Consider the following 70,925-nt stretch of genomic DNA (forward strand, 5'->3'; position numbering starts at 1 on the left):
CTCTCTCTCTCTCTCTCTCTCTCTCTCTCTCTCTCCCCCTGTCTCTCCCCCATCTCTCTCTCTCTCTCTCTCTCTCTCTCTCTCTCCCCCTGTCTCTCTCCCCCTCTCTCTCTCTCTCTCTCTCTCCCCCTGTCTCTCTCCACCCCCCCCTCTCTCTCTCTCGCTCTCTCCCCCTTCCCCACCTCTCTCTCTCTCCCCTGTCTCTCTCTCCCCCTGTCTCCCCCTGTCTCTCTCTCCCCCCCTCTCTCTCTGTGTTTCACCACACCCAGGGTTACCCTCAGTATTTCTTGTGGTCTGGGTCTTCTGTAGGATCTATCTGGAAGACACCGGGTGAGTCTTTGACATCATCAACATGAGCTTCTCACCATCTCACTAGTCAACAGGGGACTTATCAATGTGCATGTGCATGTGCGTGTTTGTTTGTGTGTGTGTGTGTAGGTGCTGGGAGAGGAATGACATCCCCACCCCTTGGAGGGTGATCAACTGGCCCATAATGGCGTCTGTGATAGTGAGTATCAGTAGAGCCGTCATGTCGTCCCAGTATCAGAAAGCTCTTTGAGTCACTGAACAAACTAGGAGAAACAGAAATGTTCTGCTGTCTCCATTAGAGCCAATAGCGGGGACTCATGTAATGCTTTTTCTAATGGAGGTCTGTTGTCTCGTTTCTTGTCGTCCTCTGTCAGATCAACTTTGTTCTTTTTATCAGTATCATCCGTATTCTAGTCCAGAAACTACGCTGCTCTGACGTGGGCGGGAACGACCAGTCACAATACAGGTACTCTCTCAACAACCAATCACAATACAGGTATGAACAACTGATCAAATGTTTTATTTAAGCTTATTTAAACTTAGAAAACATAGTGAATTCTACACTCCAGAAACAATCTGAGCACTACCACAACATACACTCACAGATTGTTAGGTACACCCCTTTGCCACCAGAACAGCCTTAATTCTTTGGAGCATGGTTTCTGCAAGTCGGGAAAACATTCCACAGTGATGCTGTTCCATGCTGACACGATGGCATCACGCATATGCAGCAGATTAGAAGGCGGTACACCACCGCCACCAGCCTGTATGGTTGACACCAGGCAGGTCCATTGACTCATGCTGTTTACTCCAAATCGTTGGACCAGACAATCACACCACGCTGAAAGTCACTTAGGTCACTTGTTTTGCCCATTTTAACTTTCAATCAAACAGTAACTGAATGCCTCGATGCCTGTCTGCCTGCTTTATATAGCAAGCCATGGCCACGTGACTCACTGTCTGTAGGAGCAATCCATTTTTGTGAACTGGGTGGTGTACCTAATAAACTGGCCAGCCAGTATATATATACACTCTCTCACACACACCTACCTGTGTGTTGCAGGCGTCTGGCTAAGTCCACCCTGCTGTTGATCCCTCTCTTTGGAGTCAACTACATGGTGTTTGTCTACCTGGTGGAGACAGAGAGCGACGGGATAGAGGAGTACAAGATTCTGTTTGACCTGGTACTGGGGTCCTTCCAGGTATACCATTACCTTAACCCCTGATCTTTAACCTTTAACCCCCCTAACCCTATCCAGGTTAACCCAGGTCTAGGATCTTTCTGTATATGCCTATATATGTTCCACATGGTGTTGTAATAAGTTTATGACATGTATAGTGTGTATAGAAGCTGTTGATGTTGCCATATGCTGTGTGTCCTCTAGGGCCTGATGGTAGCCATCCTCTACTGCTTCCTCAATACTGAGGTCAGTCAGCTCAATGTAATATTACATTACATTCAAAATGTTCTCTGTAACCATACTCTCTAAGGTTGTGTGTGTGTGTGTGTGTGTGTGTGTGTGTGTGTGTGTGTGTGTGTGTGTGTGTGTGTGTGTGTGTGTGTGTGTGTGTGTGTGTGTGTGTGTGTGTGTGTGCAGGTCCAGGGGGAGCTGAAGTTGAAGTGGAGGAGTGTGTCATTGAAGCGCTACATGTGGAGGGACTACCGTCTACACAGGGGATCAATCAGCCATAACGGGACTGATAACTCCACCCCCTTCCAGAGGAACTCCAGAGCCCAATCCATCCTGCAGACAGAGACCACCTCACTGTGACACGACAGTAGTTCCAGCTGTGTGACCCCAGACTTGCTTCTAACTCTTTCTTTGACCCCGAAAGTAGATCTGGGTTCAATCAACCAGTCAATCAAACAATACAAGTTGAGGTGAAACTGAAAAGAGGAACATTTGTAACAGAGATAGAGATATTTCAAGATATTTGCTTGTTTGATAAACAGATGAACTTTTACCACAGTGCCAAGAGAGGCTGGATGTTTTATTCCATACATGCTGGAAGCCTTGAGGAGCTGTCCATGCTGCCACAGTGTGTGTTTGTGTGTGTGTGTGTGTGTGTGTGTGTGTGTGTGTGTGTGTGTGTGTGTGTGTGTGTGTGTGTGTGTGTGTGTGTGTGTGTGTGTGTGTGTGTGTGTGTGTGTGTGTGTGTGTGTGTGTGTGTGTGTGTGTGCGCGCGTGCATGTCTTCAGAAGCTAACTAAGGGTCTCTATAGAACATCATATATCCTATGTTTATGAGACAGAAACCTGAAGCATTTCTGTTTTCCACTGGAATGAGTTTGGCACACACACACACACACACACACACACACACACACACACACACACACACACACACACACACACACACACACCTGGTGCCCTGTAGTCTGCCTCAGAGGTTCTCTTGAGTGTTCTGATGCCCTGGTTTCAGCATTGTGTGTCCATCATTCTCTCTCTCACACACAGACACACACACACACACACACACACACACACACACACACACACACACACGTGTCAGTTCTAAGCTGCTAGGATCTGCTTTGGAGACCCAACCATCTGTTCTCTGTAGCTCTCTGTCCTAAACTGTCACACTGTATAGCTGCCCCTTGCTCTATAATTAACTCTCCTCACCTCTTCTCGTTTTCTTTCTTATTCCTTCATTCCTGCCTTCAGAGTTTTAATTAACCTCCACTAGAAGAACCATCTGCCACTCCTGTCCTCCACTCATCCCTCTCTCATCTCCTCTCTCAATTTCCTCTTTCCATCCCTCTCCTCTCTCCATCCTTCTCCATCGATCCCTCCATATCCCCAGCCATTTCTGCCCACTCCTCTGACTAATTAACCTCAACAAAAATAACCATCTGCCACTCCTGTCCTCCACTCATGCCTCTTTCTCTCTCCATCCCTCTCATCTCTCTCTCTCTAGAGGATATATTGGTGTGTCTGATAGCTTCACTGCTTCATTAAAGAGCTAAGGGGTTGAGAAGGCAAAAACAACTATTATTGGCTCCCACACACACACACACACACACACACACACACACACACACACACACACACACACACACACACACACACACACACACACACACACACACACACACACGGGGTCATCACGCTCCTATTTACACGTTAGACTGCTTGACCACCCTCTTTCTCTCTCTCTACCCCCTCTCCATTGTATTCCCCTCTCTTTATTACATACACTGTATTCTCTCTTCATTTTTCTCCCTACCTTTTATCATCTACCTTTCCTCATCTGTCTCTCTGAATGGACTGAGTGTCTTTTAGAGCTTTAATAACACAGAGGATCAGCCATTACGTAAATAAAACATTTACTATCTGCAGGCCTCCGCTGCTTATTTCAACAGCCAGGTCGTGCATGTGTGTGTGCACGTGCATGTATAAAGGTGACACAGAGCATACCCCCACTCATTGTACTCAGAATAGAATATGAGATCAGGAACATTTTCACCCACTCCTGAGCACCGCATCTGTGGTCCTACTCAGCCATGCTGTGTGGTCCTACTCAGTCACACTGAGTGGTCCCAGTTGGCCACTAGATGGTGCTATGAGGTTAGACTTCTCCTCTCAGCACTGCTATAGTAACCCATAGACAAACTGTACACTGTTCACTTCAGGACAGCACACTTTGTATGCTTTCCAGTGGTTTTAGATCAACATAAACACAACAATAGACTAATTATCTTCAAACTAACAGAAAATATGTCAAAATAAGAGACTGACTGTCATAACAAGTATTTTAAAGAAATATATTTGAAAATATAAATATTATTCAATCCATTTCCACAGAACAAAGTGTAGGTCCTAACGACCAGATACAATAATCAAAATATAACAGAAAAAGAAAACATGCGGAAAACTATTCTAGATGGTGGTAGGGGGATGCTTGTAGAGGGAGGCTTGTAGAGGGAGGCTTGTAGAGGGAGACTTGTAGAGGGAGGCTTGTAGGGGGATGCTTGTAGAGGGACGCTTGTAGGGGGAGGCTTGTAGGGGGAGGCTTGTAGAGGGCGGCTTGTAGAGGGAGGCTTGTAGGGGGAGGCTTGTAGGGGAGGCTTGTAGCGGGAGGCAGATCTACAGTACAGAAGGCTCCAGACATGGTCAAGCATGGCTTCTTCACTTTTTCATCACTTTTAAACCTAGAGAGAGACATCCAGATTAAACTGTGTGTGTGTGTGTGTGTGTGTGTGTGTGTGTGTGTGTGTGTGTGTGTGTGTGTGTGTGTGTGTGTGTGTGTGTGTGTGTGTGTGTGTGTGTGTGTGTGTGTGTGTGTGTGTGTGTGTGTGTGTGTGTGTGTGTGTGTGTGTGTGTGTGTGTGTGTGTGTGTGTGTGTGTGTGTGTGTGTGTGTGTGTGTGTGTGTGTGTGTCCTCTTTACCTTTCTTTCTCCTGTCGACCCAGAGTGTTTTGGGATCAGAGCAGATCTTCTCACCTTTCACTGTGTAGAAGCTGAAACAAGACACAGAGTTTATTACTACTACTGTGTGTGGGTGTGGGTGGGTGGGTGTTTGAGACTTACATGATGGCGTTAACACAGGGTGGCATGGAGTTTTGGATGCGGTATCCTTGCAGTTCAGATTTTATGGGAGTGTCAGACACACTTGTGCAGCAGTTTGTGGTCACCTTACTGGGCCGACGATCTGAGAGGGGGAGGAAGTGAGAGAGCGAGAAAAAAAACTGAAACAAAAGATTGTGAGATCTCTACAGTCTACAGTAACCATAAACATTTTATCATTGTGAGAGTCTGACAGGAAACTGTCCCACCTCAGAGGTGTCTGATGGCTCAGCAAAGAATAACAACGTGTAAATCAACCGACCTGTGTCTGTGTCTATCTCTGTGTCTGTGTTTGTGCGTGCACAGGGTTGGGGAGGAACTAATTACATGTAACAGTGCATTCATACCCCTTGACTTTTTACATATTTTGTTACATTACAGCCTTATTCTAAAATGTATCCAAATGTTTTTTCCCTCATCAATCTACACACAATACCCCATCATGGCAAAGAAAAAACAGTTTTATAGAAATGTTTGCATATGTATTAAAACATTTAAAAAACTTCTATCAAATTTACATAAGTATTCAGAGCCTTTACTCTGCACTTTGTTGAAGCACTTTTGGCAGTGATTACAGCCTCACCTATATTTCTCTCATTCTTCTCTGTAGATCCTCTCAAGTTTTGTCAGGTTGGATGGGGAGCGTCGCTACACAGCTATTTTTAGGTCTTTCCAGAGATGTTCAATCGGGTTCAAGTCCGTGCTCTTGCTGGGCCACTCAAGGACATTGAGACTTGTCCCGAAGCCACTCCTGCGTTGTCTTGGCTGTGTGCTTAGGGTCGTGGTCCTGTTGGAATGTGAACTAATTGGTGGAGTGCTGCAGAGATGGTGGTCCTTCTGGAAGGTTCTCCCATCTCCACAGAGGAACTCTGGAGCTCTGTCAGAGTGACCATCGGGTTCTTGGTCACCTCCCAGACCAAGGCCCTTCTCCCCCGATTGCTCAGTTTGGCCAGGCAGCCAGCTCTAGGAAGAGTCTTGGTGGTTCTAAAATTCTTCCATTTAAGAATGATGGAGGCAACAGTGTTCTTGGGGACCTTCAGTGCTGCAAACATTTTTTGGTACCCTTCCCCAGATCTGTGCCTCGACACAATCCTGTCTCCGATCTCTACAGACAATTCCTTCGACCTCATTCCTTGGTTTTTGCTCTGACATGCACTGTCAGTTGTGGGACCTTATATAGACAGGTATGTGCCTTTCCAGATCATGTCCAATCAATTGAATTTACCACAGGTGGATTCCAATCAAGTTGTAGAAACATCTCAAGGATGATCAATGGAAACAGCATGCACCTGAGCTCAATTTTGAGTCTCATATCAAAGGGTCTGAAGACTTGTGTAAATAGTATTTCTGTTTTTAATTTTTAATAACTGTGCAAACATTTCTAAAAACCTGTTTTCACTTTGTCATTATGGGGTACTGTGTGTAGATTTAGGAGGGAAAAAATGTTACAAAATGTGGGAAAAAATCAAGGGGTCTGAATACTTTCCCAATGCACTGTACATGTAATCTGATTACAAAAAAATTACAATCAGTTCCGTTACCAGCAAACATGCTAAACTAAACAGTTAAAATATATTTAAAAAGTACAGATAACTGTGGTTCGTGGACCACTCTGGGTCTGAGAGGTGTCCGAGTTGTAGAGGGTCTATCAAAAAGCTTCCTATTACAGTGGTACACTACAGTGGTACAACTCAATGGTAACTGTAAACGCATTATAACATGTTCTGCATTTTAATGTGTGTGTGAATATAGTATATAGCATATACTGTATATTCATATATAGTTCTAGAATATAAACAATGTATGTGTAGTTTTCAATCATTCACTACATCAATCAATCAGTGAATCAATACTCACAGTTGGCAGAGACAGAGGAGAGGTACACACACATGGTGATCAGGAGTGCCAGCGAGACGGTCCTGGACTGGAACATGGACATATTGACTGACTGATTGATTGAATAAATTAATAAATGACTGACTGACAGACAGACAAACATTCACAGCTAGGCACTAAAGTAGGGAGACGGGTCGGAGGTCGTACTGATTGGTCTGGTAAACGTCGTAATGAATCTGTGAAAGGTGGTGGAAGTGTCAGGGGTTCCGTTTCTGACGGTGGGTTACATATACCATACTGGTGGAAACACCCACCTTGCTCTTTTTGTTTGTGTGTGTGTTATGGTGTGATGTGGTCAGTACTCGTAATGCTATAGTCACACCTCCGCCCCCCCCTCTCTCCTTCTCTGTTTTTTTGTGTTGCCCCTTAACAAACCACCAACACTCCCAACCCCTGCAGCAGTGTTTCGGAGAATGATGGATTCATAAAGGGTACACACACACGAACACCAGAAGGTGTGAAAAGTTGATGCTGCAAATGCATAGTGTCTGCACCACAATGTCAAAACAGTCAGACTGACAACTCAAAATAATATTTCCATCATTTTATTTTCTATTTCAGTTTCATCCATTTTCTGATGTTTTACAACTCATTATTGTTGAATAAATAAGTAGAAAAGGACATTTCTCTTACAAACATTTCTTAAAATAACATTGATTGATCAAAAAGAAACCAATTAAATGTATAAGTACTTAATAAATAAATGTGTTAAATAACATTAAGAACTCATTAAGAACTCATTGGTAATGTATAACGAAAAGTCATCATAACTACTTGAAAAAATTAACTAATAAATACACGAGACACTGGCCTTGAAGATATTTCATAAATAATGATGACAACTGAATTAAATAATAACTAAAAAGATATCAAATCTGAGTGTAATATGCAAATTGGAAGTCTGTTTTTTTAGATATGAGGAAGTGGAACTTTAGTGGAACTTCAGCCATTGGCAATGATTCTATTGGTTGGCTGTTGACTGCTGAGTTAAGGCATTCTCGGTTGATTCCCAATGAGGGGAGGAGGAAAGAGATGTAGGAGAGGAAGTGATTGAGGGAGGAGAGGAGGAGGCAGGGAAAAGAGAGGAGAGGAGATAGGAGGGAGAGCGGGACAGAGAGGGGTGAGAGGAAGTTACGGGGGGAGAAGAGGGGGAAGCAGGTAAAAGAGAGGAGAAGAGCGAGTGAAGAGAGGAGGAAACAGACAGAGGAGAGGAGGAGAGAGCTGGAGGAGAGGAGGGTAAGAATGTAGAGGTGGAGGTGAGCGAGTTGGAAGAGGAGGAGAGAGGTGGAGGAGAGGAGGGTAAGAAGGTAGAGGTGGAGGTGAGAGAGTTGGAAGAGGAGGAGAGAGGTGGAGGAGAGGAGGGTAAGAAGGTAGAGGTGGAGGTGGAGGTGAGAGAGTTGGAAGAGGAGGAGAGAGAAGGGGGAGAGGAGGGTAAGAAGGTAGAGGTAGAAGTGAGAGAGTTGGAAGAGGAGGAGAGAGAAGGAGGAGAGGAGGGTAAGAAGGTAGAGGTAGAAGTGAGAGAGTTGGAAGAGGAGGAGAGAGAAGGAGGAGAGGAGGGTAAGAAGGTAGAGGTAGAGGTGAGAGAGTTGGAAGAGGAGGAGAGAGAAGGAGGAGAGGAGGGTAAGAAGGTAGAGGTAGAGGTGAGAGAGTTGGAAGAGGAGGAGAGAGAAGGGGGAGAGGAGGGTAAAGACCTAAGGGTGGAAGTGAGAGACAGGGGAGAGAAGTTGACTGAGGGAGGAGAGGAAGGTAAGGAGGTAGTGGTAGAGGTGAGAGAGTTGGAAGAGGAGGAGAGAGAAGGAGGAGAGGAAGGTAAGGAGGTAGTGGTAGAGATGAGAGAGTTGGAAGAGGAGGAGAGAGAAGGGGGAGAGGAGGGTAAAGACCTAAGGGTGGAAGTGAGAGACAGGGGAGAGAAGTTGACTGAGGGAGGAGAGGAAGGTAAGGAGGTAGAAGTGAGAGAGTTGGAAGAGGAGGAGAGTGAAGGGGGAGAGAAGGGTAATAAGGTAGAAGTGAGAGAGTTGGAAGAGGAGGAGAGAGAAGGAGGAGAGGAGGTTAAGAAGGTAGAAGTGAGAGAGTTGGAAGAGGAGGAGAGAGAAGGGGGAGAGGAGGGTAAAGACCTAAGGGTGGAAGTGAGAGACAGGGGAGAGAAGTTGACTGAGGAAGGAGAGGTAGTGGTAGGGGAGAAGGTGAGAGAGGGTGGAGAGGAGGAGAGAGAGGGAGATGATGAGCTCCTACGGGCCATTCTAGAAGAGAAAAAAAATACACAATCAGTTTCCTATTCTCTTTTGTTCTTTCTCTGTGCATGTGCACATGTGAGGGTGCGTGTGTGATAGTTAACTTACTCAAACTGTTGAATCTTGCGGCGTACCCAGGGTTGTTTATAGTGACAACAGATCAGGCCCTTTTCCGTCTCCAAGCTGCAGGAGAAACTTTGTTAACACTGAAACTGAAGGGGTATGACACAACATGTCTGGAGGCTTTGGCACAACATGGACACCACATACAGTAAAGCACCTTGTGACAACATATGAGACTAAACTGGATGAACCTCAATGGAATAAAGACTAAAAGATCTGTTCCTTACATGACGGCCCGTACACAGGGAGCGTTATAGTGCTGAGTCCAGTAGCCTGTGATTGGATCGGTCACCTCGCTCCTGGTCACTGTCTTACAGCACGACGACAGCTTATCTCCATCTACTGAGGAGGGGGAATAGTTTTCATAGAAAGAAAAATTGGCATGCTCAGCTCAAATGTTTGTACTAACAAAAAGTAGCTGCGCACTGAATTCAAAAGGCATACAGTACAGGTCTACTTGAATAAAGGAACAACCACACTCACTGAAACATTCTTTAATCACTTTTTTAAATGCAGCAGATGTCAGAACAAACGGATGCATTTTGGTAGCATCCCCCATCAGAATCATACTTACACATTCTCAAAGAAACACATCATCTTGACCTGGCAATCACTTCAAAAACCATGTACCTTCCACCTCTAACCACCTAACACACATTCCCTTCTCCTCACCTGTCCCTGTCCAGACCAGCATTGCTATGACGATGGCTGCTGTCCAGATCTTCACCAGAGTTCCACAGGTCACCATCTTTACTGGTACAATACAAGTTGAAAAAATAGATGAATGAATTCTCTCTCTTCTCTGGCACGCTGCTCAGCTTAGCTCAGGGTCAGTTCTGTAGTGTCAGTCTTCACCAGGGTTGAGGTTAAATAAAGGCCTGAAAAGCAGAAGTGGCACCTCCGATTCACTCTTCTCCTCTCCTTTTTTTGTGAATGACAGAATGAATGAAAGACTGTCGGGAGTTTCTGCTGCATCAGCGCAGATCGTTTACCAAGAGGAAAGTCTTTCATCAGCATTCCGGACGGAAAAATGTGACATGGGTCTTTCCCAGGATGGCCGTTCAGAAGATCAGACTGACAGTTATGACAGTTGAACTAAGCTCATGAGGTATGTCTAGGTTATATTCTTCAAGAATCAATGGGTACATATGTAGTAACTGCCGATGGACTCTTTAAGGTATGGCCTAATGACTGAGCTAAACATGCTCTGATGAAGGCTTTACTAATGAAACATACTGTAGGAGGTGGAATATAATGTGATTTTGTCCTTTATGTTCAAGATTGAGTGCTCCTACTTTTTGTTTGGTCAGTTGGCTTTAGTGTGGGGTTTAGGGTGATGACATCTTCTTGACCCCATCCCAATGACACATGAAAAGTCGCAACCTTAACCTTTGTACAGCATTGGGTTTTAGGCTGTGAGACCAAGGGTGGCCAACCCTGATCCTGGAGAGCTACAGGGTATGCAGCCTTTAGTTATACACCTGATTAGCCTAATGAACCAATCATTAGTCTTCTTACTCAGATGCATGAACACGGAAATATCATATACGATTTATATAATTTCCGTCTGTCAAAAGTACATCTCATCCCTGACAATCATCTCTGTTGTAATTTGTCAGACAGTGGAGGACTCCCATTGGAAATGCATTGGCTCCATCTGAAATTCTAGACAAATTCCCAATGTGGCCACGGAATAAGGTGTGTAGTGCTGGTAATGACCTAACCATGTAGACCCCACTCCTTGTAGATCTCCTGGAGCAGGATTGGCTACTCCTGTGCTAGACTGGTTATTATAGTTAATGTAGACTGAACAAAAACATAAACACAGCATGTAAAGTGTTGGTTCCATGTTTCATGAACTGTTATTAAAGATCCCAGAATCGTTCCATACGCACAATATGCTTATTGCTCTCAAATTTGGTGCACAAATTGGTTTACATCCCTGTTAGTGAGCATTTCTCCTTTGCCAAGACAATCCACCCATCTGACATCTGTGGCATCTCAAGAAGCTGATTAAACAGCATGATCATTACACAGGTGCACCTTGTGCTGTGGACAATAAAAGGCTACTCTAAAATGTGAAGTTAAATCACACAACACAATGCCACAGATTTGAGGGAGCATGCAATTGGCATGCTGACTGCAGGATTGTCCACCAGAGCTTTAGCCAGAAAAAGGAATGTTCATTTCTCTACCAACGTCATTTTAGAGAATTTGTCAGTATGTCCATCCTGCCTCACAATTGCAGACCATGTGTAACCACGCCAGCCAAGGACCTCCACATCTGGCTTTGTCACCTGCGGGATCGTCTGAGACCAGCCACCCGGACAGCTGATGAAACTGTGGGTTTGCACAACCAAAGAATTTCTGCCCAAACTGTCAGGGAAGCTCATCTGCATGCTCGTCGTCCTCAACAGGGTCTTGACCTGACTGCAGTTCGACGTCGTAACCGACTTCAGTGGGCAAATACTCACCTTCGATAGCCACTGGCACGCTGGAGAACTGTGCTCTTCACAGATGGATCCAGTTTCAACTGTACCGGGCAGATGGCAGACGTTGTGAGCAGAGTGCCCCATGGTGGGGGTGGGTTATGGTATGGGCAAGCATTAGCTATGGCCAATGAATACAATTGCATTTAATCTATGGCAATTTGAATGCACAGAGATACTGTGATGATATCCTGAGGCCCATTGTCGTGCCTGTAACAACCTGGCTCATAGTTCGTAACAACAAAGGGAAACCACTCATAACTTAAATGTAAAAAGGAATACATTTATTAAACTAAATAATAATAAATAAAAAAATGTAACATCAGCTATGGACATTTGTAGGATCAATCAAATTCAATCAAATGTATTTATAAAGCCCTTTCTACATCTGTCGATGTCACAAAGTGCTATACAGAAACCCAGCCTAAAACCCCAAACAGGATCAGTAGTGTATGCGATGTGTTGTATGGTGAAAACAGACGGTGGAAGCCAGCCTGCCAGTCAGCCAACTTTTATAGCCTTCAGGCCAAGCCTGCCCAGGTGCACCACATTAGCTAGCGATCGTCCCAGCTCTGCAGACTGGCCTCCTGGAACAAGCAGACTACCAAACAGGAGATCCCAGCAGATCCCCCAAAATGAACGAGGTTCCACCACAAACCTGAAATAAAAACAAATCAGAAAGAACCAAAACACAAAAAAACGAATGCCTTATTGCTCCACTTATTACTAAACATAAAGAAAACACTCACCTATACCCCCTGACCCACCTCTGCCCTCCAGGCTGCCCCTCCCTCCCTCTCCCACCCCCTGACCCACCTCTGCCCTCCAGGCTGCCCCCCTCCCTCCCACCTACCCCCTCCCACCTCCAGGCTGCCCCTCCCTCCCTCTCCCACCCCCTGACCCACCTCTGCCCTCCAGGCTGCCCCTCCCTCCCTCTCCCACCCCCTGACCCACCTCTGCCCTCCAGGCTGCCCCTCCCTCCCTCTCCCACCTATACCCCCTGACCCACCTCTGCCCTCCAGGCTGCCCCCCCTCCCTCTCCCACCTATACCCCCTGACCCACCTTGCCCTCCAGGCTGCCCCCCCTCCCCTCTCCCACCTATACCCCCTGACCCCCTTTGCCCTCCACCCACCTTTGACCCACCTCTGCCCTCCAGGCTGCCCCTCCCCTCCCACCTACCCCTCCCACCTCTGCCCTCCAGGCTGCCCCTCCCTCTCTCTCCCACCTGTACCCCTGACCCACCTTTGCCCTCCAGGCTGCCCCCCTCTCCCCCTACCCCCTGACCCACCACCTCCAGATCCCACCTATACCCCCTGACCCACCTTTGCCCTCCAGGCTGCCCCTCCCTCTCCCACCTCAGCAACCTCAGATCCCAAGGAGCACTTTAAAAGGGAGAGAAAGAGAGACAGAACCAGGGAAGCAAGAGAGAAACAGGAGAGGATAGGCAAGTTATCCAAAACAATAACAAAAAACTACGGCATAGGGGAGCGGGACAAGTCAAGGATGTTTTCTTTGACCTTAATATGGCCAAAGTCCAAATTGTACGACTGCAAAAACAGCACCCACCTCATAAGCCTCTGATTAGGGTTCTGCAAGGATCGCAGAACGTCAGGGGATTATGATCTGTGTGCACCACGAGAACCAACATACACATCAACATGTTGGAGAGCCTAAATAGCTTCATTCTCTACTACAGAATAATTGAGCTGGTTCAAGTTAAACTTCTTAGAGAAGTAACTAATTGGACGGTCCACCCCCTGAATATCTGCCTGCAACAGAACAGCGCCAACGCCTACATTATTAGCATCTACATGGAGTATGAATGGATGATTCAAACGAGGGGCAACAAGCACTGGGGCAGAACACAATAGTGTCTTTACGTTCTCGAACGCAGCTTGACATCTGTCCAACGAAATATACTTCACCTGAGCCTTAAGCAAGTCGGTCAGGGGTGCTACCACAGAGGAGGAGTCCTTACAGAATCTTAAATAATAACCAACCATACCACTGGGAAAACTACGCCCTGACTGATCACTTTGCCGAGATAAGTGACCGTTGCTTTAGCAAACTCACATTTGACCAGATTAACGTCCTCCGTCGCCATCACCTCATGTTTCAGCATGATAATGCACAGCCCCATGTTGCAGGGATCTGTATAATATTCCTGGAAGCTGAAAATGTCCCAGTGGCCTGTATACTCATCAAAAATGTCACCCATTAAGCATGTTTGGGATGCTCTGGATCGACGTGTATGACAGCGTCTTCCAGTTCCCGCCAATATCCAGCAACTTTGCACAGCCATTGAAGAGGAGTGAGACAACATTCCAGAGGTCACAATCAATATCCTGATCAACTCTATCCAAAGGAGATGTGTCGCACTGCATCCACACCCCTACCTTTTTTTAAAGGTATCTGTGACCAACAGATGCATATCTGTATTCCCAGTCATGTGAAATCCATAGATTAGGGCCTACTGAATTTATTTCAATTGACCTATTTCCTTATATGAACTGTAACTCATTAAAATGTAATGTTTGTATTTTTGTTCAGTGTAGTTGCTCTATAGATGAACCAACATCCTGTTATTAGTCAGAGTTTAAGTTGGCTGACAGGATGTGTGTGTTTGTGTATGTGTGTGTGTGTGTGTGTGTGTGTGTGTGTGTGTGTGTGTGTGTGTGTGTGTGTGTGTGTGTGTGTGTGTGTGTGTGTGTGTGTGTGTGTGTGTGTGTGTGTGTGTGTGTGTGTGTGTGTGTGTGTGTTACCATGCAGATGAGAAATTAACACCTCTGTGTTCTACCGAAGGTTAACCAGAATTCAAATCAAATCAAACTATGTTTGCCACATGTGCCTAATACAACAAGTGTAGACTTTACCGTGAAATGCTCACTTACAAGCCCTTAACCAGCAGTGCAGTTCAAGAAGAAGAAAATATTTACCAAGTAAGCTAAAATAAAAAGCACAAATAAAAAGTAACACAATAAGAATTGGGATTGGGGTCAATGTAAATTGTCCGGTGGCGATTTTGATGAATTGTTCAGCAGTCTAATGGCTTTGGGGTAGAAGCTGTTGAGGAGCCTTTTGGTCCTAGACTTGGTGCTCCGGTATCACTTGCCGTGCGGTAGCAGAGGAGACAGCCTATGTGTGACTGGAGTCTCTAACAATTTTATGGGCTTTCCTCTGACACTGCCTATTATATAGGTCCTGGATGGGAGGAAGCTTGGCCCCAGTGATGTACTGGGCCATTCGCACTACCCTCTGTAGCGCCTTACGGTCAGATGCCGAGCAGTTGCCATACCAGGCGGTGATGCAACCGGTCAGGATGCTCTTGATGGTGCAGCTGTAGAACCTTTTGAGGATCTGGGGGCCCTTTTGAGGATCTGGGGCCCACTCAGCAAACTGGATGTAGTGTATCACAGTGTCATCTGTTTTGTTACCAAAGCCCCATATACTACCCACGACTGCGACCTGTATGCTCTCGTTGGCTGGCCCTCACTACATATTTGTCGCCAAACCCACTGGCTCCAGGTAATCTATAAGTATTTGTTAGGTGAAGCCCCGCCTTATCTCAGCTCACAGGTCACCATAGCAACGCCCACCCGTAGCACCGCTCCAGCAGGTATATTTCACTGGTTACCCCCAAAGCCAACACTTCCTTTGGCCACCTTTCCTTCCAGTTCTCTGCTGCCAATGACTGGAACGAATTGCAAAAATCTCTGAAGCTGGAGTCTTATATCTCCCTCTCTAACTTTAAGCATCAGAGCAGCTTACCGATCACTGTACCTGTGCACAGCCAATCTGTAAATAGCACACTCAACTACCTCATCCCCATATTGTTATTTATCCTATTGCTCTTTTGCACCCCAGTATCTCTTCTTGCACATCATCATCTATCACTCCAATGTTAATGCTAAATTGTAATTATTTCACCTCTATGGCCTATTTATTGCCTTACCTCCCTACTCTTCTACATTTGCACACACTGTACAGTTGTGGCCAAAAACGTTTTGAGAATGACAAATATTAATTTTCACAAAGTCTACTGCCTCAGTTTGTATGATGGCAATTTGCATATACTCCAGAATGTTATGAAGAGTGATCAGATGAATTGCAATTAATTGCAAAGTCCCTCTTTGCCATGCACATGAACTGAATCCCCCAAAAACACTGTATTTCTGCAGAAGGCTTCAGGGCGCCCAAGAAAGTCCAGCAAGTTGATTCAGTTGCGGGATCGGGGCACCACCAGTACAGAGCTTGCTCAGGAATGGCAGCAGGCAGGTGTGAGTGCATCTGCACGCACAGTGAGGCGAAGCCTTTTGGAGGATGGCCTGGTGTCAAGAAGGGCAGCAAAGAAGCCACTTCTCTCCAGGAAAAACATCAGGGACAGACTTATATTCTGTAAAAGGTACAGGGGTTGGACTGCTGAGGACTGGGGTAAAGTCATTTTCTCTCCAGGAAAAACATCAGGGACAGACTTATATTCTGTAAAAGGTACAGGGGTTGGACTGCTGAGGACTGGGGTAAAGTCATTTTCTCTCCAGGAAAAACATCAGGGACAGACTGATATTCTGTAAAAGGTACAGGGGTTGGACTGCTGAGGACTGGGGTAAAGTCATTTTCTCTCCAGGAAAAACATCAGGGACAGACTTATATTCTGTAAAAGGTACAGGGGTTGGACTGCTGAGGACTGGGGTAAAGTCATTTTCTCTCCAGGAAAAACATCAGGGACAGACTTATATTCTGTAAAAGGTACAGGGATTGGACTGCTGAGGACTGGGGTAAAGTCATTTTCTCTCCAGGAAAAACATCAGGGACAGACTGATATTCTGTAAAAGGTACAGGGATTGGACTGCTGAGGACTGGGGTAAAGTCATTTTCTCTCCAGGAAAAACATCAGGGACAGACTGATATTCTGTAAAAGGTACAGGGATTGGACTGCTGAGGACTGCTGAGGACTGGGGTAAAGTCATTTTCTCTCCAGGAAAAACATCAGGGACAGACTTATATTCTGTAAAAGGTACAGGGGTTGGACTGCTGAGGACTGGGGTAAAGTCATTTTCTCTCCAGGAAAAACATCAGGGACAGACTTATATTCTGTAAAAGGTACAGGGATTGGACTGCTGAGGACTGGGGTAAAGTCATTTTCTCTCCAGGAAAAACATCAGGGACAGACTTATATTCTGTAAAAGGTACAGGGATTGGACTGCTGAGGACTGGGGTAAAGTCATTTTCTCTCCAGGAAAAACATCAGGGACAGACTGATATTCTGTAAAAGGTACAGGGGTTGGACTGCTGAGGACTGGGGTAAAGTCATTTTCTCTCCAGGAAAAACATCAGGGACAGACTGATATTCTGTAAAAGGTACAGGGATTGGACTGCTGAGGACTGCTGAGGACTGGGGTAAAGTCATTTTCTCTCCAGGAAAAACATCAGGGACAGACTTATATTCTGTAAAAGGTACAGGGATTGGACTGCTGAGGACTGGGGTAAAGTCATTTTCTCTCCAGGAAAAACATCAGGGACAGACTTATATTCTGTAAAAGGTACAGGGATTGGACTGCTGAGGACTGGGGTAAAGTCATTTTCTCTGATGAATCCCCTTTTCGATTGTTTGTGGCATCCGGAAAAAAGCTTGTCCGGAGAAGACAAGGTGTGTCATGCCAACGGTAAAGCATCCTGAGACCATTCATGTGTGGGGTTGCTTCTCAGCCTAGGGAGTGGGCTCACTCACAATTTTGCCTAAGAACACAGCCATGAATAAAGAATGGTACCAACACATCCTCCGAGAGCAACTTCTCCCAACCATCCAGGAAGAGTTTGGTGACGAACAATACCTTTTCCAGCATGACGGAAAACGCTGCCATGAGGCAAAAGTGATAAGTGGCTCGGGGAACAAAACATTGATATTTTGGGTCCATGGCCAGGAATCTCCCCAGACCTTAATCCCATTGAGAACTTGTGGTCAATCCTCAAGAGGTGGGTGGACAAACTCCAAGCATTGATTATGCAAGAATGGGCTGCCATCAGTCAGGATGTGGCCCAGAAGTTAATTGACAGCCTGCCAGGGCAGATTGCAGAGATCTTGAAAAAGAAGGGTCTGACAAAAATATCGAAAGACACTGAAGCAGCAAACTTGTGGAAATTAATATTTGTGTCATTATAAAAACGTTTGGCCACGACTGTAGTTCTACTGTACATAGATTTTTCTATTGTGTTATTGACTGTACGTTTGTTTATGTGTAACTCTGTGTTGTTGTTTTTGTCACACTGCTTTGCTTTATCTTGGCCAGGTCGCAATTGTAAATCAAATGTTCTCAACTGGCCTACCTGGTTAAATAAAGGTTAAATAAAAATATATATAAAATGCCAAATCTTTTCAGTCTCCTGAGGGGGACAATGTTTTGTCGTGCCCTCTTCACGACTGTCTTGGTATGTTTGGACCATGATAGAAAGACAGGCAGGTGAAGGGGAGAGAGAGAGAGAGAGAGAGAGAGAGACAGAGTGAAGGAGCGAGAGAGAGAGAGAGAGAAGGAGAGAGAGGTAACTTCCACAAAGCTGAGAACGACCTGAGTGACAAGGCAAGAAGGGCCTTCTATGCCATCAAAAGGAACATAACATCTGACATACCAATTAGGATCTGGCTAAAAATACTTGAATCAGTTATAGAACCCATTGCCCTTCATCGTTGTGAGGTCTGTGGTCTGCTCACCATCCTAGAATTCACAAAATGGGACCATCACCATTTTGTGAAACGCAAAACACCAAATAATGCACGCAGAACAGAATTAGGCCGATACCCGCTAATTATCTAAATCCTGGTCCTGGGGCTCTGTTCACAAACACAAACAGAGCCCCAGGACAGCAACACAATTAGACCCAGCCAAATCATGAGAAAACAAAAAGAGAATTACTTGGAAAAAATTAACAAAAATACATAGCAAACTAGAATGCTATTTGGCCCTAAACAGAGAGTACACAGTGGCAGAATACCTGACCACGATCACTGACTCAAAATTAAGGAAAGCTTTGACCATGTACAGACTCAGTGAGCATAGCCTTGCTATTGAGAAAGGTTGCCGAAGGCAGACATGGTTCTCGAGAAGACATGCTATGTGCTCACTGCCCACAAAATGAGGTGGATACTGAGATGCACTTTATAACGTTCTGCCAAATGTATGACCTCAGATAACACTGACCCACAAAGAATTCGAAAACAAATCTAATTTTGATAAACTCCCATATCTATTGTACTATAACTATTTGCACATTGTTAAAACACTGTATATAGACATAATATGACATTTGAAATGTCTCTGTTATTTTGTCATATTTACTGTTCACTTTTTATGGTTTATTTCACTTTTGTTGATCCATTTCACTTGCTTTGGAAATGTAAAGAGATGTTTCCCATGCCAATAAAGCCCCTTGAATTGAATTGAATTGAGAGAGAAGAGAGAGAGAAGGAGAGAGAGGAGAAAGAGTGAAATAGTGAAAGATTGTGTGTGTGTGTGTGTGTGTGTGTGTGTGTGTGTGTGTGTGTGTGTGTGTGTGTGTGTGTGTGTGTGTGTGTGTGTGTGTGTGTGTGTGTGTGTGTGTGTGTATTGCATAACCATGCAGAAGGAAATTAACACCTCTATGTTCTACAGACTACTTACTGAATGGTAACCACTAATCAGACAGGCAGTGAGGGGGAGATGGAGACAGAGAGAGAGAGAGACAGACAGAGAGAGAGGGAGAGAGAGAGGGAGGGAGGGAGGGAGGGAGGGAGGGAGAGAGACACAGAGAGAGAGAGGGAGGGAGAGAGAGAGAGACAGATGGAGAGAGAGAGAGGGAGGGAGGGAGGGAGGGAGGGAGGGAGAGAGACACAGAGAGAGAGAGGGAGAGAGAGAGAGAGAGAGACAGACGGAGAGAGAGAGAGGGAGGGAGGGAGAGAGACACAGAGAGAGACAGACAGAGAGAGAGGGAGAGAGAGAGGGAGGGAGGGAGGGAGGGAGAGACACAGAGAGAGAGACAGACAGAGAGAGAGGGAGGGAGAGAGAGGGAGGGAGGGAGAGAGACACAGAGAGAGAGACAGACAGAGAGAGAGGGAGGGAGAGAGACAGAGAGACAGAGAGAGAGGGAGGGAGAGAGAGAGACACAGAAAGAGAGACACAGAGAGAGAGACAGACAGAGAGATAGGGAGAGAGAGAGAGAGACAGACAGACAGAGAGAGAGGGAGAGAGAGAGAGAGACAGACAGAGAGAGAGGGAGAGAGAGAGAGGGAGGGAGGGAGAGAGACACAGAGAGAGGGACAGACAGAGAGAGAGGGAGGGAGAGAGACACAGAGAGAGAGAGACAGACAGAGAGAGAGGGAGGGAGAGAGAGAGACAGAAAGAGAGAGAGACACAGAGAGAGAGACAGACAGACAGAGAGATAGGGAGAGAGACAGACAGACAGAGAGAGAGAGAGAGAGAGAGAGAGAGAGACAGACAGAGAGACAGATAGACAGAGAGAGAGGGAGAGAGAGAGAGAGAGACAGACAGAGAGAGAGGGAGGGAGAGAGAGAGACACAGACAGAGAGAGAGGGAGGGAGAGAGAGAGACACAGAAAGAGAGAGAGAGAGAGACATAAGACATCACTTTACAACATGTGTTTTTTTTAAATCATACCATGTGCCATTATTGTAAATCTGATGGTGACCATTGCAGACTTGGTCATTAGTAGTTTGTGGTCAGGATGAGAATAAACTTGGCTTCCTTCCTGCTGGCTCTCTCTCTCCCTAAGAAAGAGGAAGGAGCCACGTCTAACACACACACAGTGAGCGTCCGGTTGTCATGCTTTTATTACTCATACCAGTACCTTCCATGTTAGCCAGTTCACAGTCACACTGAGAGAAGAGGAGAGGGGCCAGAGTAAGACTGGGTCATGTGACTGACTGACTGACATGGGAACAATATGCTATTATGATCATGACCATTTCAGTCAAAAGTATTTTATTTGTTTATCTGTTGTCCAAATAAATACAGGTTCACTGAAACAGCTGCATCTGTGAGTTTAGGGGGTAGCTAGCAGTAGGGGTTAAGGACAAGGACAAGGAGTAGCGACTAGTGGAAGAGGATATGGTCAGGGACTGAGGGAATGGCTTTGTTGGTAGAACGGATGGGCAGTGTCATCACCATGACCACAGCCCAGTGACATGATTGAGTGTCACAACCTTTAACCTTTATGCAGCCATTACAGGGTCTAGTTACTATGGAGATACTCAGATAGGTCTCCCATTCTTTATTTTGTATCACTGTAAAGCACTTTGAGAATGAAAGACTTTATACAAACAAAGGTATGTTATTATCACAGCATAAAAAAAGGACAGAGGAAATAAATAAATACAAATGCCTTTAAAACACCTTAATGAATTGAGTACAATAAATTAATGCCGGGATGAGGTTGAAATAAATAAATAAATACATAAATAATCTGATAAAGACAGCTTGAAATACTTAAATCACACAAATCATAATCTTCATTTTCACTGTCTTCTTATTATCTTAGTTCTGTAGTTCCTGGTTGAGAGAGTTCTTAGTTCTGTAGTTCCTGGTTGAGAGAGTTCTTAGTTCTGTAGTTCCTGCTTGAGAGAGATCTTAGTTCTGTAGTTCCTGCTTGACAGAGATCTTAGTTCTGTAGTTCCTGCTTGACAGAGATCTTAGTTCTGTAGTTCCTGCTTGAGAGAGATCTTAGTTCTGTAGTTCCTGGTTGACAGAGGCTGCTGAACCTGCTGCTGACGATGATGATGATCTAGGATCATGGTCTGATGGTTATTTAATCAGTGGGTCACACTGTATTCCTCTCTGTGTGTGAAGAGAGAGAGAGAGAGAGAGAGAGAGAGAGAGAGAGAGAGAGAGAGAGAGAGAGAGAGAGAGAGAGAGGGGATTTAGGATTGAGCTAGTTTGTTCTGAAGGTTGTAGGGATTTGGGTTCATGGTGTAGTATGCAGTGTGTAAGGGGTTGACTGACCTGTTCCAGTGATGCTAGCTCAGCAGAGAGCCATCTGGCTTTGGGGTTGATGCACTTCCACTGCTCCCCACTGGCGAAACTGTGGAAGTACAGACAGACATACACAGAGACAGAGAGACACACACACACACAGGGAGAGAGAGAGAGAGAGACACAGAGAGAGAGAGAGAGAGAGAGAGAGAGACACACAGAGAGAGAGAGAAAGAAAGAAAGAGAGACAGAGGAAGAGAGAACGAGAGAGAGACGCAGAGAGAATGAGAGAGAGACGCAGAGAGAATGAGAGAGAGACAGACACAGAGACAGACAAACAGAGAAACAGAGAGCGAGAGAGACAGGGACAGAAAGAGGGGAGGGAGAGTGGATGAGAGAGACAGGGACAGAAAGAGGGGAGGGAGAGAGGATGAGAGAGACAGGGACAGAAAGAGAGGAGGGCGAGAGGACGAGATAGGACGAGTTAGAGATATAATTAAAGATATGAATACAACCTCTTAAATTTCCAGAATACAAATTATATAATTACGTTCCGACACCCCCCCCCCCTAACCAACCCTCAGATATAAATCGACCTGGTGCTGAATCTAGTTGCCTACCCATGGTCTAACGTATTAACTTGGTAAATGTGAGTATTTGCCTACTCCTCTGCATCTGTGCGAATATGTGTGTGTGTGTGTGTGTTCTTACATGTATGCTTTGAGGTTACATTTCCCACGAGGCATCTGAATAAGACACAGTGTGATTGGTTCTGCTGGACGTTTTTTGGATGTCTTCAAACAGCAATTTAGAGGCCTCATTCCCTGGGAACGCACTGCGTCACACACACACACACTTTAAACATGCAGTACTTGACGCTATCAGCACACAAACAAACGTTAAATAGGCAGTACACACTAGCAACACACACTGCAACATAAGTGTAACATGCGCACAAAATCCGGAATCCAACACACACCATACTCACACGCACAGCAATACACTTCCAATATACCACAACTACACACTAACACAGCAATATACACACTGATGCTATATACCATAAATACACACACACACAACCAAAAACATACAACCACACCCACACTTACCTTCCAATGTAGAGGAGAGGATGGCCATGGTCAGCGCCAGTAGACACAGCACACGGCTAACAGAGAAAAACACACACATCTTCAAATGGTAGCTATGTCGCTAACGCTAGCTGCTAAACACTAGCTGCTGTTCTGATGTAGAGACAGGGAGTTAGGGTCCTCTTATAAGGCATTGGAAAACAGGAACTAATGAGGCCATAATTCACTGTGTTTCTTACAAATTTGGAAACACGCTGTCACTCTGAGTCAATGACACACATGCACACAGGCACTCGCGTTGCACAGTGTTATCGGATGGCATATTCACTTTATATATTATCTACCTCACTTGCTTTGGCAATGTTAACACATGTTTCCCATGCCAATAAAGCCCTTGAATTGAATTGAATTAATCTCTAATGATGATTATTGCTTCATGTCTGCTTCAAGTAAGGCCCACACTCTTCAGGAGAAGTATGTTCTTCAATAACAATTATTTTTATTGGTCAAGTGATCAAGTAAGTTTTCCTAGCAAGTCACACACAGTTTTATCTGATGGCATAGGTTGGGGAGCTAAGGTAAAGATAACCTTGGGGAGGTGAGGTAAAGATAACCTTGGGGAGGTGAGGTAAGGATAACCTTGGGGAGCTGAGGTAAGGATAACCTTGGGGAGGTGAGGTAAGGATAATCTTGGGGAGCTGAGGTAAGGATAACCTTGGGGAGGTGAGGTAAGGATAATCTTGGGGAGGTGAGGTAAGGATAACCGTGGGGAGCTGAGGTAAGGATAACCTTGGGGAGGTGAGGTAAGGATAACCTTCAGGAGAACTATGACTCTGTTCTATGAAAATGATTTTTCTAGAAAGGCAAGCAGTGTAGTAATCTTTTCAATTAAGTAACTGTTGGGGGATGATGTTACCCTTGAACGAGATGGCCACATTTAACAGAGCTACGCACAAGTAATTTCCAATTCTTAATCTTACCTCCACATTTCAAGTTCAACCCCATTAGCTTAAGTCAAAAAAGCCATGGCGGCTACAAAAGGTGACATAAATGTGACATTTTTACCCGGACTCGAGCAATAGCCACAGATTGTAATGCTCTGGGTGTCGTGGGTGTGGAGTCAAATGCAGGAGACAGAGAGTGAAATGCTGTGCGTCTTTAATAGCACCAACGCACCACAGGGTGCTCACAATAGTTACGTTCCCAAACACAGGGAATCAAAATGTACAACGGAAAAAATCACGACCAGGCACTAACACGTACCTCTACAACAGAGCCGAAGGTTACACTGAAATAATCCCGCACAACAACCAGGCGGGCCGGCTGTCTAATAAAGACAAACTAATTAAACATAAACAGGTGCTACCAATAAACATACAAGGAGGGGGAGGAAAGACAATCAGTGGCAGCTAATAGGCCGGTGACGACGACCACCGAGCGCCACCTGCCCGGGAAAGGGAACCACCCTCGGTCGGACTCGTGACACAGATAAAGCCTCAAAGAAACAGCTAGCTTCAGAAAAAGCTAGCGCCAGGAGCAAGAGGACCGGCCCAACAACTGCCAACCTCGTCCTCTGTCAAAGACATCCTTTCTGAGCTGAGATCCCAACGTACAGAACTCAATCAAACTAGATGACATTAACTCTCAGCTCAGTGCGTTGGGGAGCAAGGTGACAATCCTGGAAAATGCCTGACATCAACAACAAGATAACCATCAACACGGCGCCTGGATGAGGCAGAGGAGCAAATCCTATCCATGGAAAACTCACTGGCAGACGCCATGGAAACAATAGCATCTGTAACACTTCGTTGACCAAGGCATCTTCAGGGGATTCAAATACCCAAACGAGCTCAGGATCGTTCAAGGAGCCTTTACTTTAAAATGTCGCCGGAAGAAATGGCAGCAGTTTTACGGGCGCCTAACCAATTATGTGGGCGTTTTTGCATTATTTGTAACTTATTTTGTGCTTAATGTTTCTGCCACAGTATCTTACGGCTAAAAAGAGCTTCAAATCAAATCAAATCAAATCAAATTTATTTATATAGCCCTTCGTACATCAGCTGATATCTCAAAGTGCTGTACAGAAATCCAGCCTAAAACCCCAAACAGCAAGCAATGCAGGTGTAGAAGCACGGTGGCTAGGAAAAACTCCCTAGAAAGGCCAAAACCTAGGAAGAAACCTAGAGAGGAACCAGGCTATGTGGGGTGGCCAGTCCTCTTCTGGCTGTGCCGGGTGGAGATTATAACAGAACATGGCCAAGATGTTCAAATGTTCATAAATGACCAGCATGGTCGTATAATAATAAGGCAGAACAGTTGAAACTGGAGCAGCAGCACGGTCAGATGGACTGGGGACAGCAAGGAGTCATCATGTCAGGTAGTCCTGGGGCATGGTCCTAGGGCTCAGGTCCTCCGAGAGAGAGAAAAAAAGAGAGAATTAGAGAGAGCATATGTGGGGTGGCCAGTCCTCTTCTGGCTGTGCCGGGTGGAGATTATAACAGAACATGGCCAAGATGTTCAAATGTTCATAAATGATCAGCATGTTCGAATAATAAGAAGGCAGAACAGTTGAAACTGGAGCAGCAGCACGGCCAGGTGGACTGGGGACAGCAAGGAGTCATCATGTCAGGTAATCCTGGGGCATGGTCCTAGGGCTCAGGTCCTCCGAGAGAGAGAAGGAGAGAATTAGAGAACGCACACTTAGATTCACACAGGACACCGAATAGGACAGGAGAAGTACTCCAGATATAACAAACTGACCCTAGCCCCCGACACATAAACTACTGCAGCATAAATACTGGAGGCTGAGACAGGAGGGGTCAGGAGACACTGTGGCCCCATCCGAGGACACCCCGGACAGGGCCAAACAGGAAGGATATAACCCCACCCACTTTGCCAAAGCACAGCCCCCACACCACTAGAGGGATATCTTCAACCACCAACTTACCATCCTGAGACAGGGCCGAGTATAGCCCACAAAGATCTCCGCCATGGCACAACCCAAGGGGGGGCGCCAACCCAGACAGGATGACCACATCAGTGAATCAACCCACTCAGGTGACGCACCCCTTCCAGGGACGGCATGAGAGAGCCCCAGTAAGCCAATGACTCAGCCCCTGTAATAGGGTTAGAGGCAGAGAATCCCAGTGGAAAGAGGGGAACCGGCCAGGCAGAGACAGCAAGGGCGGTTCGTTGCTCCAGAGCCTTTCCGTTCACCTTCCCACTCCTGGGCCAGACTACACTCAATCATATGACCGACTGAAGAGATGAGTCTTCAGTAAAGACTTAAAGGTTGAGACCGAGTTTGCGTCTCTGACATGGGTAGGCAGACCGTTCCATAAAAATGGAGCTCTATAGGAGAAAGCCCTGCCTCCAGCTGTTTGCTTAGAAATTCTAGGGACAATTAGGAGGCCTGTGTCTTGTGACCGTAGCGTACGTGTAGGTATGTACGGCAGGACCAAATCAGAGAGATAGGTAGGAGCAAGCCCATGTAATTCTTTGTAGGTTAGCAGTAAAACCTTGATATCAGCCCTTGCTTTGACAGGAAGCCAGTGTAGAGAGGCTAGCACTGGAGTAATATGATCAAATTTTTTGGTTCTAGTCAGGATTCTAGCAGCCGTATTTAGCACCAACTGAAGTTTATTTAGTGCTTTATCCGGGTAGCCGGAAAGTAGAGCATTGCAGTAGTCTAACCTAGAAGTGACAAAAGCATGGATTAATTTTTCTGCATCATTTTTGGACAGAAAGTTTCTGATTTTTGCAATGTTACGTAGATGGAAAAAAGCTGTCCTTGAAATGGTCTTGATATGTTCTTCAAAAGAGAGATCAGGGTCCAGAGTAATGCCGAGGTCCTTCACAGTTTTATTTGAGACGACTGTACAACCATTAAGATTAATTGTCAGATTCAACAGAAGATCTCTTTGTTTCTTGGGACCTAGAACAAGCATCTCTGTTTTGTCCGAGTTTAAAAGTAGAAAGTTTGCAGCCATCCACTTCCTTATGTCTGAAACACATGCTTCTAGCAAGGGCAATTTTGGGGCTTCACCATGTTTCATTGAAATGTACAGCTGTGTGTCATCCGCATAGCAGTGAAAGTTAACATTATGTTTTCGAATAACATCCCCAAGAGGTAAAATATATAGTGAAAACAATAGTGGTCCTAAAACGTAACCTTGAGGAACACCGAAATTTACAGTTGATTTGTCAGAGGACAAACCATTCACAGAGACAAACTGATATCTTTCCGACAGATAAGATCTAAACCAGGCCAGAACTTGTCCGTGTAGACCAATTTGGGTTTCCAATCTCTCCAAAAGAATGTGGTGATCGATGGTATCAAAAGCAGCACTAAGGTCTAGGAGCACGAGGACAGATGCAGAGTCTCGGTCCGATGCCATTAAAATGTCATTTACCACCTTCACAAGTGCCGTCTCAGTGCTATGATGGGGTCTAAAACCAGACTGAAGCATTTCGTATACATTGTTTGTCTTCAGGAAGGCAGTAAGTTGCTGCGCAACAGCCTTTTCTAAAATTTTTGAGAGGAATGGAAGATTCGATATAGGCCGATAGTTTTTTATATTTTCTGGATCAAGGTTTGGCTTTTTCAAGAGAGGCTTTATTACTGCCACTTTTAGTGAGTTTGGTACATACACATCCGGTGGATAGAGAGCCGTTTATTGTGTTCAACATAGGAGGGCCAAACACAGGAAGCAGCTCTTTCAGTAGTTTAGTTGGAATAGGGTCCAGTATGCAGCTTGAAGGTTTAGAGGCCATGATTATTTTCATCATTGTGTCAAGAGATATATTACTAAAACACTTGAGCGTCTCTCTTGATCCTAGGTCCTGGGAGAGTTGTGCAGACTCAGGACAACTGAGCTTTGAAGGAATACGCAGATTTAAAGAGGAGTCCGTAATTTGCTTTCTAATAATCATAATCTTTTCCTCAAAGAAGTTCATGAATTTATCACTGCTAAAGTGAAAGTCATCCTCTCTTGGGGAATGCTGCTTTTTAGTTAGCTTTGCGACAGTATCAAAAAGGAATTTCGGATTGTTCTTATTTTCCTTAATTAAGTTTGAAAAATCGGATGATCGAGCAGCAGTAAGGGCTCTTCGGTACTTCCAGTTTGGTGTGGCGCCATTTCCGTTCCAATTTTCTGGAAGCTTGCTTCAGAGCTCGGGTATATCAGGACAGTGATCACTCACCTCGGATTAGACTAAGATTAATTCTTCAACAAGTAGGATGCACAGGATATACTGCTAACACCCGACAAGGCCAACATCCCCATTATTGGCAAGAGAAAGAGACGCAGGTAAAGAGGACACAGAGCAGGGTGCATCGTAAGGATCCACAGAAGGTGAGTGGGAAAGCTGCCGTTACAGTCAATATTACTTGCCAATGTACAATCATTGGACAATAAATTAGACGTGGAAAGATCTCGAATATTATACCAACGGGACATCAACGACTGTAACATCTTATGTGTCATGGAATCGTGGCTGAATGATGACATGGATATTCAGCTAGCAGGATATACGCTGCACCAGCTAGATACAACAGCACACTCCGGTAAGACGAGCAGGGCGGTCTGTGCATATTTGTAAACAACAGCTGGTGGACGAAATCTAAGGAAGTCTCTAGATTTTGCTTGCCTGAAGTAGAGAATCTTATGATAAACTGTAGACCACACTATTTGCCAAGAGAGTTTTCAGCTATACTTTTCATGGCTGTTTATTTACCACCACAGACAGATGCTGGCACTAAGACCGCACTCAGTCAGCTGAATCAGGAAATAAGCAAACAGGAAACCGCTCACCCAGAGGCGGCACTCCTAGTGGCCAGAAACTTTAATGCAGGGAAACTTAAATCAGTTTTACCTAATCTCTATCAGCATGTTAATGTGCAACCAGAGGGGAAAAAATCTAGATCACCTTTATTCCACACACAGAGTACAAAGCTCTCCCTCGTCTTCCATTTGGTAAATCTGACCACCATTCTATCCTCCTGATTCCTGCTTACAAGCAAAATTTCAAGCAAGAAGCACCAGTGACTCGGTCTATAAAAAAGTGGTCAGATGAAGCAAATGCTAAACTACAGGACTGTTTTGCTATCACAGACTGAAAAATGTTCCAGGATTCTTCCGATTGCATTGAGGAATACACCACATCTGTCACTGGCTTAACAATAAGTGTATTGAGGACTTCATCCCCACAGTGACTGTACATACATACCCCAATCAGAAGCCATGGATTACCGGCAACATTCCCACTGAGCTAACGGGTAGAGCTGCCGCTTTCAAGGTGAGGGACTCTAACCCGGAAGCTTATAAGAAATCCTGCTATGCCCTCCGATGAACAGGCAAAGTGCCAATGCAGGGCTAAGATTGAATGGTACTACACTGGCTCCGACGCTCGTCTTATGTGGCAGGGCTTGCAAACTGTTACAGACTGCAAAGGGAGCTGCCCAGTGACACGAGCCTTCCAGATGAGCTAAATAACTTCTATGCTCGCTTCGAGGCAAGCAACACTGAGGCATGCATGAGAGCATCAGCTGTTCCAGATGACTGTGTGATCATGCTCTCCGTAGCTGACATTCACAAGGCCGCAGGGCCAGACAGTGCTCTGGGCATGTGCTGACCAACAGGCAATTGTCTTCACTGACATTTTCAACATATCCCTGATTGAGTCTATAATACCAACATGTTTCAAGCATGTTTCAAGCAGTCCCTGTGCCCAAGAACACTAAGGCAACCTGCCTAAATGACTACAGACCTGTAGCACTCACGTCCATAGCCATGAAGTGCTTTGAAAGGCTGGTAATGACTCACATCAACACCATTATCCCAGAAACCCTAGACCTACTCCAATTTGCATACCGCCCAAACAGATCCACAGATGATGCAATCTCTATTACACTCCACACTGCCCTTTCCCACCTGGACAAAAGGAACACCTATGTGAGAATGCTATTCACTGACTACAGCTCAGCGTTCAACATCATAGTACCCTCAAAGCTCATCACTAAGCTAAGGATCCTGGGACTAAACACCTCCCTCTGTAACTGGATCCTGGACTTCCTGACGGGCTGCCCCCAGGTGGTGAGGGTAGGTAGCAACACATCTGCCATGCTGATCCTCAACACTGGAGCCTCTCAGGGGTGCATGCTCAGTCCCCTTCTGTACTCCCTGTTCACCCATGACTGCGTGGCTAGGCACGACTCCAACACCATCATTAAGTTTGCAAACAACACAACAGTGGTAGGCCTGATCACCGACAACGACGAGACAGCCTATAGGGAGGAGGTGTGAGTGTTGACGAGGACAAGGCTGGAGATCAGTCTGTCATGCTGATTGAGTTCAAATAACATACTGGAAGCTTCAAAATGAGGGTGGTGCTTGGAATCATTGTTCTTCCTCTGTCAACCATGGTTACCTGGAAGGAAACATGTGCCGTCATCATTGCTTTGCACAAAAAGGGCTTCAAAGGCAAGGACATTGCTGCCTGTAAGATTGCACCTAAATCAACCATTTATCAGATAATTAAGATCTTCTAGGAGAGCGGTTCAATGTTGTGAAGGCTTCAGGGCGCCCAAGAAAGTCCAGCAAGCGCCAGGACAGTCTCCTAAAGTTGATTCAGCTGCGGGATCGGGGCACCACCAGTACAGAGCTTGCTCAGGAATGGCAGCAGGCAGGTGTAAGTGCATCTGCACGCACAGTGAGGCGAAGACTTTTGGAGGATGGCCTGGTGTCAAGAAGGGCAGCAAAGAAGCCACTTCTCTCCAGGAAAAACATCAGGGACAGACTGATATTCTGCAAAAGGTACAGGGATTGGACTGCTGAGGACTGGGGTAAAGTCATTTTCTCTGATGAATCCCCTTTCTGATTTTTTGTGGCATCCAGAAAAAAGCTTGTCCGGAGAAGACAAGGTGAGCGCTACCATCAGTCCTGTGTCATGCCAACGGTAAAGCATCCTGAGACCATTCATGTGTGGGGGTGCTTCTCAGCCTAGGGAGTGGGCTCACTCACAATTTTGCCGAAGAACACAGCCATGAATAAAGAATGGTACCAACACATCCTCCGAGAGCAACTTCTCCCAACCATCCAGGAACAGTTTGGTGACGAACAATGCCTTTTCTAGCATGATGGAGCACCTTGCCATAAGGCAAAAGTGAGAACTAAGTGGCTTGGGGAACAAAACATCAATATTTTGGGTCCATGGCCAAGAAACTCCCCAGACCTTAATCCCATTGAGAACTTGTGGTCAATCCTCAAGAGGTGGGTGGACAAACAAAAACCCACAAATTCTGACAAACTCCAAGCATTGATTATGCAACAATGGGCTGCCATCAGTCAGGATGTGGCCCAGAAGTTAATTGACAGCCTGCCAGGGCGGATTGCAGAGTTCTTGAAAAAGAAGGGTCAACACTGCAAATATTAACTCTTTGCATCAACTTCATATAATTGTTAATAAAAGCCTTTGACACTTATGAAATGCTTGTAATTATTCTTCAGTTTTCCATAGTAACATCTGACAAAAATATCTAAAGACACTGAAGCAGCAAACTTTGTGAAAATTAATATTTGTGTCATTCTCAAAACTTTTGGCTGTACATATTATCTAAATTAGCCCGACTAACCGGTGCTTGTATATAGCGTCTCTACTGTATATAGCCTCTCTACTGTATATAGCCTCTCTACTGTATATAGTCTCTCTACTGTATATAGCCTCTCTACTGTATATAGCCCCTCTACTGTATATAGCCTCTCTACTGTATATAGCCTCGCTACGGTTATTTTTCACTGTATTGTTACTGTTGTTTTTTTAATTCTTTACTTATCTATTGATCACCTAATACCTATTTTTAACTTAGAAATTGCACTGTTGGTTAGGGCCTGTAAGTAAGCATTTCACTGTAAGGTCTACTACACCTGTTGTATTCGGCACACGTGACAAATAAACTTTGATTTGATCTGATTTGACACTTCAAAACTCCTGAAGAGGCAAAGAGTTTTTTGAAGTACAATCATGGCCACTGAGAAATAGACCAATGACTAAAATAGATTATTGTTGTTACTAATGAAGGTAAGACAACCTATAGCTGCTATCGAATGACCCACCCTCCCTGACAAATGTCATTATAGCCGTCTAGTTTGTATTTATTTTCTTTTAGCTGAGAGAGGGATAGGCCCTACAGCATATCCTAGGCCTACTAACGTTTTAGCCTACTTTATTTCCCCTTTTATGTCAAGTGAGAGAATGAACCATTTACAGCCTGTTATCTTGTCTGTAGAACATATAGGATATTGGCAGACAAAGTGATCAGACACTGTCAATTTATATTAGGCCTATAGCCTACTTTTGTTATTTGTATTTCTAATTTTCACATAGGCCTTCACCATTGATAGCCATTGATTACGACACATCTACACACCTAACGAGAGGTTCAGTGTGTCCATTTTATGCCTATGGTTATGACTGCCTTATCCTGTTGTTACGGATACAAGTATCCTGTGTGTGTATCCTGTGTGTGTGTGTGTTTCTTTTCTCTCCTTCTCCCCTCACAGGTGAAAAATCATCACTCCCCAATCAGTTACCAATCATCAATCAGAAGACACACCTCCTCCTGTTTCCTACCCAATCACAGTTCCTTTCCCTTGGTTTAAAAACCCTGTCAGTTGTTTGCTCTAGAGCTCAATCTCTCTGTAAATGCCATGTCTGTAGGTCTCGCTGTTTCACTCTCTCTTTGTGTATTGACCTCTCTTTTGTTTGAGCACCTTCATAGCACTTTCATCACCTGTGAGTATTGTTTTTGGTTATGGTGTTTGTTTGCTGGTGGGAAAAGGGGGAACCAAGACAAGTCGCCCATGGGCATACACTACCCGTAGGTAAACTTTGTTAAATACACTAGTAAGAACTGGGCGAACCACCCACTGTATTTTTGGTTAGTTAGCTATTGTTGAAATAGGCTAGTCTAGCTTAGGGGTGTTTTTGAATACTTATTGTTTCTTTCCTGGGTCCAGCTCAGCCCCTTTTCCTGCTCCCCCCCCATGACTGTTTATTAATAAACCCTGAGTTTGACGGTAGATTGCGGTTGTCGTAGTTATTTCGTTCTCACTTTTACTTTGTCACTATTAGAATTTGTATGAGTTATGTTACGGGTCTCATTACCATCCCCCCCTAGACTGTCGGGCCAAAAGGGATTCGTTACACTGTTTATTTCATTTTAATAATAACAAACTTATCCTATAGATCCCTCTTAGGAATTTGCTCCCTCATTTCGGTTTTATTTAGTCCAAACGATTAGTCCTATGTCCTTTGGGGTATGTATTTGTAGGCTGGGCTATTGATTTTATTTACTTAATTTCTCCCTCTTTTTTACTGTGGTCTGGATGGGGGCTAGGTTGTCACTTGCCTGATTCTCTCCGCCCCGCATTAAGTATTTTTTTTTATTTCTCTTTTGGGAGACGTTGCGATCTGTTCCCATTTTTCGGAACACAGAATTGTGACTGAGCGTGGGGTTAACAGATCCAACAGGATATGTTGAGTTTGGCAACTCGGCTGGGGTTTTCGTAGGGTAATTTCCTGCTGGAAGATGAACCTCCGGCCCAGTCTCAAACCTCTTAGAGACTGAAACAGGTTTCCCTTAAGAATTTCCCTCTATTTAGCGCCATCCATCATTCCTTCACTTATGACCAGTTTCCCAGTCCCTGCCGATGAAAAACATCCCCACAGCATGATGCTGCCACCACCATGCTTCACTGTGGGGATGGTGTTCCCAGGGTGATGAGAGGTGTTGGGTTTGAGCCAGACAGTGTTTTCCTTGATGTCCAAAAAGCTACTTTTTAATCTCATCTGACGAGTAATTTCTTCCATATGTTTGGGGGAGTCTCCCACATGCCTTTTGGCGAACACCAAGCGTGTTTGCTTATTAGTTTCTTTAAGCAATGGCTTTTTTTCTGGCCACTCTTCCGTAAAGCCCAACTCTGTGGAGTGTACGACTTAAATTGGTCCTATGGACAGATACTCCAATCTCCACTGTGGAGCTTTGCAGCTCTTTCAGGGGTAATCTTTGGTCTCTTTGTTGCCTCTCTGATTAATGACCTCCTTGCCTGGTCAGTGAGTTTTGGTGGGTGGCCCTCTCTTGGCAGGTTTGTTGTGGTGCCATATTCTTTACATTTTTGAATAATGGATTTAATGGTGCTCCCATGGGATGTTCAAAGTTTGGGATATTTTTTTATAACCCAACCCTGATCTGTACTTCTCCACAGCTTTGTCCCTGATCTGTTTGGAGAGCTCCTTGGTCTTCATGGTGCCGCTTGCTTAGTGGTGTTGCAGACTCTGGGTCCTTTCAGAACAGGTGTGTGTATATATACTGAGATCATGTGACACTTAGATTGCACACAGGTGCACTTTATTTAACTAATTATGCGACTTCTGAAGGTAATTGGTTGCACCAGATCTTATTTAGGAGCTTCATAGCAAAGGGGGTGAATACATATGCACGAACCACTTTTCTTCACTGTGGTTTTTTTCATTTCACTTCACCAATTTTGACTATTTTGTGTGTGTCCATTACATGAAATCCAAATGCATATCCATTTAAATTACAGGTTGTAACACAACAAAATAGGAAAAACAGCAAGGGGGATGAATACTTTTGCAAGGCACTTGTACCATGTTGTTATCATGTTGTGTTGCTGCCATGCTATGTTGTTGTAGGTCTCTCTTTATGTAGTGTGTTCGTGATGTGTGTGTTGTCCTAAATTTTTATTTTATTTACTTTTATTTTTAATCCACGTCCTCACAGGAGGCCTTTTGCCTTTTGGTAGGCTGTCATTGTAAATAAGAGTTTGTTCTTAACTCACTTGCCTATTTAAATAAGGGTTACATAAAATAATAAAAGTCCCCACCAGAAACCCTAGATCGGCAAAGATGTTGAACTCTCTTACTAAAGAGATGAGACTGATATATATCTGGAGAGAGACTTATAGCTCATCTATGGACTACACATACTACTGTAATGTCCATAACACCTACTCCTGTATAGATTACATTTTTATCCAAAAGTGTTCCATACATTCTGCCCCTTGTACAATCGGACCCATAGCACTTTCAGATCACGCCTTTGCATGCCTCCACTTTGACCTCTGTAAAAACATCCCGAGGTCAAAGAGCTGTAAATTCAACACCTTAATGTTATCAAACAAAGCATTCCATATATTGGTTACTATATCGATAGGCAACTACACACAAGACATCAAAGACTCTCCTGTTTCTCTGGCCACAATGTGGGATGCTGCCAAAGCCACACTAAGAACTCATCTAATTGTATATGCTTCCTCTAAGAAAAAAAGCAATGGAAGCACACAGGTTAGATCTTGAGAGGGAGCTGGAATGCTGCGAAAAAAGTACATAAACAATCCCCAGACAGCGCCTCCTGGAGTCATCTTAAAGTAACCCAAACTAAACTTGGATTATACTCGGGAGACATACCAGAAATACCATGAGTATAGCAATAGGCCTCTAGATTGCTTCCTTACCAATTTAAAAAAAAAAAAGAGCAGTCAGAGCGTACAATCATGGCCATCTGAACAGCAGATGGCGAGGTCACATATGATCCAAATGAGATACATTTACCTTTCATGATTTTTACTGCTAATTATATACTTCTGAAAGAAAAGATACGGATGCAGAACTCCATTCCTGCCTAGAGGGAATCTTGCAACCAAAACTATCAGAGACCGACCAAGAAGATCTCAACTCCCATTTTACTTCTGAAGAGGTCCTAGAGGCAATTATCTCCATGCCACCTCACAAGACCCCAGGCCCAGACGGATTTCTCAGAGTTCTACAAAGCTTTTTGGCCCCAGCTAAGCCCTATTTTCATGCCAACGCTGGATGACTTTTACAAAAACAGTGCTCTCCCAGACTCTATGTACACAGCCCGCATTACAGTGTTGCTCAAAAAAGACAATTACCCTCTATCCTGCTCGTCCTTCCAGCCCATAAACTTTTTGAATTTCAACTATAAAATAATTACCACATTGCTTGCTAAAAGAGTAAACAATCTTCTTACCAAAATATTACAAGCGGACCAAACTGGATTTATTAGAGACAGGTACTCTTCTGATAACATCCATCGTCTTTTTGATATTATAGATCAAGTAAACGAACAGACGACCCCTGTCCTGCTGGTTTCACTGGATTCTGAGAAGGTGTTCCACACCCCTGTCTTGTTGGTTCACTGTATGCTGAGAAGGTGTTCCACGCCCCTGTCCTGCTGGCTTTACTGGATGCTGGGAAGGTGTTCCACGCCCCTGTCTTGTTGGTTCACTGTATGCTGAGAAGGTGTTCCACGCCCCTGTCCTGCTGGCATTACTGGATGCTGGGAAGGTGTTCCACGCCCCTGTCCTGCTGGCTTTACTGGATGCTGGGAAGGTGTTCCACGTCCCTGTCCTGCTGGCATTACTGGATGCTGGGAAGGTGTTCCACGCCCCTGTCCTGCTGGCTTTACTGGATGCTGAGAAGGCGTTCGACAGGATGGAGTGGAGCTTTCTGTTCTCAGTCTTAGAAAAGTTCAATATGGGCCCAAACTTTATTAAATGGATTAAGTCCCCATATTCTCATTCAAATGCCTAACGGTCTGAATACTGACAGATTCCCTTTGGGACGTGGCACAAGACAAGGATGCTTCCTGTCCCCCTTGCTCTATTTGTTGTGGGCGGAGCCTTTGGCGGAGTTGATAAGGGGCAATCCAAGTATTATGGGTGTTTCTGCAGGCGGCCTTCAGTACCTCTAAAAGTGGAACCTGTATGCATGTATTTCGGAGTTGTAGAGAGATTATCAGATTTTGCCAATCTATACATACTGCTGCACAGAAAATATTAGATGTACAGTTTTATATGACCCTGTGTCTCTAAATGCTTAATGCCCAGCAGGACTTTGTTCTTGAGCCAGACAGAGAAAGAGACAGCCCAGGTTTGATAGACTCTGGTATCCACTACTCAACTATATTTGAAATTGGACAGAGAGAATGGGGTGATTTGGGAAATTAGTGTATATACATGTTGTGTCAGATGCTGTAAAAAAATGATTTGCTCATTGTCTCAGCTGAAGCTGGAAATAGCTAACATGATCCCAGATGGTGCTGCTGGAAATAGCTAACATGATCCCAGATGGTGCTGCTGCAAATTTGTTGTTTTGTTCAATATTTTATACTACTATTTATATCTGCCACATCCGTGGATGTGGAATGTGTTTTGTTTGTGGATTGAAAAACAAGAAAACGTATAAAATCTCAGAACCATGCAGCTCAAAGATGCACTGTCCTATTTCAGTCTATAATAATTGTCAGAGGTGGTTTGGTGTAGGACCCTTGTGTGATGTGTACCCTTGCCTGAGACCTGAAGATATGTGTTAGCTCTCTTTGCTAATGCTTTGGCATATAACACAGTATTGTGGCATCCAATCAGTCCCAAACACAAACGATGGCCTCCGCTCAGTTAAAACCACTAAACCAGGTGTCTGGGATAAATCCACTGCATTCTTCCTACTCAGCTATTTGAAGGTAGAAATGTTACATATAGCTCCCAAATAAACAAAAGAGTAATTAGTTGACTTAAACACTTGGCCTAAGTAGCATAGGCTGTTGGCAAATGTAAAATATTAATTATTGGTAACTATCAGGAAACGACACTATACCATTACCATGTAATTGCTGAGTACATATCAGGTAGAGAACAGTAAAATAAATCTTGTCTGTCTGAAAGGTTCTGATCAGCTTCAGTAAAATATGACATTTGATTTTATGATTGGATCTGTCCATCCTATTTGTTTAGGGAGTTTTTATTAGGTTGCTAGGCAGAGAGAGAGGGGTGGAGGTATAGCGAGCGGGAATATCAGTTACTCACCCCTCCCAGTCCCAGCTCCCTCCCACTCCAACTATTAATAATAACCACAGAGGTCCGTATTAGACTGAACACTGGGTTATTCATAGGACTTACCATTAGGCCGTGAGACATGAATTGTGCCTGTGTGCCATTCAAAGGGTGAATGGGAAAGACAAAAGTTTTAAGTGTCTTTGAATGGGAGAAGGTAGTAGGTGCCGGTTTGAGTGTGTCAAAAATTGCAACGCTGCTGGGTTTCCCGTGTGTATCGGAACGGTCCACCAGCCAGAGGACATCCAGCCAACCTGATACAACTGGAATCAACATGGGCCAGCATCCCTGTGGAACTCTTTCGACACCCTGACGAATTGAGGCTGTTCGGAGGGAAAATGGGGTCTCAACTCAATATTAGAAAGGTGTTCCTAATGTTCTGTATACGCTCAGTGTATACACGTACTGCGACATGCACGCGTGCCCACGCACACACACAGAGTTACAGAGGAAAGCCCCTTCATACACACACACACAGTTTTAGTGCATCTAACAATCTCAAAACAATTTTGAGCAATGAACAATCTCACTTAATTTGAGATGTCATCTCATTTCCAACTACTACAGAAACGACAGTTCCTTCCTGTGTGTGTTAGTCAATCTGACTCCACTATGAGGAACCTATAGGTCACTTTTTCCTACTCAATGCACATGACTGTAGTGTAAGCATAGCCGTATATGGCTATTTCTGTGTCAGTTACATAAATATGTATAGAGGACTCTAATAACCAAAAGTCCGTTTTAGCATAGGCAGCACAATAGGGCTTTCACCATTTTGAAGTAGTCAACTGGGTGGGACTTCTTATGGGTTAAAGAAAGATCACATAATTCCATCCAGGTTATGAGGGGGGATCAGCCAATGAATTATAATTGAGAGCAAACATTCCAGACTGCAGGTGGCAGTAACTCGCCAACCTTGGCCTTGATACCTTCTCCACCCTCAGCAGGACGGACACAACCAGATGCATCCGGTTTTCAGGGGGAATGGAAAGAGAGCCTGTGTCATGACTTCCTCTTTTTGATCAAGGCAACACTCCAGCTTAACTCCTCATCCACATTTACTGGATTGGTTGAACAGTGCAAAAGAGAACCTCCTCACACAGTTTTCTGAAGAAGAAAAGAAACTGCTCAAAATGTCTAAAAAAACGGTTTTCGCTCTGTCATTATGGGTTATTGTGTGTATTGATGAGGGAAAAACATTTATTTAATCTATTTTAGAATAAGGCTGTAATGTAACATGTGGAAAAAGTGAAGGGGTCTGAATACTTTCTGAATGCACTACATGTCCCTCTCCTCAGATTGTCACTAGTTACCACAGCCACAAAGTCATAATTGGCTATATCATAAAAATTCACAAAAACACATTACATTTTTGGTCTTAATTTAAGGTTAGGCACAAGGTTAGGAGTGTGGTTAAGGTTAGGTTTAAAATCAGATTATAATAAGATAAATTGTAGAAAGAGGCAGAGTTTATGACTGTGGCAACTAGTGATGAGCCTCTCCTCATAAGAAACAAAATTCAGTGATTTTGAATAAAAACACAAAATGCTACTCCTCAGGCGCATATTGACCAATCTGTTTTCACAACATAAAGATTTTCCAGGCTAGCATCTCAAACAACATGGCCGCTGACCAATAAATACTGACCAATAAAAACATTCAGATGGGTGTGACCTGGCACATAAAAGCATATAAATCAGACAAGGATATTCGTACTGAAACAAAACTTGGTACACAGGTTCCAAACACTATCAAGACTCAACATTTGCAAGCACATTCAGATTGACCACACGGTGGCGCTATAACCGACACGTTTATATCTCTTGATCTGTTTGACTCAGAGTGATGGAATTTGGCACACATGCTCAGGGATGAGTCTAGCTTACCGGTAATGTACGGTTCAGTTTGGCCGAATGGTGGCGCTGTTGGACAGGAAAAACATCAATGCAAGCTCATTGGCTTATAGCAGCAATATTGTTTGAGCTTGTCCTAGAAAATCTTGCGTTTAAAAACATGGGTGTATACAGTGCCTTCGGAAAGTATTCAAACCCCTTGACTTTTCCACATTTTGTTAGGTATTCTAAAATAGATTTTTCTCCCTCAATCTACACACTATACCCCATATTGACAACGCGAAAACAAGTTTAGAAATTTGCTAATTTATAAAAAAATAAAACTGAAATATCACAGTTGAAGCACCTTTGGCAGCGATACCTTTGGGTATGACGCAATAAGCTGGGCACACCTGTATTTGGGATGTTTCTCCCATTCTTCTCTGCAGATCCTCTCAAGCTCTTTCAGGTTGGATGGGGTGCATTAATACACAGCTTTTTTCAGGTCTCTCCAGAGATGTTCGATTGGGTTCAAGTCCGGGCTCTGGCTGGGCCACAAGGACATTCAGAGACTTGTCCCAAAGCCACTCCTGCGTTGACTTGGCTGTGTGCTTAGGGTCGTTGTCCTGTTGGAAGGTGAATCTTCACCCCAATCTTGAGGTCCTGAGGTCTCTGGAGCAGGTTTTATCAAGGATCTCTCTGTACTTTGCTCCGTTCATCTTTCCCTCGATCCTAACTAGTCTCCCAGTCCCTGCCTCTGAAAAACATCCCCACAGCATATTGCCACCACCATGTTTCACCGTAGGGATGGTGCCATGTTTCTTCCAGACATGACGCTTGGCATTAAGGCCAAAGAGTTTAACTTGGTTTCATCAGACCAGAGAATCTTGTTTCTCATGGTCTGAGTGTCCTTTAGGTGCCTTTTGGCAAACTCCAAGCGGGTTGTCATGTGCCTTTTACTGAGGAGTGGCTTCCGTCTGGCCACTCTACCAAAAAGGCCTGATTGGTGGAGTGCTACAGAGATGGTTGTCCTTCTGAAGCTCTGTCAGGGTGACAATAGGGTTCTTGGTCACCTCCCTGACCAAGGCCCTTCTCTCCAGATTGCTCAGTTTGGCTGGGCGGCCAGCTCCAGGAAGAGTCTTGGTGGTTCTTAACTTCTTCGCTCTGACTTGTACTGTCAACTGTGGGGCTATGTAGACAGGTGTGTGTCTTTCCAAATCATGTCCAATCAATTGAATTTACCACAGGTGGACTCCAATCAAGTTGTAGAAACATCTCAAGGATGATCAGTGGAAACAGGATGAACCTGAGGTCAAATTCAAGTCTAATAGCAAAGGGTATGAATACTTATGTAAATAAGGTATCTTTTTTAGGGGGGGCAAAAGTTTCTTTAAACCCGTTTTTGTGTTGTCATTATGGGTTATTGTGTTTGGATTGATGAGGATATATATATGTTTTAATACATTTTAGATCAAGGCTGTAACGTAACACAATTTCAAGGGGTCTGAATAGTTTCCGAAGGCACTGGAAAGGGAATGTACTAAATTTGGTGCAGATCGGTCCAGCTGTTCTCGAGATGAAAGCGTTTAAAATAGTCAACATACATATGGTCCAAAATGTGTCCGATTTGTCCTGATTGTGGCACATTGGGTGAACAGCTTGAACCCTGGCATTACCTAGTTAAATTAAGGTTAAACAAAAAATAATTAATTTGCTGCTTGCAGCTTTAATTATTTGTTGCAATTGCTATTCATATGATTACTACCCTCATTATTATTGCTTGATTACAAACAATCTAGTATATTCCTGTCTTTGACCATCTTTGGTATATGTTTACTTTGACAATGTAAGTGTTTACTTTCCATGTCAATATAATATATTGACTTGAGAGAACACTTATGTAACCAAGGGAACCAGTTTGAATTGTATTCTCGCGAGATGTGAGCAACAGCGCCCTCTGTTTGATTGCCTACGGACGGGGGAAGAAAAGGGAGGGGCGAAGAACCTCCGCGGCTAGCGATAGCAGCAGGCTACACAAACCTATTCCAATATTGGCTACTCCAATAATACACAGGAGTGTTCTTCGAACGCCGACAGAGGACTTCGTAACACCGACTGCTTTTCTGCTCATACCCAACCGGAGAGGTGGTAAAAAACGAGGGACTAACTCCAAAAAGAGGAAAAGCGGCCTATTTTTGTTCCTGATGCCGCCGCTCCAAACTGGCGCGGCTGGCGTAAATATACTCCGGTGCTCTCACGGGCGCTTATTTTACTTCAACAAAGGTTTCCATACTATCTTTCCATCTCCACTACCAGTATACCCCCTCTTATTAGCTATCCTGCGCTAACTGGCTTTACCTTTAGCTCAGTGCGCTAGCAGGAGCCAAGACGGCCTGTTTTGTTTTCGCGGCTTAGCCGCCATGAACCACAGACAACAACAGAATCTGTGTTGCTCGCTAACATTAGCTATCCCTGCCTATGTGCCCCGAATATGCAGGCCAAAAGGAGAGGAGCCAACTTTAGCTAAGAATGCGAATAATAAAACTGCGAATAAGGATGGTGGAAGGAGGGAGAATGAACGAATAAGTTTTAACTATTAACATTAACAAAGCAGCTATTTTTGAATTTGGTACGAAGGTGGCTAGCAGTGTGTAATTGGAGGCCGGAGAAGGAGAAAGAGCGCCACCGACCACACCAGTGACTGTATTGTTGTCGAATAACCAGCGAGGTCTGCTCGCACCACGGATTTCGTGGAAGACATGTGAACGGACTTTGATGAATTTATTCAATTTTGAAAACATTTTTGCTCCAGATTTATTTTTATATAGCTAGCTATGCTATTAATGGGAATTACAGATTTATTTTTATGCCATGATGATCATTTGGGCATATTTTGTGCCATGGAAAAGGGGGAAGCGATAGTCTTAAAGATGGATTGGTTGTGATTATGAACACAGTAATGTAATGTTCAACCCGTACTACCAGATCATATACTTCATGTGTGTGTGTTTTGTAGTTGTGATTTGCTGCATCACACATCAATTTGCCTATTTGGTGCATATAATATACCTTAGCCAAAATAGTGCTGGTGTCAAGCTAAACTAAGTTAGCAGCTAACTACATCACCCATCTATGCCCTCGACACAGCTCGCCTGCTCCCCGCCTCCTTTGGCCAATAATAAAACGGACAAAAAGAGAGTCGCGAGCCCCATCCCCGCTTAACGGGAGCCACGGGACTTTCGTTGAGGTCGGACGTGTGCGTTTGTTTTGCTTTTTTCTCGGACTGGATGTTTCTGTCTCTTGGCTGTTGAGATGAACCCGGTGAATGCGACCACACTGTACGTGTCCGCGTGTCGTTCGGTGCTGCAGTGCGACCCTCGCGACCCACGGGCCCTGGCGGAGCTCTACAAGCTGCTCCCGTTCTTCCGCCAGTCGCTGTCCTGCCTCGTGTGTGGTAGGTGCACTGGTATTATTATTTTAACAGTCTCGGTTCCCCTGTAGATATCCAGCTAGCTGCAATAGCTAACTAACCTAGCTCTCCCCGCCATGACACACCCCCATTTCTATTGAATGTCGGAGCAACTATTTAGCCGATGGCGTAGAGCTGTCTAGTTTCGCAAGCTAGCTACTGCACATTTCACCATGATCCAATAAAATGTATCTCATAGCTATACACACTGATCCAGGGTGGATAATTTGACCGGTTTGTTTGCATGAGTTAGCTATTGAACTGGTTGGTTAGTTCCGCATTCATCATAGCTAGCTAACCTCCCTTCTCCGCCTCCATATGTAACTAAATCACTTTCAGACAGGTGCATGTAGGCAGAAGAGTGTCTCTCCCCCCCCACCCAAAAAATGTATTCATTAAGCATCCATCGTGTGTGCGCAGTCTTTAAAAATGCATCTCTAGATTAACCCCCCAGTGCGGAGCAGATGCAGGAGCTCGGTATAGACTACTAGTGCTTTGTGTTTTCTCCTTTTTTAAATTATTTGGAACGGTTGCCTAAGCATAGATATAGCCTTCCCCGTCACTGTTACAAATTATTAATGAGTATGATGTTCATTCAATAATGGGGTGATGTTTTCCCCTGTTACTCCAGTCCTCACACGCAATGTTTACTTTGACAGGTGCATAGTAGAATACGTATTTTGTTGTGTGTAGGCAGCGACTCGGGTAACTGCCAAAATAAAGCAAACGCCAAGTGTCTTAATAGGGGGTTGGGCCGACACGAGCCAGAACGGCTTCAATGCACCATGGCATATATTCTACAACTATCTTCAAATTAAATTTTATTGGTCACATACACATGCTTAGCAGATGTTAAATGCGAGTGTAGCGAAATGCTTGTGCTTCTAGTTCCGACCATGTAGTAATATCTAACAAGTAATCAAACAATTTCACAACTACCTTATACACACACAAGTGTAGAGGAATGAATAAGAATATGTACATATAAATATATGGATGAGCGCTGGCCGAAAGGCATAGGCAAGATGCAGGTAGATGGTATAGAGTACAGTATATACATATGAGATGAGTAATATAGGGTATGTAAACATGATATAAAGTGGCATCTTGAACTCTATTGGAAGGATGCAACACCCTCTTCCATGAGAAATTCCATAGTTTGGTGTCTTGTTGATGGTGGTGGAAAACACCAAGGCGCTGCTCCTTATTAATATCCCATAAGTATTCAATTGGGTTGAGATGGCATATGGTTTACATCAAACAATTCAGTGACCACTCGTGCCCTGTGGGTAGACAAAATAATGGCATCCTGGCATTTTTATACATTACCCTATGCATGATGGTATGTTAATTGTCAAATGTATTATTATTATTTTACCTTTATTTAACCAGGTAGGCCAGTTGAGAACAAGTTATCATTTACATTAAACCAGGAACCACACCTGTGTGGAAGCACCTGCTTTCAATATATTTTGTAGCTCTCATTTACTCAAGTGTTTCCTTTATTTTGTCAGATACCTGTACATTTGATTTTTGGTGCCATAAAACTGCAGTCTTGTTTAAACTTTTTGTTGCACACTTTCATTATATTTTTTCAATTTAGAGTATATTAATTAATTGTGTGTGTGTGACGAGTAGAGGATACATCCTAGTCTGTCCTGTATCTAAGGCATGTTTGTTGTCCTTTATAAATGGAACTCCCTTCATCCCTCCCTCCCACAAGCCCCCTCAGCTGCCGTCCCTAACAACCGGCGTAGCTAAGGAAGCTGCTTTCAAAGCACAGCTGTCATCAAGCCTTGCAGAGGCATTCGGTCTTGAGCTGCCTCTTAGTTTTACCTTTTATAAATGGTTGAAATAAGCATACAGAATAGGAACCCTCTACACTTACTAACTTGAACCATGTTAAACTACACAGAACAAAAATATGTAAGCACATGTAAAGTGTTGGTCTCATGTTCTGATATGAAAAATCCCAGAAATGTTCCATACGCACAAAAAAATGTATTTCTCTCAAATATTATGCACAAATTTGTTTTCGTCCTTGTTAGTGAGCATTTATCCTTTTCCAAGATAATCCGTCCACCTGACAGGTGTGGCATATTAAGAAGCTGATTAAACAGCATGATCATTGCACAGGTTCACCTTGCGCTAGGGACAATTAAAGGCAACTTTAAAATGTGCCGTTTTGTCACACAACACAATGCCACAGATGAGGAGTATTTATGTCTGTAATAAAGCACTTTTGTGGAGAAAAACTCATTTGTATTGCCTGGGCCTGGCTCCCCAGTGGTTGGTCCTGGCTGCCAAGTGGGTGGGCCTATGCTCTCCATGGCTCAACCATGGCTGCACCCCAGCCCACTTATGTGGAATCCAAAGAAATCCATAGATTAGGGCCTAATTTATTTCAATTGACTGATTTCCTTATATGAACTGTTACTCGGTAAAATCTTTGAAATTGTTGCATGTTTTGTTTACATTTTTGTTCAGTATATTAAGATGGCAAAGGGGTTAATTTAAACCTTTTATGATTTAAAGTCGTTACACTTAATTGATATGCTGTTGCTTTGGTGTTGTGCTCATTGCATTAGAGTTGAATATTCAGAGCTGGACAGCAATTGAATTAATCACTTTTATATATAGCCCACCTCAATACTCATATCAGTCCACCGCTAAGCTTCATATCATTGACTTGTTATGAATAATTATGGCTCCTGTTTATGGTTTGAGTTGTCATGTTGTATGGACGGTTATAATGCTGCTGCGGGAGTGATTTCCCTCAATGGTTCCTACCCAGTTGAATAAAGGATAAGTCAATGTTGTCTTGCCATAAATGACATCTAACTTTTCTCTGTCCAGGTAACCTGCTGCAGGACCCCATAGCACCCACTAACTCCCAGTGCCAGCACTATGTGTGTCGGGGCTGTAAGGGCCAAAGGATGCTGCTAAAGCCGTCCTGTTCCTGGTGTAAAGACTACTCCCGCTTCCAGGAGAACAGGCAGCTCTCCTTATTGGTCCACTGCTACAGGAAACTCTGCCTCTACATCGCCCAATCACCGCTCGCCCCGCACATCGCCAGTGCAGCCAGCGATTCGCCCGACCTCCTCGCCATTCTTAATGAGGGCCTTTCATTGGCCGAAAGCGGGCAGGAAGGGGAGGACACTGCGAGCCAGTCTCCCCCGACGGCCCCCTCAACGTCTGGCCTCAGACCTGATGAGGCTCCGGCTGAAGAGGAGAGGCAGGAGGGCCTTAGCCCTGTGGGCGGGGTTAATGGGCTGCATGACTGTAACGGCCTGACCAATCAGGACGTGCCACCACCTGTTACCTTAGCTACAGGGGGAGGTGTTCTGAAGCAGGAGAGCTTGGGTGAGGAGCTACCTGTGTGTGTTGGCATGTTAGGTAGTGGGGAGGTGGGACTTTGTGACATAAGCACATTTGGGGAGGAGCTTAATAAACATGGCGGAGATACGCTGTTGTTGAGCGTGGAGGAGGTTCTTAGGACCCTGGAGCCCGAACCTGAACCGCCTGACCCCCAGCCAGACTTTCCCTTTGTTCCCCCCCACAACGGATCTTACTGCCATCCTACCTGTGACTCCCCTTGCCTCACCCCCTCCCTCCCCCAGAGAACATCCCTAGACTTCCCCTGCCTCTCCCCCAGCCCATCCCTGTTCTCTCCCGCCTACCCCCTCGCTGCCACCGCAAGCGTTCACGCTCTGAGAGCGACAGTGAGAAGGTGCAGCCCCTCCCCATCGCCAGCATCCTCAGAGGCTCACCCCTGAGCACCACCAACGCCTCTCACCTTCCCAACCCAGCCACCACTGTCAAACGGGAGCCCAAACTTCACTCCGCCATCACCCCGCCTCACCTGGCACCCGTGCCCAACGGCGGGCCTCCAAAGTTGGGAAAGACAATGCTGGTGTCATCCAAGGGCCTGAAGAAGAGCCTGGAGCACCACGGGGGCCCTAAGAAGGCCTACTCCAAGGCCAGGCAGGGAGTCCCCAAGCCCCGCGCCCAGCCCCGTGACCGCCTGCCACCCCACGGCCATGCTCACCCTCTCTCTCACCCGCCCAGCCCCTCCAAGCCCCTGTACAAGAAGCCGGTGGAGAAGAAGGGCTGTAAGTGTGGGAGAGCCACTCAGAACCCCTCTGTTCTCACCTGCAGAGGGCAGCGCTGCCCCTGCTACTCAAACCGCAAGGTGAGTTACTATGGCTTGGTCTGAAATGACATTGTTCCCCTGTCCACATTTAGTTCACTGATTGTAAATTATAATAATATGAATATTTCTCCAAGGCATGTCTGGACTGTATCTGCCGCGGCTGCCAGAACTCCTACATGGCAAACGGGGAGAAGAAGCTGGAGGCGTTTGCGGTTCCAGAGAAGGCTCTAGAACAGACGCGGCTCACACTTGGCATCAACCTCACCTCCATCACCGCTGCTGCCCTGCGCAGCCCGGCAACCAGCAACACCCCACATGGCAACCAGCTCATCACCACGGCAACAGGAGCATCTGGGGTGACGGGAGTGTCCTTCCTGTCCAGTGTGGCGGCGGGTCATGAGGACAGGGGGTTTGATGATTCGCTGGACATGAGGTTCGACTGTTGAAGACATGTCCTCCTCAGACATTATTGACCAATGGGCTGTGAAGAGGGACCTGGAGGGGCGGGGTTAAGAATAAGGCAGCTACTGTGACGGGCGGGAGAGGAAGTGTGACTAAGAGACACATGCACACTGTCCAGCCAGCGCCCGGAATGTGCTTTTGGTCTTACGTACTGATGATGGAGGAAGAGGGATATCGTTACTGTATGTTCAGAGATTTCATTTTGTGAGGGTTAGAAGTTTTGTTTTGTACTATCAGTGATGTGTAGGGCATGACGTTTCGGCCTGAGATGGACTTGTCGCACTCTTTGTCAGGGGGAGGAGGGGTGGTTCAGTGAAAAGTGAGTGTCCCAAAAGGCATCCTATTCCCTAGATAGTGCACTATTTTTGGTTAGGGCCTCAGTCCACTAGATGGGTAATATGGTGTTGTTTGAGGCTGGCCCTGGGTTTGCAGGACCCAGACACAGACATCCATAGACTGGCTGTAATTTATGAACTTTTGTTTTTGTACACAGAACTTATCAAATTCCATTTAAAAGGACATTTTATGATATATTTTATAAGTTACATTAACAACAAACATTTGCAGTATTTATTGGAGGTCACCTAACCTGGGTAGCGGTTGGCCACACCCATGCCAGCTGCCAGCCTATTAGATCCAGTGTGGGCGGTTCTGTCTAAATTATGTCGCTGTCCTGTTAGTGCTAGTTTCTGCTGTCTCCAACTGTCCTTTGGTTTCATTTTCCCTCTGGGCATTTAAAAACCTGTAATATAAGTGTAACATATTTCCACAAAAAAGAAAATCAAAACCTAAGATGTGTCTCTCTTTTCCACATTCAAACAGAAATCATATCAGACTATTTCAAGTCCAATAAGATAATCACAATTCACTTTAAGTAATGTAAAGTGAATTGTTTCATTAGTACACTGTTGATAGTCACAGAACATTAAGCATGTCTGTAATTAAGTTAACTATATCTACAACCAGTTAGCAAGTTGGACATTTCAGAGTTTCCTAGTTCCGACTAGCATGTGAACGCACCATAAATATCTTTGGTATGACCCTCTGGTTCTGTTGAGTCAGCTGCAGTCTTCAGTATCAACACTAGTTTGCGATGGTTAGTGATACACTACCTGCACAACCCACATGGTTGCAGCAGAAACTCGTAAGCTTGTTACCAGGAGGTACATGATGTAATGTCCACTCATAACAGACAGCCTTGACCCAGCTGTTTTGTTGTGCTAGACTGTTACTGAAAGACTAACTTCTGAACGCTTTCAACTGTGACTACTATACAGCTGTGGTAGCCTAATACTATACAGTACCAGATTTAACTAAAAAAAAAACATTTTCCACCATTTAGCAGACATTCTTTTCCAGAGCAACTTACAGAAGCAATTAGGATTAAGTACCTTGCTCAGGGGCATGTCGACAGATTTTTCACCTAGTTGGCTCTGGGATTCTGGCCCAACGCTCTTAAACGCTAGACTACCTGCCGCCAAAGCAGCTATGGTAGCCTACTCGTGTTGAGAAATGATTAGAGTGCATCCTTTTCATTTGGACAGTGTCTTTATTGTACACACATACTTACAGATTCCGTTCTACATTAGTCAGAGTACTAGTCGTTTTAGCTAGCATTCCACTACTTGCCACATGTCATTTACCAAAAGAGTATGCCCCTCTTTGGCAAATTACACGGAGCACAAGAAGTGGAATGAAATAGCTGAAAAAGAGACAGAAACCAGGCTAATTCTACATGAACATGAGAGCAGTTGGACTCGTGCATGAGTCTGATTCATATTGATGAAAGATTTAGTGTGAGTCTCCATGGTAACCGTCGCCTACACAGCCCACACAAACACTATCTGGAGTCATGATTGTAGGGGCTGTGAAAACAGTTCTTCCCCAAAAACATCTGCATATAATTCTCCTCTATTGAAGCGGCTAAACTGACAACCCTATCCAGACCCCTCTCTCTCCCTCTGTCTCACTGCATACTTGTCTGTTTGTATCTACAGATACATCTATATCAGTCCACCTGTCTGTCGGTGGGAGAATCAAGAAATATTTGAGTAAAGTCCTCAACATTACCCATGTCCTAGCACTGGTTCCATTAGCGACGGTAGGCCTGGGCTACAGTAGGGCCTTCTGGGTCATGGCCTGAAACATTTAAACTGAAACAAAAGTCAAAAAGTGCTGAATTGAACATGTGATTGCAGGCAGTGTTGCTCAGGTGAGAGCTTGGGGTTGTGTTAAGAATGTAAAAGTCTACAATCAAGCAACATACATTCAATGTATTTACAGTTATAACACAGACTCACAACACAAAAACACCCTACATTCAAATATTACATTAAAACCCATCTCTGAGAGTTAAAAAAAACAGGAAAAAGAGACTCATCCTTTTAATATGAAAAGAGCAGTAAGACAGTTTTCCACAATCATCCCCTCACTGATTCATTGTCGGTCAGTTGTCCTGAAGTTCTAAAGCAGACATTGGCCCCCGACCTCACGCCACTCATCTGCTTTTCATCTAATCAGCACAGGCCTGCTTGCTTCAGGCACAGCTAATTGGATGAGCCATGAGGGAAGGCTAGGCCATCGGCACCAGAGTGGAAGATAATAGGATAACCACACCAGCTCTGCTCACGCCTCCTCGCATGTCCAGCCTAGCAGTCGCAGAGCTTAAAGCTTTGTACATCTGTACACCCATACAAACACACATACTCACACACAGCTCTCAGAATGATCTGTCTGTCAGTACACACACACATATGGCTCCCAAACAGTGAGTATGCTGGTGTCCGTTAGCCCCAAACCATCCAAGCCACCATACAACCCCTGACCACTAGCTGACCAGGACAGCCCCGAAAAAGCTGCTCCTCTCATCCATGTCGATGGCAGAGGCGTTGCTAACGGTGACGAGGAGGCGGTCCCCTGTGGCCAATGGGAACAGCCCTCCCTGGTGGGCCGAGTGTAGAGAGAACTGGGAATCCCGGGACCAGCAGGAGGTACGGCTGGTCTTCATTAGCAGGATGGGTACCGGATAGGAAGACACCTGGGAGAGGGGGCACACAGCACCACCACTATACAGTAAGATAAAACTGGAAAAACGTATTGGACAAGTTCAGATGGCACCTTAATTTCAAACCACTTTCTTGTTTAATGTCTACAAGCCCCCTGAACATGACCCTGGCCCTGTGAACTCACTTTCTTATAAACATACTGCAACATGGGCCTCCCCCTCTGCTCCCTCTCCTCTTCCACCTCTTCCTCCCCCTCCTCTCCCCCAGGGTGGGTGTGTCTGAAGTAGGTCTGGGCATAGATATAGTAGAGTCCTGGGCAAGGCACCACCAGCTCCCCATCAATCAATCGAACATCCTGAAGGAATGCCAGCCCTTTATGCCCCTCCCACCACGAGATCTTCTGCCCCTGCACACGCCGCCCGGCAGAACCTGTGGCCAGACAGGAAGGAGACAGGTGTTAGTAGGCAGGGTCAAGGGTCAGGATTTAGACAGGGCTGGGTCTTAAGACAAAATAGAATCAGTTAAGAATAATATAGAACAGCTCTAGTGAAGTAATATTTGATATATAAATATATATGCATACCTCACATTCGACCCATAATAAGACTATGTAATTAATATGATCAAAGTATTAAAATATTGATTTGACTCCATAAAGATGATTTAGCAATGGGTAAACAGGACTATTGTTGATTTACATAAATTGTTTATCAAGAAAGGTTGGAGAGTTGATATTATCAAAGGCAGATATTTCATAACTTTGTAATGAATGAACTCACACAAGGCATAAACTTAAGTTACAAGGCATTATTAATCTGGGAATGATCAGAGAGATGGATACAAAGAATCCATGGAAAGAGAGAAGTCATAGCCTGAAAGGCCATGTCCCTGGGGTGGAGAAAGAAAGTGCCAGAGTGTATCGCACCAGAGCAGATCAGGAACAAAGAGAAAGAGTCAATTAATCTGAGACTCCTTAATAAACATCTGATTGTTTGGATTCAAAAGCTGAGTTGTTAACCAATAGCATTACTGTAAAGTTAACATCTAATCAGATAGAGCTACAGGATGTTATCACAACAGAACCTCTGCTTCACAGACGTGTGTGACAGAATGGGGGTGTCAAGAGCAACACAGAGAAGGCTGATTTCCTGAGAAGACAATAAACCCTCTTGCCTACAGTAGACAGGGCTGTGTCTTAAGATAGAATAGGTTAAGAATTGAACAGCCTCAATCCGCTGAATACCTACTGTATTTTGGAAAGTGTGCTGCTCTAAAATGCCATAGAGCTCACATGGGACAGATATACAGTGCCTTGCGAAAGTATTCGGCCCCCTTGAACTTTGCGACCTTTTGCCACATTTCAGGCTTCAAACATAAAGATATAAAACTGTATTTTTTTGTGAAGAATCAACAACAAGTGGGACACAATCATGAAGTGGAACGACATTTATTGGATATTTCAAACTCTTTTAACAAATCAAAAACTGAAAAATTGGGCGTGCAAAATTATTCAGCCCCATTAAGTTAATACTTTGTAGCGCCACCTTTTGCTGCGATTACAGCTGTAAGTCGCTTGGGGTATGTCTCTATCAGTTTTGCACATCGAGAGACTGAAATTTTTTCCCATTCCTCCTTGCAAAACAGCTCGAGCTCAGTGAGGTTGGATGGAGAGCATTTGTGAACAGCAGTTTTCAGTTCTTTCCACAGATTCTCGATTGGATTCAGGTCTGGACTTTGACTTGGCCATTCTAACACCTGGATATGTTTATTTTTGAACCATTCCATTGTAGATTTTGCTTTATGTTTTGGATCATTGTCTTGTTGGAAGACAAATCTCCGTCCCAGTCGCAGGTCTTTTGCAGACTCCATCAGGTTTTCTTCCAGAATGGTCCTGTATTTGGCTCCATCCATCTTCCCATCAATTTTAACCATCTTCCCTGTCCCTGCTGAAGAAAAGCAGGCCCAAACCATGATGCTGCCACCACCATGTTTGACAGTGGGGATGGTGTGTTCAGGGTGATGAGCTGTGTTGCTTTTACGCCAAACATAACGTTTTGCATTGTTGCCAAAAAGTTCAATTTTGGTTTCATCTGACCAGAGCACCTTCTTCCACATGTTTGGTGTGTCTCCCAGGTGGCTTGTGGCAAACTTTAAACGACACTTTTTATGGATATCTTTAAGAAATGGCTTTCTTCTTGCCACTCTTCCATAAAGGCCAGATTTGTGCAATATACGACTGATTGTTGTCCTATGGACAGAGTCTCCCACCTTAGCTGTAGATCTCTGCAGTTCATCCAGAGTGATCATGGGCCTCTTGGCTGCATCTCTGATCAGTCTTCTCCTTGTATGAGCTGAAAGTTTAGAGGGACGGCCAGGTCTTGGTAGATTTGCAGTGGTCTGATACTCCTTCCATTTCAATATTATCGCTTGCACAGTGCTCCTTGGGATGTTTAAAGCTTGGGAAATCTTTTTGTATCCAAATCCGGCTTTAATCTTCTTCACAACAGTATCTCGGACCTGCCTGGTGTGTTCCTTGTTCTTCATGATGCTCTCTGCGCTTTTAACGGACCTCTGAGACTATCACAGTGCAGGTGCATTTATACGGAGACTTGATTACACACAGGTGGATTGTATTTATCATCATTAGTCATTTAGGTCAACATTGGATCATTCAGAGATCCTCACTGAACTTCTGGAGAGAGTTTGCTGCACTGAAAGTAAAGGGGCTGAATAATTTTGCACGCCCAATTTTTCAGTTTTTGATTTGTTAAATAAGTTTGAAATATCCAATAAATGTTGTTCCACTTCATGATTGTGTCCCACTTGTTGTTGATTCTTCACAAAAAAATACAGTTTTATATCTTTATGTTTGAAGCCTGAAATGTGGCAAAAGGTCGCAACGTTCAAGGGGGCCGAATACTTTCGTAAGGCACTGTACTGCATATATTACCAGTTACTGTAGTGACATAAACTCAGCAAAAAAAGAAACAGCCCTTTTTCAGAACCCTGTCTTTCAAAGATAATTCATAAAAATCCCCAAAATCCAGATTTCCATTGTAAAGGGTTCAATGAACCATAAATTGTGGCGGAAGTGTGGCCTAGTGGTTAGAGCGTTTGACTAGTAACCGGAAGGTTGCAAGTTCAAATCCCAGAGCTGACAAAGTACAAATCTGTTGTTCTGCCCCTGAACAGGCCGTCATTGAAAATAAGAATTTGTTCTTAACTGACTTGCCTAGTTAAATAAAGGTAAGATTTTTAAAATAAACAATTAATGAGCATGGAACGGTTGTTAGGACACTAACTAACAGCTTACAGATGGTAGGCAATTAAGGTCACAGTTATGAAAACGCAGGACACTAAAGAGGCCTTTCTATTGATTCTGAAAAACACCAAAATAAATATGCCCAGGGTCCCTGCTCATCTGCGTGAACGTGCCTTAGGCATGCTGCAATGAGATGTGGCTAGGGCAATAAATTGCAATGTCCGTACTGTGAGACGCCTACGACAGCGCTACAGGGAGACAGACAGCTGATCGTCCTCGCAGTGGCAGACCTTGTGTAACAACACCTGCACAAGATCGGTACATCCGAACATCACACCTGCGGGACAGGTGTGGCAACAACAACTGCCCGAGTTATGCCAGGAACGCACAATCCCTCCATCAGTGCTCAGACTGTCCGTAATAGGCTGAGAGAGGCTGGACTGGCTTGTAGGCCTGTTGTAAGGCAGGTCCTCACCAGACATCACTGGGCACAAACTCACCATTGCTGGACCAGTCAGGACTGGCAAAAAGTGCTCTTCACTGACGAGTCACGGTTTTGTCTCACCAGGGGTGATGCTCGGATTTGCGTTTATCGTCGAAGGAATGAGCGTGGAGGTGGAGGGTCCGTTAATGGTCTGGGGCGGTGTGTCGCAGCATCATCGGACTGAGCTTGTTGTCATTGCAGGCAATCTCAATGCTGTACGTTACCGGGAAGACATCCTCCTCCCTCATGTGGTACCCTTCCTGCGGGCTCATCCTGACATGACCCTTCAGCATGACATTGTCACCAGCCATACTGCTCATTCTGTGCGTGATTTCCCGCAAGACAGGAATGTTGTGTTCTGCCATGCCCAGCGAAGAGCCCGGATCTCAATCCCATTGAGCACATCTGGGACCTGTTGGATCATAGGGTGAGGTCCATTCCCCCCAGAAATGTCCGGGAACTTGCAGGTGCCTTGGTGGAAGAGTGGGGTAACATCTCACAGCAAGAACTGGCAAATCTGGTGCAGTCCATGAGGATGGGATGCACTGTCGTACTTAATGCAGCTGGTGGCCACACCAGATACTGACTGTTACTTTTGATTTTGACCCCCCCTTTGTTCAGGGACACATTATTCCATTTCTGCTAGTCACGTCTGTGGAACTTGTTCAGTTTGTCTCAGTTGTTGAATCTTATGTTCATACAAATATTTACGCATGTTAAGTTTGCTGAAAATAAACTCCGTTGACAGTGAGAGGACGTTTCTTTTTTTTCTGAGTTTTTATAATCACTTTGAAGCTCTCCCCTCACTGTGGTGTACACACACACACACACACACACACACACCTGAAAAACATAGCACACACAAGTGTGAGTCTAACCTGCATTCATCTAACACTCATCATCAGTATTCAAAGGGTTATACACACACACCCACACACATAGTGTCTCTAGAGTATGAAGGGTGTAAACTAAAACATGTCTCACCTCCTCCCTCCCTCGGTGCTTTGGGAGCGAAGCTGCCAGTGACGTGGGCGGCAACTTTGGGGCGAGAAGAAGCCTGGTCCTCCATTGCCAGTGAGGGCATCACCCTGGACATCTCGTCTGACAAAGAGAGACAGAACATCAGTTAGTGTGGTCATCAGTCAGTGATAACAGCATAGAACTTGTAAAATAGACACAGGGAACAAGGTGCTGTTTTGCTCCAGTTGTATGACTTAGTTCTATAGGTCAGACTGGTAATTACACTATATATACACAAAAGTATGAGTACACCCCTTCAAATTTGTGGATTCAGCTATTTCAGCCACACCCGTTGCTGACAGGTGTATAAAATTGAGCACACAGCCATGCAATCTCCATAGACAAACATTGGCAGTATAATGACCTTACTGAAGAGCTCAGTGACTTTTAACGTGCACAGTCATAGGATGCCACCTTTCCAACAAGTCAGTTTGTCAAATTTCCGCCCTGTTAAAGCTTCCCTAGTCAAATGTAAGTGCTGTTATTGTAAGTGGAAACGTCTAGGAGCAACAACAGCTCAGCTGTAAAGTGGTAGGCCACACAAGCTCACAAAACGGGACCGGCGAGTGCTGAAGCGCGTAGCACATAAACATTGCCTGTCCTTGGTTGCAACACTCACTACGAGTTCCAAACTGCCTCGAAGTAACGTCAGCACAATAACTGTTCTTTGGGAGCTTCATGAAATTTGTTTCCATGGCTGAGCAGCTGCACACAAGCCTAAGATCACCATGCGCAATGCCAAGCATCAACTGGAGTGGTGTAAAGCTCGCCGCCATTGGACTCTGGAGCAGTGGAAACGCGTTCTCTGGAGTGATGAATCACACTTCACCATCAGGCAGTCTGAAGGACAAATCTGGGTTTGGCAGATGCCAGGAGAACGTTACCTGCCCTAATGCAGTGTCAACTGTAAAGTTTGAGTCTGTTTTTCATGGTTCGGGGTTGACCAGTGAAGGGAAATCAGTTCCAGTGAAGGGAAATCTTAACGCTACAGCATACAATGACATTCTAGACGATTCTGTGCTTCCAACTTTGTAGCAACAGTTTGGGGACGGCCCTTTCCCTTTGCATACAGAAATGGTTTGTCGAGATCGGTGCGTAAGAACTTGACTGGCCTGCACAGAGCCCTGATCTCAACCCCATCGAACACCTTTGGGATGAATTGGAACGCTGACTGTGAGCCAGGCCTAATCGCCCAACATCAGTGCCCAACCTCACTAATGCTCTTGTGGCTGAATGGAAGAAAATCTCTGCAGTAATGTTCCAACATCTAGTGGAAAGCCTTCCCAGAAGAATAGAGGCTGTTATAGCAGCAAAGGGGGGGGACCAACTCCTTTATTAATCCCCATAAATTTTGAATTGAGATGTTCGACAAGCAGGTGACCACTTACACGACATGACCAAAAGTATCTCACCTCTAACTGCTGAGGAGATCTCCCTCTGATATCGCTGAAACAGAGACTGGAGAGAGACAGAGAGACAAAGAGAGAGATAAGGATAAGATACAGGCAATTTGTTAAACACATTTCAAATAAAAGCACAAAACAGTACTGCACAAACTGTGTGTGTGTGTGTGTCTCTGGCCAGGTGAGTACATTCCAGTGCTGATTAAACCACAGCGGATCCCATCCCGGACTGCACCATAAAGACCCCATTGTATGTCTGAAACTCTGCGGAGGGGAGTGAAGTTGCTGATCTTAGGTCAGTTTTGCGTTTCCCCCCCTAATGGTTAAAGGCCCAGTGCAGTCAAAATTGTGTTTTTCCTTGTGTTTTGTAGCATATTGTACAACATCTGATGAAACTAACACTGTAAAAGTGTGAAAAATTATAGCTGTTATTACCTGATAGATCCTGGTAGAAAATACAATCTATACTGAACAAAAATATAAACACAACATGCGACAATTTCAAAGATTTTACTGAGTTACAATTCATGTAAGAAAATCAGTAAAATTTTAATAAATGCATTAGGCCCTAATCTATGGATTTCACATGACTGGGCATGGGTACAGCCATGGGTGGGCCTGGGAGGGTATAGGCCCAACCACTGGGGAGCCAACAATAATTAGTTTTTCCCCACAAAAGGGCTTTATTACATTGGCGGTAGCTTATGGTAGAGAAAGTAACAAAATTATGTGAAAACAGCTCTGTTGGACATTCCTGCAGTCAGCATGCCAATTGCACACTCCCTCAAAACTTGAGACTTTAGTGTTGTGTTACAAAACTGCAAATTTTAAAGTAGCCTTTTATTGTCCCCCAGCACAAGGTGCACCTGTGTAATGATCATGATGTTTAATCAGCTTGTTGATATGTCACACCTGTGAGCTGGATGGATAATCTTGGAAAAGTAGAAAAGTAGAAATGCTCACTAATAAGGATGTAAACAAATTTGTTTTTGATTTTTTTATTTGAGCTCATGAAACATGGGACCAACATTTTACATGTTGTCCAGTGTACACAGGACTTTCTAATCAGCATATTTTGCATGGGTGGAGTTTTGGCTAGCTTGGTGACATTACTAGGCGGTAAATTAGACCAATAACAAAGAGAGTTCCAAACCTCTTTGCCAATAACAGCTAGTTTTCCCCTCCCAGGCAGACCAATCCCAGGCTGTTTTAGCAAAATTCTTACATGAGAAATGTTGTTGTTAAAAAGCCATTTTTGTTTCTTTTTGACCATTTTTATGAAAACCTCTGTAATAGTACATACAGTACTTACTTGTTACCCAGAAGTGATTTGATACTGATATAAAAATGGTTGCATTGGACCTTTAAAATTAGGATTAAGGGAGAATAATCTGATCCTAAATCTGTGGTTAATGGTAAATTCCATAGGAAGCACCTCTGTCCGTTTTATTTTATTTAGCTAGGCAAATCAGTTAAGAACCAATTCTTATTTACAATGACGGCCTACCCCGGCCAAACCCTAACGACGCTGGGCCAATTGTGCACCGCCCTATGGGACTCCCAATCACGGCCGGTTGTGATACAGCCTGGGTCTGTAGTGACACCTCTAGCACTGAGATGCAGTGCCTTAAATCAAATCAAATTTATTTATATAGCCCTTCGTACATCAGCTGATATCTCAAAGTGCTGTACAGAAACCCAGCCTAAAACCCCAAACAGCAAGCAATGCAGGTGTAGAAGCACAGTGGCTAGGAAAAACTCCCTAGAAAGGCCAAAACCTAGGAAGAAACCTAGAGAGGAACCAGGCTATGTGGGGTGGCCAGTCCTCTTCTGGCTGTGCCGGGTGGAGATTAGACCGCTGCACCACTCGGGAGCCCTCCTGGAAGATCTGGGCCCCGTGCCAGGCAGATACCTACTCGATGAGGATATGTATGTGTGTGTGTGTGTGTGTGTGTGTGTGTGTGTTACCTTCTCTATGAGGGTGTGTAGTTGCTGTGTGACCTGCCAGCAGGGGTCTCCTCTCCCCTCGATCGGGGAGCGCACATACCCCCCTCTGAGGTCAGACCGTGTCAGACAAGACACACTGCTCCTTGCAAATGTCTCCTTCATCTGAATAACACACACACACACACACACATTTAATTTCAATAATACACACCTCCTACATAACACAATGTGTATTGTCGTTGGGGGTACTTGGGGGACCGGAGTTGAGAAACAAACTGTAGTTTACTTCAGGGCCTCCCTTTTACACTGTAATGAAACTAATACTGCCATGTTCAAATGGAGTGACTGTCTAAAGTCTTTATAAGTAACATTCCTCTGTATATGTATTTTAGGTTTCAGTTTCCTACTGTATACAGGTTGGTAATGATTAACATCCACAAACACTGATGACAATCACTGAGAGGCAGACAGAGAGAACTAGAGAGGGACAGAGGAAAGAGAGCTGGGGGAGTGCTAGGGGGAGGGAGAGAGGGGGGGAGTATAGGGAAGCAGAGAGGGAGAGTCAGCATTGTTGCTCAATCATTATGGAAATAATCCAGGTTACTAAAGTACAATCAAATCAAACTGCATTTGTCACATGCTTCATAGACAACAGGTGTAGACTAACAGTGAAATGCTTCCTTTACAGGTCCCTTTCCAACAATGCAGAGAGAAATAGAAGATAGAACATGTCATAAAAATAGAGTTCAGCTGCAGGAGAGGATAACACAGAAGGCCTAACAAAAAGTCAATCATTTACAGTTTCACTAGCACTTGAACAATGCACTTGAGAACGCACTAAACTTTCCCTGCAAAAATAAGGTGAAACAACAAGCAAACAATAAAGCTGGAAAATTGGCAAATCAATAGTCTGAGTTTTGGTTCTCTACACAGAACTCCCTTGTATCCCAGCACAGCACTACAACTCACAAACACGGTTTGATTTACAGAATGCACTGAGCGTTCTCTGCAGTGCACACATATGCAATTTTTATTACAATATTATTTTTCCACCTTTATTCAACCAGGTAGGCCAGTTGAGAACAAGTTCTAATTTACAACTGCGACCTGGTCAAGATGAAGCAAAGCAGTGCGACACAATAACAACACAGTTACACATAAACGTATAGTCAATAACCCAATAAAAATAAAAAACATTTTTTTAAACATTTAAACAAACAATTCAGGTAATTAACTTGCAAGGCAACACGTTTTCCTGCAAAAGCTTTATTGGAGAAAACCTACTTTCTCCAACTGTATGCGCACTGCCACTGCGCAAGACATCGCATAAGCACAAACAACCCGTGTCAAATACATTTCAATTGCTTTCATCGTTGGCCTACAGACTTTGTTTGCCCGAAACAATGGGGCCAATGGAATAGTCCCAAAAGTGCAAACGCCAGGCTACATCAAGCGACCACATATACTTTAATAGTAAGTGTCTGTATACTACACTCCTTCTTTCCTGGTTCTTACCGTGTTGAGGACGTTGGTGAAGTAGAGCACGGTGACGGTAACGGCCACGGTCTGCAGCAGAATGGCCGCGAGCAGCAGAACCCCGAGAAATGTGAAGCCGCTCGAGCCTCCCGCCATACCGACCACCGCCTCGCGCCCTGCTCTGCTACGCTCCGGTTTCAGAACAAAAGCTGTGAAGAGAGAGTAACTATAACTTCTGCCCCCCTTCCTCCCGCACAGAAAGAGAGAGGTAGAGGGAGGAGAGGGAAAGAGAGAGGGAGGAGCAGGCAAGGCCACGGTTAAGAACAAAAACATGACTTGAGTCATGGAGAAGATTTCGGTTCTGGTTAGAGCTGAACGAACACTGATACGCAGTTATTATTAGGCTAGGAAGTCAGTCTGCTATAGACTATCTGTTGTTGATCACAGAGATTTAGGCCCAACGCTATAGGCCTATACATCTGCCCTTCTATTCAACCACTGTAGGTATTGCATATAGCTACGTGGCAATAATAAATGTTTATATTATTCCATTGTTCTATTCCAAACGAAAAACAGGATTATTCTGTTCGGTTTATACATGGATCTTGTTTCTCTGTTTCTGTATTGTAAACATCTGGCCTCAATCTGTGCTCCATGCATGCGTGTCCCCTGAGAGTCTCGGACTTATTCGGTTTCACTTGGTATTCTGAGTGTGGGGGGGGGGTTCAGTCAGTTCCTTGTTCTTATTAGTTCCAGTTGAAATGTGTGTGTGTGTCTGTCCTCTCCCAGCCAGCTCTGTTTCGGGGACATGGGGAGGTCTGAGTGATAGAGTCATCATCATTATCCCTGCTGAGAGTGGGTGGACAGGAGTCACTTTATCTATGATGTTACACACACACACACACACACACACCACAAGATAACTTTTTTACTCCCCAAATCCCCCCCCTCTCTCCAATTTTTCAGTTCTTTCCCAACTTTGTCCTCTAAAAATACTCAACTACTAATGCTACTACTACTACTAATAATAATACTGTACTACTACTAATAATACTGTACTACTACTAATAATACTGTACTACTACTAATAATTCTGTACTACTACTAATAATAATACTGTACTACTACTAATAATAATACTGTACTACTACTAATAACTGTACTACTACTAATAATACTGTACTACTACTAATAATTCTGTACTACTACTAATAACTGTACTACTAATAATAATACTGTACTACTACTAATAACTGTACTACTAATAATACTGTCCTACTACTACTACTACTAATAATACTGTACTACTAATAATAATAATAATACTGTACTACTACTAATAATAATAATAATAATAATAATAATAATACGGTACTGCTACTCTACTCCCCCACTCTCTATTTTCTGTTTCTTTCCCAACTCTCTCTCTCTAGACCTTGATGTTGACATGACCTCCTCAGAACTCTCTCCCAGCTAAACAATTCAGTCAACCACACAGCTGTAACACACACACACAGACAGAAACACACACACACACACACACACACACACAAAATACAGCTAAACAATGCATCCATGACCATTGCAGTAATATCTGGCACACGCACACTACAGGGGGGTGGAAGGCGGGAGACAATCGAATGGGCCAATTGAAAGATTGGGAATCAGAGAACTGACCAATGGCCAATGAGGAAATGTTGGGTTTTCCAGAGTTCTGTTTTTGGCATTGTTTATTTTTTCTGACGCCAGGAAAAGCCCCAACTAAAGTTGATATACTGACTGTGTGACTGTATGACTGTGTGTGTGTGTGTAACTAGCACCATTGTAGTGTGAGCTGCTAACTCAATGCCTCATTTCACTTCAGGAATCAGGCAGTCAGTCAGAACCAACCTACAATGTGGGGGGAAAGAGAGAGGGGGGAAGTGTGTGAGAAACAATATCAGAAGCTCTTTTCTACCTGGTGCTAACATGTGCCCTTTGTCATGATCTGGTCCACATCCTCATTGTGCCCACATTTTTAGACAGGTGTAAACAATTAAAGGACACACGGATTTGATTGTGATCAGCTCATCCTGACCACCTCCTCAATCAAGTGTAAACATATCTGGATGGTCAAACCATTTAAAATATCATTATACCAGCCTCTAATTTCATTGACAGGTAGCACTGTTGACTTATTGCATCAGTAATTGTCTTAAAATAAATACTTTTTTTTTTTTAAATGTTAAGAATATCCATTGGATAATTTGCATACACGGAAGCCCCAGCTTATATATGTAAGCATTTCACTGTTAGTCCACACCTGCTGTTTACAAAGCATATGACAAATAAGATTTGATGTGATTTCACTTTCCAGATCTGTCTACATTAGTAAGATATCTAGGCACAATGCGTGCCTGACTACCTCCGGAGGTGGTCAGAAAAAATGTGATCACAATGCATCTTTTAATCATCTACATCTGTCTGAAAATGTGGGCACAATCAGAATATGGAAGTCATCTTTTTTAATTTAACTAGGCAATTCAGTTAAGAACAAATTCTTATTTACAATGACGGCCTACACCAGCCAAATCAAGACGACACCGGGCTAATTGTGCGCCGCCCTATGGGACTCCCAATCACAGCCAGTTGGGATACAGCCTGGATTCAAACCAGGGTGTCTTTAGTGACCCTTCTAGCACTGAGATGCATTGCCTTAGACCGCTGTGCCACTCGGGAGCCCAAGACAAAGGATGCATGTTAGAACCAGGTATAAATGGGGCTAGATACAGACTGTCTTTACGTTGGTCTCTAGCACACTGCCCTGAAGCACACACTCTCACTCTCTCTACCCCTCTTCCTCCCATTCTCTCTCTCTCTTTCCCTACTTCTTCCTCCCTTACTCCCCCCTCCATCTCTCTCCCTGTCAGGAAGCAGTGAACAATGTAACCTTTACTCTCAGTGATAACATTCTCCTCTCACATTACCCCATCGACTCCCACACTTCTTTTTTCACATCCTCTCCATTTTCATTCTGTAGGTTTTGTTTTCTTTTGAAATAATCATCCAGCAGCATGTGATTAACAGGTTACTCCCCAGGGCACAGAGACTAACTCCCCAAACAAGGTCAGGGACACGCACAAACATACTGACATGCAGTCACTAACATGTAGTCACTTGCGTACACACACACACACACACTCAGATGTGTTGATCGAGCATGTACTGTACCTGTTCACTTTCTACTGTCATGTCACAGGTCATGTGATCATCTGATGGGTCAGGTTACCCTCTTCCTCTTCAGGGTATGAGAAAGAAAAGAGATAGAGAGACAGAGACCAGGAAAGAAAGGAAGGCAGAAGTTGAGAAAGAGAATGCGAAGGGAGAGCGTGAAAGATAGAAAATTAGAACAGGTTCCCTAATTCTAAATTTGGGGACGCAATCTCCTGCCTAAAACCTTCTGCTACCATTCAATTCACACACTCCCATATAGCTGGCGTGCTAGTGTGCATGTATGTGTGTGTTAGTGTATGTGTGTGCACTGTATGTATGTATCTGTCTGTGTGTGTGTGTGATTTTACCCTGTAGCAATAAAGAGACGTGCCACTCAGTTTCAAAACACCCTGGAGGTTCAAACTGCATTCTTTAAACTGGAACAGCACACACACACACACACACACAAAATTTGTATTTTTAACAGGAAGAACATTTTTCACCTCCTGAGTGGCGCAGCAGTTTAAGGCAATGCAACTCAGTGCAAGAGGCGTCACTACAGTCCCTGGTTCGAATCCAGGCTGTATTACATCCGGCCGTGATTGGGAGTCCCATAGGGCAGCACACAATTGGCCCAGCGTCGTCCGGGTTACGGTTTGGCTGGGTAGGCCATCATTGTAAATCAGCATTTGTTCTTAACTGACTTGCCTAGTTAAATAAAATAAAAACATTTTTCACCTGTAAGTACACTGCTCAAAAAAATAAAGGGAACACTTAAACAACACAATATAACTCCAAGTCAATCACACTTCTGTGAAATCAAACTGTCCACTTAGGAAGCAACACTGATTGACAATAAATTTCACATGCTGTTGTGCAAATGGAATAGACAACAGGTTGAAATTATAGGTAATTAGCAAGACACCCCCAATAGAGGAGTGGTTCTGCAGGTGATAACCACAGACCACTTCTCAGTTCCTATGCTTCCTGGCTGATGTTATGGTCACTTTTGAATGCTGGCGGTGCTTTCACTCTAGTGAGACGGAGTCTAAAACCCACACAAGTGGCTCAGGTAGTGCAGCTCATCCAGGATGGCACATCAATGTGAGCTGTGGCAAGAAGGTTTGCTGTGTCTGTCAGCGTAGTGTCCAGAGCATGGAGGCGCTACCAGGAGACAGGCCAGTACATCAGGAGACGTGGAGGAGGCCGTAGGAGGGCAACAACCCAGCAGCAGGACCGCTACCTCCGCCTTTGTGCAAGGAGGAGCACTGCCAGAGCCCTGCAAAATGACCTCCAGCAGGCCACAAATGTGCATGTGTCTGCTCAAACGGTCAGAAACAGACTCCATGAGGGTGGTATGAGGGCTCGACGTCCACAGGTGGGGGTTGTGCTTACAGCCCAACACTGTGCAGGACGTTTGGCATTTGCCAGAGAACACCAAGATTGGCAAATTCGCCACTGGCGCCCTGTGCTCTTCACAGATGACAGCAGGTTCACACTGAGCACATGTGACAGACGTGACAGTCTGGAGACGCCGTGGAGAACGTTCTGCTGCCTGCAACATCCTCCAGCATGACCGGTTTGGCGGTGGGTCAGTCATGGTGTGGGGTGTGGGGTGGCATTTCTTTGGGGAGCCGCATAGCTCTCCATGTGCTCGCCAGAGGTAGCCTGACTGCCATTAGGTACCGAGATGAGATCCTCAGACCCCTTGTGAGACCATATGCTGGTGCGGTTGGCCCTGGGTTCCTCCTAATGCAAGACAATGCTAGACCTCATGTGGCTGGAGTGTGTCAGCAGTTCCTGCAAGAGGAAGGCATTGATGCTATGGACTGGCCCGCCCGTTCCCCAGACCTGAATCCAATTGAGCACATCTGGGACATCATGTCTCGCTCCATCCACCAACGCCACGTTGCACCACAGACTGTCCAGGAGTTGGCGGATGCTTTAGTCCAGGTCTGGGAGGAGATCCCTCAGGAGACCATCCGCCACCTCATCAGGATCATGCCCAGGCGTTGTAGGGAGGTCATACAGGCACGTGGAGGCCACACACACTACTGAGCCTCATTTGGACTTGTTTTAAGGACATTACATCAAAGTTGGATCAGCCTGTAGTGTGGTTTTCCACTTTAATTTTGAGTGTGACTCGAAATCCAGACCTCCATGGGTTGATAAATTTGATTTCCATTGATCATTTTTGTGTGATTTTGTTGTCAGCACATTCAACTATGTAAAGAAAAAAGTATTTAATAAGAATATTTAATTCATTCAGATCTAGGATGTGTTATTTTAGTGTTCCCTTTATTTGTTTGAGCAGTGTATATTACAATACTGTGCTCAGAACAGGAAGTTAGCTGAACCAATACACGCCACTGAAACTTCAGATCCATTTAGACTCAACATCAGATAAAATATATATTTTATGTACATATATTCATTAGTTTAAATTCTCTCCAGTGATAATATAAAACTTCAGTTTTGAAGCTCAAACGGAGGCCTTTGTTCCCTACCAGTTTACAGTCAGTTGATTCTTGGAAGGGGTTTTCTAATCTGTAGGGCACAACAGTGTCACCATCTGTCTAGTAGTGGTATTACACCCAGGGTCAATAGCCAGGCCCAGAGCCATATGTCTAAATGTATGACTTTGGCCAGGCCTAAAGTACATTGAAATGTCCGAGTGGTCAACAAATATCAGGCAAAAGGAAAACACATCAACATAATACGCCAAACCAATAGCTACGTACATTGTGTGAGAAAAGAGGACAGATCTTTCTAAAATAAAAGCCCATTTGGAATACCTGGAATTCCTGGTTCACATGGCTTTATATCTTCACATAACACAAACACCTGATCCTTTGACGGATTTAGAACAGACAATATTTCTTATACTAAAAAAACACACGTTCTATGGTCAATGTTCTCTCTGCACATAACATATCTTCACACTGGGCACAGACGTCATTTCAACGTGTAGTTTTGATTTGGTTGAGTTGTCAATAACGTAAATTCAACGTGAAATCAACAAACAATTTCACCATGTCATTGGATTTAGGTCAAAAGTTGGGTGAAAAAAATGACAAAATTCCCTTAGGTTAATGACTTTTTGCAAATCCAATCAGTTTTCCATCACAGATTTTTTTTAAGTGGAAAAAATGTTGATTCAACCATTTTTGCCCAGTGAGTTACTTCATTTCTAAAATAATATCTATAAAAAATACTTTTCAGCCTGTCTGGTCTCATGCCGTGTCAGATTCTCTCTTAGTGGTCCTATACCCTGGTAAAACACTGTTCCTCGGGGGCTGTAGTTAAAACATGTGGTGAGGTCTGTTTTTGGCCCTCTTCTGCCTGCTTCTCTAAGCTTGGAATGGTCAAATAAATAAATACAACATATTATTGCACAACCCAGAGATTCCACACAGATGTGTATGTTGGTCAGTCTTTCAGTGTATCAGACTGTTAGCATTCAAAGCTTTAAATCAGTTTCCATAGACAGCTGACAGTTCACGGTCTTTACATTGAACAACCACAGGATCAGCTAGGTAGTCAAAAGGAAAGAGGCATGGGAGGTGTGGTTGTCTGGTTGCCTGGACATTTTAGTCCTAGTGGTGCTCCTATTGGGTTCTAGGTTGTGATCCTATAGTTTTGATTCTCAACATAACTTGGGTTCCATAGGGTTCTGTCGTGGTCTAGACTACTATTTTAGATGGTCTGGTCACACAAATTTCCTAAGTGGCAAAGGTCCGGATGGGTACTGTCATCTGTCGGCGTAGTAACAAACCCACCCTTTGCAACGCATGTAACTCTAAACTGTTCAAACAATTCACACCCCTTCTGCTGGTGGAGAAAAAACGTAGCAGTTTTAAAGCAAATTTTCTGCAATTCCACACATTTTGACATGGGGCAAAAAAAACTGTTGCAGTTTTAAAGCAAATTTCCTGCAATTCTACACATTTTGCCATGTCTTCTTATGTGTGTTCATATGATACCTGAGTGATTCAACAAAATCCATGGGGGCCCCCTTGGGGTCGAGTCCCCTGCCCATGATAACTACTCAACAGCAGTAAGTTAAAAGCCTGATTGATTTCTTAAAAAATAGATTTTAAACACACTGTCCGTATCGACCCTCTTCTGGGTCCGGTTCCAGACCGCGGTCCGCCTGTTGAGTATGGCTGTTCTAGAGGTTGTGGTCTAGCCACTGGATGTAGTTGTCCAGACTCCTCTGGCCAACGGAGGACAAAAACGGCCAAAAGGAGAAGACCATGCAGCCGTGGAAACCGTCGTCATAGTGAACACTGGTAACCGTGACGCCCGCGTCCTGTAGTCTCCTGGCGTACATCAACCCATCGTCCCTCAGAACATCGAACTCACACGTCATCACGTACGCTCGCGGCGTTCTACCCAGAATCCCCTGTTCTGCAAGCAACGGCGCCGCTCGCACATCCACCAACCCCGGCACTATCCCCGTGACCTCCCGCGACCCAGTCTCTATGCCAACGGGCCGGTAATGCTTTTGGTGTTTGGCCGCGAGCAGGGAGGTCCAGTTGAGATGAGAACGGATGGAAGGAGAGATGGAGGGATGAAGGAGGGAGGAGGGGGAGGAGAGGAGATGAGGGAGGAGAGAGGGATCAGCCCCCAGGTAAATCAGCCAGAACCTAGAGAGCGAAAGGAAGGTTAGTAACAGGTGTGTGTGTGTGTGTGTGTGTGTGTGTGTGTGTGTGTGTGTGTGTGTGTGTGTGTGTGTGTGTGTGTGTGTGTGTGTGTGTGTGTGTGTGTTGTACCTGGCCATGAGGTGTCGGTGCAGGATGGGTACGTTGTGGTTCTGTTGGTAGGACGGGGTGTTCAGGTCTAGAGCCTGGAGGACTGGGTAGATCAACGCCTGGATACTGAACTTCACACTCATACTGTCATCTGCAGAAATCTGTGGCCAGAAAAAAAATGTGAGTGTGTGTGTGTTTATGTGTGTGAGTGTGTGTGTGTGTGCAAGTTTACATGTGTGTACCCGCTGGGCCACGGCTGCAGCGAGGTTCCCCCCAGAGCTGTCTCCAGACACCCCCACCCTGGCTGGGTTGACCCCAAAGCGCTGCAAGACCTCTGGGGACAGGAAGGCCCTGGAAGCTGCTAGAGCATCATGGTACTGGTCTGGAAACACTGAATCAGGGGCCAAGCGGTAACTATGGTAACAACAATTAACACACCATAAGTTAAGTTAGTATAAGTGCCTTGCTCATGGGCACAATGGTAGCCTTCCGGTTTCCAGTTCGGTTCCCATATGATTTATGTAGATATATTTTTAAAGTATTATTCTGATACTCACTCAACCGACACAACGACTGTATCCAGCTCTTCAGCCATCCTCCTACACAGCAGGTCATAAGATCTCATTCCTACACATACATACAAATGCAGAACATTTTGTGCATAAACACATATGGAATGTTTAAAAAGACACTCTAGCACACACACACTTACGTCCGCTGCCAAGGGCCCATCCCCCACCATGGAAGTAAAGCACTCCCCTCCTGAGCTTGGCTCCTCCTCCAACTGGCTGGAACACTCGTGCGGGCACGCCCCCCAAGGCGGAGTCAGTGACACGTACAGTAGGACTAGACCATGGCTCAATCACCTCCAACCGAGACACCACAGAGTTCAACATATGGACACTGTGACACACCCCTAGAGCTTGCGCCGCATCACCCTGGAACACACACACACACGCTCAGTTTAATATCTGCACACAGTGATGGGATGTAAAAACTACAACCAGCCATCCAGATATACTGTATAGGGTGTGGGGACTGGTACTGCAGGTCTCAGTGTGATCAGTGTGTGTAATCTTCTACAGTATTACTAATAATAAGGTGTTTGGACTGGTAGTTCAGGTTAGGTAGAGACACAGGCTAAGGCGTGTTGATGACTCTCAGCCACTCCCCACTCTCTATTTCATCAGATCCTTACTGTTGTTGACCACTGTTGCACAAGGCCAGTGACCACTGAGACAATTTTCATTATTTATTTATTTGACTGGAGTCACTATTGAGACCAAGGTCTCTTCTGCAAGGGAGCAAGGAGCCCTGCATATACACAATTTTCCCCAAAAAATAACACACAATGTAAAAAAATAATACAAATAGTCAAGAAAAACAACCACATTCCACAACAAGGAGGTCTCCAATCTAGATATATATAGTATAGTAACTAAAGATGAATAATGATGTTAGGCACGGCAGGAGTTTTTGTAAGAGAGATTTATAGATAAAAAAAGATCGATTAATCAACCTACGTGACTTCAAAGAGGGCCAGGCTACTTTCTGGAAAAGAATGCAGTTTCTGGAAAAGAATGCAGTGTACTCAACTTATCACCACACAAGGCCTGTGTGTATGTCCTTATTGTAGCTGGCCAATGATAGAGGTTCAAAGTTCAGACAGTCTAGTCAAGTAAAGGAATATAATGTCATGCTACTATTCTCCAACCCAAAACACTATTACCAGAGGCGTCATGCCCATAGGGGGCACAGGGGTACGTGCCCCCACAGATATATCATTTGTTTTACTTTTTTCTCTGTAACACTACTAGCCACTTAGCAATTATTTGAAGCTGGGTTTAACTAGCCCAGATAGGTTCCCAATCTCCCAACCTCATAACTAGCCACCAAGAAGCCATTTCAGGCTATCAATCAAGTTAGACAAGCTAGCTTGTCCATCTATCTTAGCTGGCATGCCTGCTGGCAATGTTGGTAGACTTTAGAAAAGCAATGTACTGAATAAGACCCAGATATTAGCAGAGATGCAGAGAAGCATATTTAGTTTGTTTAAAAAAAGAACCACTAGTCAGCAGGATACAGATAGCTCAAGAGGTATGCTTAGATATGATGAAATATAGTTGTATTGGCCTCCCACGTGGCGCAGTGCTAAGGCGCCACTACAGCCTGGGGTTCACCACTACAGCCTGGGACCCCATAGGGTGGCACACAATTGGCCCAGCGCCGTTTGGGTTAGGGGGGGGTCGAACTTTGTTTCCTCCGACACATTGGTGCGGCTGACTTCCAGATTAAGTGAGCAGTGTTAAGAAGCAGCGTGTTTTGGCGGGTCATGTGTTGTTGTATGTGTCGAATTGCTACACTTTATCTTGGCCAGGTCGCAGTTGCAAATGAGAACTTGTTCTCAACTAGCCTACCTGGTTAAATAAAGGTGAAATAAAAATGTAGAATGTTTCAGAGGACGCATGTCTCAACCTTCGCCTCTCCCAAGACTGTTGGGGAGTTGCAGCAATGAGACAAGGTCTTAACTAAATTGAGGAGAAATGGGGTAAAAAAAAAATAAAAATATATATATATATATATATATTATATATATATATATATATAGAAATAGACCGATTGTTTTTACATAGAATTAAGCATATTTATTATGGCTCAGGATTGCAGGGGAAAGCTGTCTCAGGTGTTTGAAAAATTTTTAATTCTCAAATGTATTCCCCAGACCACATCACATACATACTTTGTGCCCCCACAGATTTTGGGGGTGCATGACGCCCCTGATTGGTGCCCTTAATGGACTGTCAAGGTACGATAGGTTATTTGACTGTCCTGTGGGCTGTATGACCTGATGGGACTCATAGGCTAACC

The 70,925-nt window shown here is 44.5% G+C and overlaps 5 protein-coding genes and 2 long non-coding RNA genes across 11 annotated transcripts in view; 2 read left to right on the plus strand and 5 right to left on the minus strand.

The window, feature by feature from the left end:
* The window catches only part of LOC112236909 (vasoactive intestinal polypeptide receptor 2-like), a 21,065-nt gene extending 18,786 nt beyond the window's left edge, over window positions 1-2,279 (plus strand). For all 4 annotated transcript variants that reach the window (XM_042298897.1, XM_042298896.1, XM_042298899.1 and 1 more), the window contains exons 8-13: window positions 270-330; window positions 439-508; window positions 684-775; window positions 1,373-1,511; window positions 1,695-1,736; window positions 1,908-2,279. In XM_042298897.1, the coding sequence (XP_042154831.1) occupies window positions 270-330; window positions 439-508; window positions 684-775; window positions 1,373-1,511; window positions 1,695-1,736; window positions 1,908-2,081 (578 nt within the window). In that variant the 3' untranslated portion in view covers window positions 2,082-2,279. The remainder of the gene's footprint in view (window positions 1-269; window positions 331-438; window positions 509-683; window positions 776-1,372; window positions 1,512-1,694; window positions 1,737-1,907) is intronic.
* A 1,782-nt stretch (window positions 2,280-4,061) lies between these two features.
* Window positions 4,062-4,842, minus strand: LOC112236922. Its single transcript, XR_002951302.2, has 2 exons — window positions 4,702-4,842; window positions 4,062-4,464 (listed from the first exon to the last, which is right to left on the minus strand). It is a non-coding gene; the product is annotated as an uncharacterized LOC112236922 (long non-coding RNA).
* A 2,461-nt stretch (window positions 4,843-7,303) lies between these two features.
* Window positions 7,304-9,989, minus strand: LOC112236921 (A-agglutinin anchorage subunit). Its single transcript, XM_042298900.1, has 5 exons — window positions 9,801-9,989; window positions 9,356-9,470; window positions 9,114-9,188; window positions 8,994-9,014; window positions 7,304-8,213 (listed from the first exon to the last, which is right to left on the minus strand). Exons 1-5 carry the CDS (start codon window positions 9,874-9,876, stop codon window positions 7,736-7,738), a joined length of 765 nt encoding a protein of 254 aa, XP_042154834.1. The 5' UTR covers window positions 9,877-9,989; the 3' UTR covers window positions 7,304-7,735.
* A 10,489-nt stretch (window positions 9,990-20,478) lies between these two features.
* Window positions 20,479-22,813, minus strand: LOC112236923. Its single transcript, XR_006078994.1, has 4 exons — window positions 22,687-22,813; window positions 22,286-22,409; window positions 21,605-21,683; window positions 20,479-21,439 (listed from the first exon to the last, which is right to left on the minus strand). It is a non-coding gene; the product is annotated as an uncharacterized LOC112236923 (long non-coding RNA).
* Window positions 22,814-41,409: 18,596 nt separating this feature from the next.
* LOC112236920 (E3 ubiquitin-protein ligase MSL2-like) lies at window positions 41,410-48,306 on the plus strand. Its single transcript, XM_024405538.2, is given in 4 exon segments — window positions 41,410-42,884; window positions 45,756-46,508; window positions 46,511-47,091; window positions 47,187-48,306. Coding segments are annotated over 4 exon segments (1,788 nt in total). The 5' UTR covers window positions 41,410-42,742; the 3' UTR covers window positions 47,499-48,306.
* A 737-nt stretch (window positions 48,307-49,043) lies between these two features.
* LOC112236919 (tumor necrosis factor ligand superfamily member 10) lies at window positions 49,044-60,508 on the minus strand. Its single transcript, XM_024405536.2, has 6 exons — window positions 60,151-60,508; window positions 58,657-58,797; window positions 56,698-56,743; window positions 55,250-55,366; window positions 50,704-50,948; window positions 49,044-50,551 (listed from the first exon to the last, which is right to left on the minus strand). The coding sequence occupies exons 1-6, from the start codon at window positions 60,454-60,456 to the stop codon at window positions 50,342-50,344; spliced, it is 1,065 nt and encodes a 354-aa protein (XP_024261304.1). The 5' UTR covers window positions 60,457-60,508; the 3' UTR covers window positions 49,044-50,341.
* Window positions 60,509-65,702: 5,194 nt separating this feature from the next.
* The window catches only part of LOC112236899 (neutral cholesterol ester hydrolase 1), a 5,626-nt gene continuing 403 nt past the window's right edge, over window positions 65,703-70,925 (minus strand). For both annotated transcript variants that reach the window (XM_024405516.2, XM_024405517.2), the window contains exons 2-6: window positions 68,770-68,995; window positions 68,615-68,684; window positions 68,300-68,471; window positions 68,079-68,218; window positions 65,703-67,952 (exon numbers count right to left, since the gene is read on the minus strand). In XM_024405516.2, coding sequence (XP_024261284.2) covers window positions 67,475-67,952; window positions 68,079-68,218; window positions 68,300-68,471; window positions 68,615-68,684; window positions 68,770-68,995 — 1,086 coding nt within the window. In that variant the 3' untranslated portion in view covers window positions 65,703-67,474. The remainder of the gene's footprint in view (window positions 67,953-68,078; window positions 68,219-68,299; window positions 68,472-68,614; window positions 68,685-68,769; window positions 68,996-70,925) is intronic.

The sequence above is a fragment of the Oncorhynchus tshawytscha genome, linkage group LG16, assembly GCF_018296145.1.
Source record: "Oncorhynchus tshawytscha isolate Ot180627B linkage group LG16, Otsh_v2.0, whole genome shotgun sequence".
NCBI classification, from domain to species: Eukaryota; Metazoa; Chordata; class Actinopteri; order Salmoniformes; family Salmonidae; genus Oncorhynchus; species Oncorhynchus tshawytscha.

Excerpts from the sequence above, each read along its gene's own strand:
- LOC112236921 (XM_042298900.1), bottom strand. The coding sequence starts at position 9,876 with ATGGTGACCTGTGGAACTCTGGTGAAGATCTGGACAGCAGCCATCGTC. Across the intron at positions 9,189-9,355 it reads CCCTGTGTACGGGCCGTCAT|CTTGGAGACGGAAAAGGGCC; the intron begins GTAAGGAACAGA and ends TTTCTCCTGCAG. Across the intron at positions 9,015-9,113 it reads CGCAAGATTCAACAGTTTGA|AATGGCCCGTAGGAGCTCAT; the intron begins GTAAGTTAACTA and ends TTTCTCTTCTAG.
- LOC112236919 (XM_024405536.2), bottom strand. The coding sequence starts at position 60,456 with ATGACTCAAGTCATGTTTTTGTTCTTAACCGTGGCCTTGCCTGCTCCT. Across the intron at positions 56,744-58,656 it reads TACACACCCTCATAGAGAAG|TCTCTGTTTCAGCGATATCA; the intron begins GTAACACACACA and ends GTCTCTCTCCAG. Across the intron at positions 50,552-50,703 it reads TGCAGTATGTTTATAAGAAA|GTGTCTTCCTATCCGGTACC; the intron begins GTGAGTTCACAG and ends CCCCTCTCCCAG.